The 72,089-nt window shown below is 41.1% G+C and overlaps 1 protein-coding gene and 3 pseudogenes across 1 annotated transcript; 3 read left to right on the top strand and 1 right to left on the bottom strand.

Annotated features, from left to right (window-relative positions):
- The first annotated feature begins 6,111 nt into the window (after positions 1–6,111).
- FAM104B (family with sequence similarity 104 member B) lies at positions 6,112–21,296 on the top strand. Its single transcript, XM_057717646.1, has 3 exons — positions 6,112–6,122; positions 11,744–11,843; positions 21,072–21,296. The coding sequence occupies exons 1-3, from the start codon at positions 6,112–6,114 to the stop codon at positions 21,294–21,296; spliced, it is 336 nt and encodes a 111-aa protein (XP_057573629.1).
- On the top strand, positions 14,046–14,606 carry LOC130841618 (39S ribosomal protein L32, mitochondrial-like; annotated as a pseudogene).
- Positions 21,297–32,510: 11,214 nt separating the features above from the next.
- Positions 32,511–41,669, bottom strand: LOC130841511 (conserved oligomeric Golgi complex subunit 1-like; annotated as a pseudogene).
- A 3,383-nt stretch (positions 41,670–45,052) lies between these two features.
- Positions 45,053–48,911, top strand: LOC130842005 (protein FAM156A/FAM156B-like; annotated as a pseudogene).
- Positions 48,912–72,089: the final 23,178 nt, after the last annotated feature.

Below are 72,089 nucleotides of genomic sequence, written 5' to 3'. Positions count from 1 at the left end.
TGCCAGAATCATCCCTGTGTCTCTAGATCCTGCCTGACCCAGTGCCTGGAGCCTGGTACCCAGCAGATGAGTGATGGTGATACATGCTACTCACCCAAAACACTATAGCTATTATTATATGTTCAATTTGTTCATAAGAAATAATATATTGAAAATGAGTGAACACAGAAAGTCTCAGCTTAAATTTATGTTCATGAGAATGGGGTTGGGGGTGGTAGTGATTGGTGATGGCTTGTATCCCCATATTTTGTCCAGAATACTCTGATACCATTGTATTCTTCACTTTTTCCCCTTCATAAACCTAAATACAAAATTACTGATGAACAGAGTCAGGCTTCAATAAATATTTGTTTGATGAATATAACACTGCCATCAGGTTACTTTAGTTCTTCAGTGAGTGGATATAGATGTTACTCAGGCTTACAACAGCATAATCAAGGACATGAACTCAGTGCTCAGTGACCTTGGATAAGTGCAGGTGAGCTCTTTCACACTCAAAAGGAAACTTCCTTCTTTGTCTTCCTGCTTCTTTGGCCACAACTTCTGTGTGTGTGTTTTCTTATAGGGTCCCCTTCCCCTGTGTCTTTTCTTTGTACTTCCACTGCTTTTCTGTTTATATGTCTATCTGCCCCAAGTGATTGTGAGATCTCAGATGACAAGGACTAGGATCTATTCTTCTTTCACTTCCCAATTCTAGAATATCCCTGGAACGTGGTGGGCATAACTATTTTCTTACATTAAAAAGACAAATTTATCTTTGTGATGACTGTCACTGAAAGAATACCCCGTTTTTTTGTTTGTTTTGTTTTGTTTTTTTCCTTTTTTTTTTCCTGTAAATTCTAATGTAGATACTATCTGTGTAGATACTAGGTGCTAGACAGGCTCCTGTACTGAGTTGTGAATACGTTACATGGCTATACCTTTGACCATTTTTTGCCATCTCATACAGAGAGAATCACGGTTTTCAGTACCCAGAATAGCTTAGGGCCGCATATACCAGGCTTCAGTAATTTAAAACCCACCTTCACTCATAAGCAACTGCAAAACCTTTCTGCTCAGAAAAAAAATGTGCTTAGTTGTAGCAATGTACAATGTTATTACAGACGACTTCCCAGGTCAACTGTAGGCTTATTGAAGACAGTGACCACAAGGCATCACTCTTGTGTACCTCTGACATCCAGTTAAGTGGGTGTAGCACTAATTGACTCACTTATCTGGGCTTTCTGTTTGTCTTTAAAAATCAACCCTGTGGAGATTCTCCTTCCAGGAATGGTGGTGTGAGGAGTTTGCACAATTTACATTCACAGAACACAAGTATAAACCTGGGCAAAATTATTGAAAACAACTATTCTGTGGCACGGACAGACCTGAAAAATGTTTCTTTATGAAATACTGTTACTGTGTTGGGTAAGAAGGTGACTTTGTGGCCTTTTTCCTGTGGGTGGTTTCATCCTTACTCTCCAGCTCAGAAGGTAAAAATCCACACCTTTGCTGTGTAGAGGCGGTGGGCTCAATCTGGGGATGTTGGCAGATAGAAATTTTACAGGGAGAGTCTGGAAGTGAAGAGTCATGAAAGGGCCAAGAAGTTAAATTCTCCACTCCTCTGACTGTTAAAGTATGCATGCATGGGGGAAACCCTAGGGAGCCAAGCAAGAATTGAAAGTCTGGGACAACTTGTGAGGGATGGATGTCGCTGTACATTTGGATGTCTTCCTCAACCCACGTGCCACTTGTGTGGCAGAGAGAGGTGACCTTATGGCTTGAGTAGGATTGCAAGATTTAGCAAATAAAAATAGAGAATGCCCAGTTAAATTTGAATTTTAAATATATTAAAATATTATTTATTGCTTTTCTGAAATTCACATTTAATGGGGCATCTGGTATTTTAATCTGGCAACCCTAGGATTGAGGTGTATGAACATAAACTCTATTCAAATGATTGGCTGAATACAAACTATCCAGGTGAAGGGGAGACTGCCAAAGTTCTAGGTGAAAAAAAAAATGCTGAGTAGGGATATCATTGCCTACACAGGATGTGGGAGACAGTTTTAGCAGTAGGAGTCCAGGTGAGGTCACAATAATTATCCACTAATGCAAAACAAAAAAAGCCAACAATGTTCAGAAAAACAAAACAAAGTCACTAGAACATATTATGTATAATGTTCATCTTTCAAAAAATTAACTAGAATACAGAAAAAGCTGGAAAGTATGGGTTCATTGTCAGGAAAATAAATGAGTCAATAGAATCTGACTCTATGTGAGACTAGATTTTGAATTTAGCAGGTAGCATCTTCAATGCAGTTATTACAAATATGTCAAAAAATTTAAGAAATAAAGTTTTTTAAAAATTCAAGGAAAATAATTGTGGATCTGGGTCAAAAATAGGGAATATTAACAAAGAAGTAAAAAACTATGAGAGAAAAACACCTGAAATTCTAGAGGTGCACAGTGTAATAACTGAAATGAAAAATAAAATCACTAGATTTGCTCAGGAGCATAACTGAGATGGCAAAAGAAACAATCACAATCACTTTGCTGTACACCTGAAACTAACAAAACATTGTAAATCAACTATACTTCAATAAAACAAACAGACAAACAAAAGAAAAAAATCAAAAAACTTGAAGACCGATCAATAGAGATTATTCAATCCGAAGAACAGAGACTAAAGAGTGAACAAAAGTGAACAATGCCTCAGTGATCTGTTGGAAAATATCAGGCACCTCAACATATGAAATACAGGAAGGACAGGAGAAACAGAAGGGGAAGAAGAGATTTTTAGAAAAAAAATGGCCAAAAAAATTCCCAAATCTGGTAAAAGGATTACATTACTGATCAAAGAAACTAAATAACTCTAAGCAGGAGAAACAAACAAAAGGACAAGCTGAAAGCCAAAGTCTGAAAAGAAAATATGAAAGCATCAATAGAAAAATAACACATCAGAGAAACAGAAAATTGAAAAGCCTTATGAAGGAACCAAGTCTGGAATGATCAAGGAACAGTTAAAGACAAGTGTTTAAAGGCTAGGTGGTACTGAATGAGGGGAGAGGTTGAAGAGGTAGGCAAAAGCCAGAATGTGTAGGGTTTGGCAGGCCGTACTAAGGAGAATGGATTTCATTCAAAATAAAATGGGAATTCCTTGTAGATTTTAACAGGGCCTGACAGAATTTAACATGCTAAAAAATCATGGTGGCTACCTTGTGGACATGAGATTTTAGAGGGACAAGAGTTGAATGCAAGAGGAAAAGTAAGATGTTATAGTAATTAAGGCAAGAGATGATGAGTGACATTGGATTTTTAGGTGGTAGTAATAGCTGCCCTCACGATACATTTTGAATGTAGAATCAAGAGGACTTGCTGATGGATATTAGTAAAATACAAACAATATACAACAAACCCAAGAAATCTGTTTCAAACATGTTGAGTCATCCAAACAGGGAGGTTGGGTAGGCTAGACAAGTCTGGGTCTCAGAGGAGAGGATGGCTCTCAAGATATACATTTGGATGGATTCCATGTTTTGATTCTTTACCACAATTCATCTACTTTTGTGTACTTTTCTGATTCCTCAGGTACATTCCTCAGGTGCTTTGTGTATTTGTCTAGAGCCTTTAGTTGTAATCAGTGGGAGAGATAGACAGTACTGGGCTTACTCCATGGTGGCCAGAAGCAGAACCTCCTTATAGGAGTTTATGGATGATAAAACTCAGTTGTAAGTTGTGTCAAGCTGCTGGTTTGAATACATTTTTGGATTCTAGATTCTATTTGAAGTTACAAGATACTAAGATGGTGAGTGGATTATTTTAAATTTAGTGTGTCCTAAAATGCACTAAAACCCTCCTGGGTTCCACCGAAGGTCAGAACTTAGGAGTGGTGACTGAAACATGGAAAAAATATGTAATCTGAGTGAATGACTAAACCAAACCTAAAACCAGGCATTGGACAGAGGAAGTGCCTTCAGAGGCAGGCAGGTGGTACACTCTCCCCACAGTGGGGATCAGAGATTCCTCCCCACAATGGTGAACACTGGCATGTTGTTGCTCCTGCTCTTAGCTGAGAAACTTCAGATGCTAGTCCTTGTGCCTGGGTATTCCCCTGTGGGATGATATGAATAGAATTCTCACACTGGCTTCAAGGAAACTAGAGCATGTACATATACATTGGCTTGTAGATGTGTATCTCTACTTTTCATGAGGCATGATGGATTATGTTGATTAACTGGTTTTCTGTAGAGTCCTCTGATAGGCACTCAGCCCAGATCACAATATTCTTCTGATGGACAACTAGATTGGCAGAGAGTCATTATCCTTTCTGATATAATCTTCAGAACTTTGTCCTGGAATAACAATGATTATTACCTTAAGCCTAAAAGCAAGTATAAAACATGTAAGTTAACAGGGACTGGAAAGCACCCTTGTGACCTCATCAGAGAAACTAGGAACTAAAGTGTCCAGTGATCCATCCATGCCTGCATGATATCATAACTCTATCCATCGATCCATCCAAGAAATATACTTTGAGATCCTCCATAGGCCATGTCCACATGGCACTAAAAAGCTTCAGCATCATTCTATGAGGCAGGCCAAGGGACCCTTCGAAAGGACCTTTTCCCTAATTTTGAAATTCTGATCCTCTGTGGTTTCTTCTGGGCCCATTGCCTCCTTTGAGTTTTCTGCAACATATTTATCTCTAGCTCATAAACAAAAGATTTTAGATGCAACCAGGCTTTTTGCACATCTTTCCAGGTGATAAATCACTGGGCTTACTCCTACTGACCAAGAACAAATAACTAGAAAGTCCCTAGTACCACATGACCTAAGAACCACATATCTACGTGAATGGTACTTTTCAACTCATATGCATCCTGGAGCAGGAAGTGCAACATCTAAAGCCTTGTTCAAAAAGGTACAATTTGAAGGTCAGTTCTTTTTTTAAGCATAGGTTAAGTCTGCCACTGTACAGAACAGCCATCTCACCATCAATTTGCTCATTCGGTTTATCACTAGGTAAATTTCCAGCCTGATTTATCTGAAGAGAGGATATGTTTGCTTTTTCTGTTCCTAAGCTGTTCGGAAGAGTGCTTTCTTTTAGATGAAGTTGGTTTAGTGTAGAGTTTTCTCTAAATAAATAGTTGTAAATAATTGTAGATAAGACTCTAAACCTAATGCAACATCAACATAAGCCTTGGTGGACATCCACATGCCTCCTCCTCCCACCCGCAAAAAAAAAAAAAAATCTAGACACAGACTTTACATCTTTCAGAAGAATTAACTTTAAATGGCTCACAGACCTAAACGTAAAATGCAAATCTATAAAACTCCTAGAAGACCACATTAGAGAAAATCTAGGTGACTTTGGGTTAGCGATGACTTTTTAAAAAGACACCAAAAGCACAATCCACAAAAGAAAATATTGATAAATTGGACTTTGTTAAAATTAAATATCTCTGTTCTGTGAAGGACACTGTTCAGAAGATGAAGTGACAAGCCACAGACTGGGAGAAAATATTTGTAAAAAAAATATGTGATAAAGGACTGGTATCTGAAATATACAAAGAACTCTTAAAACTCAAAAACGAGAAAAAACACAATTTTAAAAACAGGCAAAAGATCTGAACAGACACCTCACCAAATAAGATGTACAGATGGCAAATAAACACTCAATATCATGTGTCATTAGGGAACTGCAAATTAAGACAACAGTGAGATACCACTACGCACATATTTGAATGGCTAAATCCAACACACTGAATATATCAAATGGTGGTTGAAGATGTGGGGCAACAGGAACTCTCATTCATTGCTGGTGGCAATGCAAAATGAGTGGTACAGCCGCTTTGGAAGACAGTTTGTCCGTTTTGTACAACATTAAACATCTGCTTACCATATGATCCAAAAGTTGAGCTCCTCGATATTTACTCAAATGAGTTTAAAATTTTGTCCACACAAAAACCTGCACATGAACGTTTATCTAGCTTTAGTCATAATTGCCAAAACTTGGACTCAACCAAGATGTTCTTCAATAGGTGAATGGATAGAGACTTTGGTAGTCATACAATAATATATTATTCAGTGATAAACAGAAACAAGCCATCATGACACAGAAACACATGGATGACCTGTAAGTACATATTACTATGTAAAATACACCAATCTGAAAAGGTTATACAACATATCAGTGCAACTCTATGACATTCAGGAAAGGCAAAATTACAGCAAAAAGATCAGTGGGTGCCAGGAGTCTAGGAAGAAAGAGGCAGGGATGAATAGGAGGAGCCCAGTGGATTTTTAGGGCAGTAAAACTATACTATATGATAGTGTAATGGTGGATACATTATACATTTATCAAAACCCATACAATGCAAGTCAAAGAGTGAAACCGAATGTAAAATACACACTTTAGCTAGTAATAAGGTATCAACATTGGCTCATCCATTGTAACAGATGTACCACACTGCAAGATATTACTAATAGAGGAAACTGGATATGCAGGTGAGCGTGGGAGGATTTAGGAATCATCTGTACTTCTTGCTTATTTCTCTGTAACTCTAAAACCACTAAAAGAAATAAAGGCTATTATTTTTTTTAAAAGCTTTGAGATAAATGGTAGGCAATAATCTCAAAGGATAAGTAGTGCCTCCTCCTCCTCTCTCAAGATCTGGCTTTGACAAAAGCCAGATCTTGAGAGAGGAGGAGGAGGCACTACTTATCCTTGAGATCTATTGCCTACCATTTATCCTCAAAGCTTTTAAGAAAAAATAATAGCCTTTATTTCTTTTAGTGGTTTTAGAGTCTACAAACACATCTATTGAGAGTCACAATTCCATGTCTGTGCGTGGCCTCCCACAATACATCCTGCATCTTAGTTTCCACTCCTTTGTTGGTTTCTTTTTCTCTTGAGTCAGATGGATGAAACTTCAGTTTCCCTGGTAACCAGCACCGGTGTTTTATCTCAGCCTCTGGTCACAGAAAGAGAGCGAGATGGAGAGAAGAATTTCCCATCTGTCCTGGCCCTTTCAGCTGGGCTGTTGCCTGAGCTGACTGATCCAGTGAGGAGGAGCAGAAGAATGTTGTCAAGACAACAGAATCCCATACCCCTGTCCAGCACTGAGGCACTTCTCCCTCCCCCTCCCTGCATGGTTGGATCTCACCTGAGAATGGGAATATGCTTTGGCTAAGAGTGAAGGGATAGATGTATGATGGAGAATCCAGGAAGAGAGGTGAAATCTTGGGAGCCTTCAGAAGTGACTAGGGGAGGGGAAGTCACAGAGAAAGCATTCTGTACAGCACTGACATCCCGGGAGACAGTGAAGACTATGGAAGCACAGTGGCTCTAACGTGTGGTTCTGTGATTTTTTTTCTAGCAGTACACAGGGCTACAACCATTTTCTGAAGCCAAGCTCCATGTCTCAGGCCTTGGAAAATAGGATTTGTGTTGTTTGTCTTTAGCAAAATGGTGCCTGACATCACTTACACAGGGCAAAGATGGCCTTGAGCAGGCCCTGCTCACCTCAGTGACAGCTCTCACCAGTTATTCCACTCTGTGTGCCTAACTGTCTGTCTGGTCCGTTCTTCCTTCTGTGCTCCCTTTTGCAGGTGTGTGTGTGTGTGTCTTTATGGAATGTGAAACGTTGTCCTCAGTTAAAGGGGAGGATGAGGTGAGGATGCCCCAATCTCCTCAAACATGGACTGATGAGATGGTGGGCAGAGGAGGAGCTGGTGGGGATAGTGTACTGAAATCAGAGACTCGCACTCATCAGACGGCATGGGCACCTTGGTTAACTTATTGTCTCTGGCCGATCTGATCTGATCTTTATCATGAGTGCCTACTCTCTGGAGTAAATGGCAAAAAACCCCACTGAATTTATGTCTAATCTGGTAAGTGTAATCCGATGCTATCATGTGAATGGTTCATTTAAAATAATACTGGCTGTTTTGGTGAAATGCTCAGTCTCTCAGATTTCCACCCCACTTCCCTGCTCCTTTCTAAGATGGGGAAGGTGTGTGCACGCTTTACCAATCTCCTGGGTGATGTGGGAAGGTTTGGAGGGTCTATGAAATTCTTACCCTGTTCACGGTATCCTTGGTGGTTTCTGAGGTAAGGATGACTCTCCTCTCCCGGGTCCAGCTGGTGATGCTGACATACACTGCCCATGGGTGGGGCTGGTGAAACTTGCATTTTTGTCTTTCTCCTCTTGGTCGGGTCTTGGTGCTCCCTGGCTGACTCAGCCTCAGCTCACTCTGCTGGCATCTGCAGACCCCTCTGAATCTGGGTCTCATCCTCCATCCCACATTCCTGGGAAGGGTGTCTGCTCTACAGCCTCAGCTGTAGGGTCATCTAAGCCCCTAGACAGGTTAGGTTTCTTTCATGGTAGAACCCCTGTCTCTGGACTCAGCCAATTTCCACATTCCCACTACAGGGAATGAAGGCCTTAGGGGTCTCACCACCACAGCAGGAACCAAGATAAGCTACAGAAGGCTAAATTCCTAAACTCCAGCCATCCTTCTGCCCACTTTGTAGATGATGGGATGATCCAGAAGAAATGGGGAACATGACAATTCAGGGAAAAGGAATGATCATTGCAAAAGCCCACTCCCCAAGAAGGAGGAAGGATATGGGATCCAGGTGAAGGGCTTGGCCTCAAATGGGATCTGGTTACTTCCTCCAGAGGGGCAGCAGAGTGCCTGGGTAGAACCAGGCAGACGGATTGGGGAGCCTGAGAAATCCCACAGGATTGCTTCCGTTTTCTCCATGAATTATTGGGGTAGGGAGAGGGGCTGGTGGTCATTAGACTGGAGGAGGGTTGCTAGTGTGTAATGTAGTTGTATAGGTAGGTGAGAGTGAAAATGAAAAGCAATTTTCCCCGGGTCATGGATTTAAAATAAAACGCTTCCGTAAAGTTTCAAAGTTTTGTCCTCAGCGCTGAGGTGCTCAGATACAGGCAGGGAGTGAGTAGGAAGGAGGGTGCAAGGGGCACAAGAGGTGTGTTTGTGGGGGACAGCTTCCAGCCCCGGGTCAGCGGAGTAAGGAGGGGCCTAGCGGATGGTGTGGAAGGATGTGTAGTCGGTGAGCTGGCGGTTTCCAGGAGGTTGAGGCGATCAATGCGGGGGCCCTAGAGCGAGGGAGCTGGAGGACAGGACGTCGCGCTGGGGGTGATAAGAGGGAGGAATGCTAGAAACGGACACCATGAGGGACGCGGTCTTTCCTGATGCCCAGGGCGTGACCGTGGGCACAGCGGTGCTCGGGTGGGGAGGACGAGAACATCGCTAAGGACGGAGAGGCTCCGGGGTGACCGGGTGAGCCTCGTGGGCACTGAGGTGGCCGGGAAGAATCAGAAGAGTGAGGGCTGAGAGGAGCACAGTGAGCGTGCCACGGGACGAGCGCGTTCACAGGCCCGGGGTGGGCGGGAGGAGAATGACCGGGGGACTGGTACAGGTCCCGCAGTGGGGGAACTGGGGCAGTGGGCGACAGGACTCGGACATACCCGTCAGCCCCTTAGCCGCGAGGTCGAAACAAAGTCCGGGAGAAAACTTCCAGCGGCCTCGGGTGGGGAGACTGGCACTGACGTCTCTGGACACAGGCGCGCAGGCCCATAACCCGCCTATCGACGCTCAGCCAGCGACTTTCCCAGGCACCATGGTTCTGGGGGCAGGACTAAGGAAGGCTGCAGTGCGGGCTGGGGTGGGGGGAATGGTTTGTCAGGGCCACTTTGACCTGTACCGGTCCCTCTGTGGTCCTCACCGTCATCCCACTTTGCTTCTTCGGCCAGTATCGCCAGGGCCACTTCAGCCGGTACTAGTGTATTCTCTAGTCCTAAATATGAATGTAAGGACCCAATTACGGACATGCTCTTGGAATTAGGAACACAGTCACTGGAGTGTACGTAAGCAGTATGTACGACTGAAGTCTGAACTGATTGCAGTGGTCTTTCTCTTAACAAGTCCAGCTAACATTTCTGAAGGTTCTTTGGCATGCTCATACATCTGAAAAAATAGAACATATTTTATACCAAAAAAAAAAAGTTTTCTTTTAACAGCACTGTGCACAAATTATCTGAATTAATTTATACTGACAACTTTATCATAAAGACATTGTTTGATTGGACATGCAGTTCTTTTGATTGGACATGCAGTTCTTCACTAGAGTTTTCCTCCTGTAGGGCTTTTTGGAAGGCCTTGGGCCAGGGCTCAGGAGAATTTCCCTTCCATTTCCAGGTCTTACCGGCCTTTATTTTACTCTGAGTCACTTTGCCTCTTTGGGCCTGCTGTTTCCTCAGTTTTAAGAAGAGTCAGGCTAAGCTAATGGATGGCACAGGGAAGGGGATCCAGGGGAAGGTGTGGTTAAAGAGCCTGTGTTCTCAATACAGTGACTTCTCTTTTTTCTCTTATTTATTGCTTTTTGTTGTTGTTAAGAAAGGAGTTCCTTTTACTTTAACAAAGAGTTTGAAGTCTCTGGTTTATGGGATCAGTACTCAGTCTCCCAGAGATGGGAGGAAGATTGAAGAGAAATGAAATCATAAAAATTAGTAGACTCAGCCATCCTTAGGGGTACCATAAACTTAAAAGTACTTTCAAAGGAGATGGCTTGGAAGAATGTCTGCTCACTTATAGGGTGTCTGCAAGAACTGTATTGTCCAATGCTGCAATCTGATTACTTACTTAGAGGGGAATTGGGGCTGAAGATGTAATCTTACCAACCATTAAAAACATTTTTGAGAGGCCGTATTTCACATAATCTCATGATGAAAATCTGGTGAAGTAACCATTATGGCATAATAGTAGCTGATACGGCAACAATAATTGGCTAACAGCACACTTGGAAAGTCTCTCCAGTGTTTGTTCCTTTACCACTTTCACAAAAACATTAACAGTAAATAGACACAGGCAGCTGCACCTGTCTGAAATGTTATCATATGGAAGGGGTTAAAAATCACTTAACCTGGAATTGTAATTTCAGGGAATGAAGACAATGAACCTGATTAGGTAGATTTTGAAAATGTAGCTATTAAATTCTTCCTGTTCTTATTTTATTCCCGAGTCATTTAAAATTATGAAGCTAATGTTTAGAAATGAAATTTACAGCTTGACTTTTCTTAGAGTTCCTGTTTCATATTTTCCTTCTTCGTGCCCGGTTATGTGTGCTTCTGACTTTATTTTTTTTTAAGCTTTTTATTGGAATATATTTGCTTTACACTCTTGTACCAGTTTTTGAGGTACACCAAAGTGAATCAGCTGTATTTATACATATATCCCCATATCCCCTCCCTCCTGCGACTCCCTCCCCCGCTCCCTGTCCTGGCCTTCTAAGGCATCTCCCATCATCAAGTTGATCTCCTTTTGTTATATGGCAACTTCCCACTAGCTATCTATTTTACAGTTGGTAGTATAAATATGTCTATGCTACTCTCTCACTTCGTCATACAGAGTGAAGTAAGCCAGAAAGAGAAAAACAAATACCGTATGCTAACACATATATATAGAATCTGAAGAGATGGTACTGATGAACCCAGTGACAGGGAAAAGTGGAGATACAGAAGTAGAGAATGGACTTGAGGATACGGGGCTGGGGTGGGGGGGGCGCGAAGGGGAAGCTGGGACGAACTGATTTTATTGGAGTAGCTGATGATTACTTGTATTTTCTCAGACAAGATTTCAAATATATATGCGTGACTGGCTTGCAATTTATGTGCCCAAAAGATCAATTTTTGAGTGTCATTTTCTCCTCTCTCTTGTAGCTTATTTTCAGGAAAATAAGAAGGGATGATAATAAAGAAGACAATCACCATTCTCCCCAGTCCAAAAGGAGTAAGAGAAACCCTGTCTTTCAGGAGTCTCAGGATGCAGAGGTAGAATATGGTCAGATAGTCTCTCTCTAGTTCATCCATTTCCTAAGTTATCCAATTGGTGCCCCTCAATGAAAAGAAATGTATCATTCCAAGAAAGCTTCAAAAAGGTATTCTTACTTGATTGCAGTGGCTTTTGAAGTGGAGCCCTTAGCCATGGTATGCTCTATCTCACAGAAGGTGGTAAGGAAGCACTGAAAAAGCTTGGTGAAAATGTAATCAGGAAGAGCTAGTTCTTAGACTTTTCTCCAGTCATAGGAGTCTGGTGATCTTGCAAAGCTTTAATGGTGCTTGAATTCAAGGGCTTGAATTTTAATGACTTGTGGCATTAGCATAGTATTGTTTTAATTGGATTAAATGAATCCTATTAGTTAATGACTAAGTAGTGCTCACTTACCCTTTTGTGAGCAAAAAGTGAAATGATTATCCATCCCTGTCCTCCTCCTGGAACCTGTATGCAGGTGGTGTTGGTCCCAGATCCTGGGGAGCTACTTGGATTGGTAAATTGTAGATAGGTATAACTCATGTAACTTGCTCTCTTAGATGCTGGCCATTTTTGTTGAATATCTTTGCGTGTACAGGAGTATTGCTCTTTTTTGTTCAACTTTACATCTTTACAAATTACATCACCACTTTTCCTGTAAGTCTGTGCCCTCGTGCATAGGTATAAGCCTTCTAGAAAGTGAAAACAGAGACACTAATGTTTTTTGTATAAGGCTGTCTCACTTGCCAAGACCGTTCATTTTATATTTCAGATTGCCAACTAGTAGCAAGAAATTGAGAGTGAAAAAATGTGTAGATATGAACAGAATTGGCTTATCTGGGACATATCTCTGCCTTTTCTCTTCCGTACCTGAATTGGAAAAGATTTGATATCTTAATGCTAGAATTCCAAGGGATAATCAGAAGCAAGACAAATGAGAGAAAAACAGAACCAGGAGCCCTGCTTATGTTTAAAAGTTAGAATTCTATAAAATCCACTCTGCTCCTTTTTTGAAACCGGTAGGGGCTGTCTCTTTGTCAGGTCATTGTTTAAAGTAGTGTGAATTCATAAGACAACTAGAACATTTGGCATAACTTTTTTTAGAACTTTTATTGAGATATAATTGACATACAATAAACTGCATATATTTAAAGTGTATAATTTGATATTTTTTTCTTATTAGTAATGTATATATGGCAATCCCAATCTCCCAATTCATCCCACTTGGCATAATTTTTGAAAAATGTTTTCCCTTAGGTTGATTGTAGATTTGGGTCGTTCACATTGCCTTTAATTATACACATTCTAAGACACAACTGCTTTGGGAGACCTTATTTTGAATGAAGCTATCATTGAACAAAATAATGGTTGTTAGTCCTGTTTTTATAACCCATGGCAAAATGTTAACTTCTGAAATTATCCTCTATTTAAAAGATGCATTCAAAAATGTGGGGGCAACCGTTTCAAAAATAGCCTAATCTGTTTCATGCATTTTACAAAACTTTGCCCATGTTGTGTACCAAGCAATCCCAAGCGGTTTTATATTCCAACTGGATGTTAAAATCTAAGTTGTTTTAAAGAATTGAAGATACACACACGCTCATGTTTTTCTACAGATGATCGTTACCTATCAATCTTTTGTTAGTTCAAATCCCATTTACTGAGTTGAAACAACGTGAAGTTGTTTAAATTGTTTTATACTTATATAGATTGTATTATAAATATAATTTTTGAGCTGGAAAACAACTTGGAACTCAGTGTCTAGTCCAGCTTCATCTTATGAGGGAAACTGAGCTACAGAAAGTGTAGATTATCCCATTTACACAGAGAACTTAACACATGAGTACCATCGCCTTGCTAATTTGAAAAGTGATTGTAATTTAGCAGCCAAATTGATTTGGTATCCTATGGTTCATAAGATTCTACAGTATTTCTTTGGTATTAGTGAACATGAACGAGCCTTTCACTTCAAATGTGTTGGAACTTTGGGAGCATATACTTTAAATGCTTGAATGGACTTGCTTAATTTAGTTTTTGCAGCTGCCTTAGAGTAAACATCATATTATGATTCTACGTATAGAATATGTACTAGGTGTGAAAAATTTTGTCGTTGAGGTTCACAGAAATGAAAAGCTCTGAGGCATGGAGGGATGAAGTTGAGAGGGAAGCTAGGGGTTAAGAGAAAATAAGGGCCTGGTGGGAGCGGTCATCGGGAGAGCAACATGGCACCGGCCATGCTGATGCTGGTGGTTCTGCCATCGCTTGCAGCCAGGGGGCTCCTTCAGAACTTTTGGGAGCAACTGCAGCGGAAACTGCAGCAGAGCAGGCCAGGCTTTCCCAGTCCTCCATGGGGACCAGCATTAGCAGTACAAGGCCCAGCTATATTTACAGAACCAGCAAAGGATACCAATGGAAGTAAGGAGATTTCCAGCCTTTTGGAGAATATCTTTTGGATGGCAGCTCCCAAAAACAGATGCAGCATTGAAGTGAACCAGTGTAGGAGAAGAAACCTTCATCAGCTTATTAAAGTTAAGAACAATATAGACATTTGTCCTGAATGTGGTCACCTGAAACAGAAACTTGTCCTCTGTGGCTATTGCTATGAGAAGGTGTGCGAGGAAACAGTGGAAATTAGATGACAGATAGGGAAGGGGGGTGGTTTCAAGGCTCCTACCATGGAGACCATGGTGTTCTACTCGGGGGAGACACCCTCCGAGCAAGATCAGGGCAAGAGGATCATTGAGCAAGAATGGAAGTGGCCATCCTGGTTCACCCAGAATTGACACCAAACAGGTTTCATGAGGATAACTTCACATGAGACATTTCTCCTGAAAAAGAGGAAGATTCTTTGTTTTTTATGTTGGTTGTGTGCTTGTTTTTAAATCATCAACATAGCTTAAAACATTATAAGCAGTTTTTTGCAGATAATTTGAAGAATGTATCAGGAGTAAAGTCTAAAAATGTTTGTTTATGCAGAGGATCAATGGATTTATGTCTGTTATACGTGAAGTTTTAGTAAACAAAATTTTCAGAACAGAAAAATAAAACCTAATTTAAAATTCATAGTCAGAAAAAAAAAGAAAATAAAATACCAGTGTGTCGACTTAAAAAAAATGCACAACATGAGAGTTGCGAATTAACTTTTATTTGGGGCAAAATTGGGACTGCAGCCCGGAAGACAGCATCCCAGATAGCTCTGAGAAACTTTTCCAAAGAGGCAGTGCTTCTGGTGAAAGGGGAAAACATGTAATGAAGCACATATTGCTTATAGAAGGTTTCTGCTAGTCTTGTCCTGGCTAGTCATGAGGAGTCATCACCATAAAGGATTTTGGTGTTTTTCTGTATATGAGGAGATACAAGAATTGGGCTTGTAAAGTTGGCTCCTGAAAATATCTATCTAAAGACCTGTTCTGCCAGTTTTTCACAGAGCACAGAGTGCCTCATTTCAGCTGTCCACCTTGAACATCTTTCAGGGGGGCGTTGGCAGTCAGCAGCTGCAGCAGCACAAGACAATCTTTGTAGAGGTAGATGGCAAATGCCAATGGTGAATGCCAATTGTAGTTGACAAGTGTTACCATAATAACAGCTACTCTGTACACCGAGGCCTAATAGAAATACAGAGACAGAGATTTTAGAGGAAGAGAGAGATGGCTTTCTTTTTCTTTGCCGGGCAAAAGGAAGACACAGCCGGCTAGTGCCTCAAGAACTGTGCCCCCGGTCCTTGGGCATCCGGGAAGATTTTATAAGTGGGGCTCGCAGTCTGAGGTATGTGATAAGGATCAAGTTGGTGGAGGTCTTGCATTCTTTTTCCTTTGCATTATTCTAAAACAGTCATAGCTGGTGTCAGGCCAACTGGTCACTGGGGTCTGGCAGTTTGTTGATTGTCCATTTGCCTCTGATTTATCATCTGGAGACCTTTCTGAAATGCAAAACAAACTGCAGAGGATGATTTGTTACAAGGGTCGTATGGAATGCAGCTTCCAAGTTGTAAATAAGGTTAGCAAGCCAGAGGCAGGATGTAACTCACACAGAGAGGCAGGATGTAACTCACACAGAGCTCAGTATCTGGGAGTTAGCTTTGTGAAGTAAAAATCTAGTTATTACAGATTAGTGACAGCTAAAGTAAAACAAGGAATGATTAACTATTTCAGGCCAGGTTATCTTTCTCCTCTAGCCTGTTTGATGTTCTCTGTGTTTTCCTTGCTCTCAAGAGGAAAAAGAACAATCAGTTCTATTTGCATTGCAACAATTTCCCCCACAGCTAGTTTATTTCCTCCATATCATTGGAGAAACTCACTTTTATTTGTATTGCAACAATTTCCCCCACTGCTAGTTCATTCCTTCCATGTCAATGGAAAAGGAATAGCAGGCTTAGCTCTTGTCTGGCTGAGGACAAAACTTCAGTTCTGCTCCATTTGACAAACACCAGTTCTCTGGCCCAGGGACCCATCTATTTCCTACTTCACCAGCTTAATCTACTTTTACAATTAAGGAGAATTACAGAATTCTCTGTTGCAAACCTACACATGCATTCCCGTTCTGTTTTGATGAAGATGCTCTATAATTAATATTCCTCCTCATCTCTTCAGATTCTATTTATCCACTGGTTCTTTCATTAGCCTGCTAAGGTGCTCTTTCTTGCACCTAATTTTCTGTCTACCTTATTTTTCTCTCAAGTTAATGGATCATTTCGCCCCTTTTACCTCCCAGCTGTAATCTGCTTTCACTGCCTGTTATTTCTCATCCCCTTCATGCAACTATTCACTAAAACTTGGCTCTTCAAACCCCAATTGTCCTGGGTGCTTGGGGTAAACTTAGATGTCTCTGTCATTTCCTCAATGACTCCTCCTATTCTACTTCTGATGTGTATCACATATATGCCTTCCTTTACATTTCCACCATCCTAATTCAGGCCTGCATTGCCTCTTGCTAAATTTCCTACATGGTCTCTGTGCTCTCATTCTCCTCCTACACCATTCATCCATTAGAATCCTCTTCCTAATGTAGATCCGAGCATGTCTTTTAGGCTCAAGTACCTTTTCCAACAGACTTCTCAGCACGACATTCAAGGTCCTTGGTAACCTAGCCCTATCTTCTCATGCACATTTTGTTTCACAGACTCCTCTCCAGGAGGCCCCAGCCACATCATATCACTGGCTTTGTCTCCTTGAAAACTCCTCTTCACCCTGCTTGTGCTCTTGTTGTTCCCTCCCTTTGTCACACCCATCCCGTTAATATTCTCTCCATCCTGCAAGGCCCAGTTCATATGCCATTCATTTTAAGAAGGCTCTTCTATTTCCCTGGTCAGCATTCATTGCTACATTCCTGTTGTTGCAATAGCTTAACGCTGTCATCCTCAAAGAGGATGGGTTCTTGATTGGGCTCAGGAATTACCTGTTGGTTGAGTCCCTAATTATCCCTAGCAAAGTACCTGCTTGTACATAGTAGGCACACAAGTAATTGTTTGGATAGTGGTTGGGCATCAGGACAACCTGTGCCTACCTGAGATAACCTCTCAAGGATGGGGCCCTGGCATGTGCACATGAATCAAACTAACAAAAAACCCCACAGATGGTTCTGATGCCTATCCCCAAATAGAATGTGCTATGGAAAATCTCTGCTGGACTCAATTGAAGCTTCTTTGGTTACAGTATAAGCAGACAGATTTCATTATGGCCCAAACTAATCTAAAATCCTGCCTTTTCACACAGACCTAGACCCCAGGTCTTTTGTGTGGTGCTTTTGTAAATGTCATTTAGTGAGAGTCTTTTATAAAGGTAATTTTATTTTGCAGTGTACTTGAATTTACAAGGGTTTCAGTTTTGCAGAGCATGGGCCTGTTCTCATTTATCTTCCACAGGTATCAGCACAAAGCTTATACTGAATGGTCATAGGAAAAAGAATGAGCTTTGTAACTGATAAATAGGCTAAGCATTCTGATGAGAAATTTCTTTGAGGTATCAGGAGGATGGTGAAAAGGATTTATATTTCATGGGTCTTTCTATCAATCCTGAAGCATTTAAAAGCTCATTTCTCTTCTGGTAAAAGAATTTGCTCTCTTTCTAAAATTTAGTGCATCTTGCCCACCTCTCTAGTTCTCTTCTTCCCCAAGTTAGTGACTCTCTAGTGTTCTGGGAATTCTTCATCCACTAACATTGGACTCTTGGGACCATTTTCTGCTGAGGGATTTCTCCAAAGACACAAACCACAAGCTGAGTTTCCTGGTTCATCAAAGCCACATTCTCCTCCTAAACTTGTGCATTTAAATATAATCCTCAATAAACAAACAGCTTTTTGCCACTAAAAAAAATAAATAAATAAAATCAAGTGGCAGTAAGGAAAATGCTTCTGTAGTAAAATAGCAGTTTCAAGTGTCAAAACCATGCAATAACAAGGAGAAACCTTTTCATCCCAAGCACTCTGACAATAATAGAACTCATTAAGTGGGATATCTCATATGAAGTACATTCAAAACGGTAAGGTGAGACAAGGTCCAGGGTTCTATAATGTAGGCTATGTTTATTAGATAATCAGCACTATTGGCCTAGAAAATCCTAGGGGATATGAATTTTCAGATGTTCTTTAGTAGTTTAAAGGCAATCTCATGTATGGCATCACAGTTCATTTTAAGTCTTTGTTTTGAAGTCAAAAGTAACTGAATCCAAAAGCAAGAGGTGTACCTTGGTCTTGTAGTGTTCTCTAGGTTAGTTACTTGCAAATAAAATAGTTGTTTTCCACAAAATAAATATATTTGTTGTGAATGCTTTAGAAAGTGAAAATATACATAAAAATTTAAAAATACAAATTGAAAAAGGATCCAAAGTCTCAAATTTTAAATAAACAAACAAATGATGTCAAATCAAATGATGTCAGGGACATCCTTCTGTATCAGTGTAAATACAACTATATCGTCATTGGTAATGGCAGACAAATTTGCATTGTATGAATGGATGCACTATAATTTAACCACTTTCTTGCTTTTGGACATTTAATTGTTTCTGGTTTTCAGATGTTAACAACAATGCTGATATTATAAACAGTGTCCCAATGAACATTTGTACTTAGGTCTCTATACAGCTGGGTTTGAAAACACTTTAAATGAACTAGGAATTGGAGGCAGATCTATTTTTTCTTAACAATTATTCTACAGAAATCTCTTCTAGCTTGTTAATTTTAATGTACCATTTCATAGCCTAGCATCACCTACTGTTACACCATAGTATAAAATGGATATGTTGTCCTTTGAGGTGAAATTTGGCTCACCAGAAACTGATTATAGTTCTTACCTTGTTTTGCAGACAGTACCTGTAATGAAAAACAATAAGGAGGGCCAACTAAGAGGAACCAAAATGTGTGCAGTGGATTTCTTATCCAATGTAATACCTATTATATTTGAATATCCATAACTTCACTATTTTATGCCACTGGAGGTTTCAGATTTTTACCCTTGAGCTAGGAAAATCACCTTTTTGGATTTTGTTTAAGTTGGCCTTGACATGAAGTCCTGAAGTCAATTTGATTTCTGTTGGTGATAACCTTCACATCTGGTTTCCGTTGAGTCATCCTAATTCTTTCCTGGATGGTTCTTTTAATGTGTGTTTCTAGTTGCATAAAGATGGACATAAGTTGTCTATTAGGACCTGTGGGCAGTGTGGTATGTGGTCTATGTTGAGAAGCTCCAAATGACCCATGAGCCATGACCATTCTTGGTTTAAGTCTTATTAATGTCACCTTTGGTAAAGATTGCCTTGTAAGAAATGCAATACCCTCTGTTTGAGGAAAGCATCCTAGGAACTTGTTCAGAAAACTGGGAATTTTTGAAGGAAGCACTAACCATTCTGTCTCTAGACTGCTGTTCTAATCTACAGATCCTGGACTTGAGTTGCCACATTTCCTGCCTCCAGCCAGCCATGCTCTCTTCAGACTGGCCCCCACAATCTGAATTGGCGGAGCCCATTCCTTAATACCTATCCTGTTGCTCCTGTTTGTCCTGGATTCAGTTGTTTTTGTGTACTGACAGACTTCTTGGTCTGTCTTGAGGCTGAAGTCAAGGGGAGATTCTCTCAGCAACCAAGGACATCTCTGTTCAGTCCTGAATGGGTTTTTCCTCCAATTGCAGGGCTTGTCCCTATACTTGTGCTACTTAATGTATAAAGGTATATGGTTATACCACTCCCTAGGTTCTCTAATTGTTGCATATATTATGTGGTGTTAAATGCATTGCACCCTTAAAGCTGTCCATCCATTTTAAAAATCTGAACAAAGGGCCAGCGTATACTTGAGCTCAGTGTTTGGTGAAATTTAAATGTAAATAAAATTAATAGCATGTCTCCCCAAAATGCAATATCAGAATTGTTAAATATTATAGTTCAGGTACGGATCCTTGCCATTACTTTCTCCTGTGAGAATCCTAACACCATGAGGGAGGAAATTCTTGACAGTGACTGTTTTCAGGAATCCCTAGTAGTTTCTGCATTATGACAATGGCCCTGAGTCATGTTAGTTCAATTGAAAAAAAAAGAATCTTAGGTACAAACACCCACACATACACCCCATATCAAATCCATCTTTGTTGAACAGCAATAAATACTAGTCTTAAAAATGCCAATAATTAACATATAACTTTTGTAAAATGTATATCAAGTGCCTTTCAGGATCTGGGTGTAGCCTTGCATTAATATAGGAGGACCATGTATGCCCACTATCAGGGGATAGGTGTGAAATCATCACTAGTTTGTATATATGTGTGCATGTATGTATGTACACATAAATGTATGTATGTAACAATTTGTTTGTTTTATTTTAGTGTGTGCCCAGAATCCATCTTATTCTTTATGGGTGTACCATTACTACACTGTGTAGCATCGATCGATGCTTTCCCTTGGAGCGTGAGAACTTACTTTTCTGATGCATGTTATTAGAATAAATGCTGCAAGCAGAAACAATGGATTTGTGAAGGGACTTGACATTAGAAGGCCTGTGTTTGAATCCTCACTCTGCCACTTCCCAGCTACGTGACATTGGGCAAGTCAGTAGATAGTTTCCTCATCTGTAAAATGGTGGATGTTAATCCCAAACCTAATGTATGGGTTGCTATGTTGTGAGCATGGATTGAAATATTTTAAGTGGCTGTAGTTTCTAAACTGTTAAGGCTTAGTATAGTGTTTAATGCTGCTATTCTCCAAGATGAATAGGAAAAATAGTGTAATAGCATAATACTCATCCTGTTTCTGTTTTTATCCTTCCAGTCTTCAAGCAGTGATAATGACAGGAACAGCAGCAGTGTTAATACCCCAGAGAGAGTAATCAGACCAGAAAGCAGCTTAAACAAGATCGTTGCTGAACCCAACATGAGTACACCTCAGTCTTTGTATGAGGAGTATACACTATGCCAATGTTCTTACTCCCACATCAACCAGATCTTAAGGGAGGCACACTTCAACAACCTACAGCAGCGAGGACAATCAGCATGATGAACTAGGAGCTCTTTATTCCAGCCTGAAATTTGTTTATAAAAGCAACTGCACACACACACAAAAGTGTCTGTTGGCTTTTCAGTCTATATTTTAAATAACAGGTTGATGCACAATTGTTTGACCGGGGGTGTTGCTGCACGTTTGCTATTTCAAAGGGGGATTTGAAGCAATTTTTATAGAATTCTTTTCAGGTTGGATGTCAAATTTATGAGGAAGCCTCATCTGCAGGTTGAATCTGTAGAACATCCACTTTGGAAATTCCAATTGGGAACCAGATTTGGTTTCCAAATCTGTCCATTAGAAACTCTTGTCAAACATCCTTTGAAAATGAAAGATCTTCAGTTTAAAAAATTAACAAGCTAGTAAAGAACATGATGTTTTCTTGAAAAAATGTGTTACTATTCCAAAGTATAGATATCTTAATTCAGTCTTGCACTGAATTGAACTGCCATGCTGCCTACTCAGAAGGCAGATGTCTTATTGAAATTACTCTCAACTTGTAAGGGGGACAGTTAGACCCACTTTAGACTATATAAGTGAAATCTTCTCTCTAGCAACTGTCCTCACTCTTTTTATTTCTGGAAAGAATGTTTCTAAGACTCTTTTTTTATACTCAGATAACTTCTGTACCATTAATCCTCCAGAGTGCGCATTTCAGACTTAGTAGAAAACATTGCACGATTCTGTCAATCAAGAAGTACATAACAACTCTCTGTCTTGTACATAAACCTGTTTAATTATTAGTAGTTTATGTGACCTCATTTACAATTCTACCTATTATGTCTAGAGTTAATGCTAATAATGCTACCTGACCCAATGTCTAAGGTAACAAGAGTTGTTAAACTGGCTTGGACAACCCTCCACTTTATGTTTCAGGGACCCCTTCACAGAGACTAGGGGGCCAGTTTCTGTCATTGAAACTGCAAAGGTTGGTGTGGCTTACAAACAATGACTGAGGCACCTTTAGAAGAAATAGGCTATAGTTGTGTTTATTTACAGAGCTATGGATATGCTCCCATGTTCTTTAGTTATAGTAAATGGCTAATCAGATTTGAAGAGTGATTTCATAGACAAGTGATGAACTGTGTCAAGAAGGAGCCAAAATGTATCCAGTTACCTATCTGCCCAGCCGAGTGCCAGAGGTACAACCTGCCACTAGATTTAAAGAAAAGTGCCCGTGTCTAATAAGAATCTCTTGCATGTTCACATCATTCCCTACTCACTACATTTGACAGTCCACACAGCAGGAACAAGAAGCTATGAGAATTAAAGATAGTTCTAGGAGGAGGACTTTGCCATTTGTCAAGATTTGGAAAAGACCTAAAATAACAGATTGACTAAAAGAAGAATAAGACTGTTACAAAGTCACAGAACTAATATTTGAAAAGAAAAACTATCCTAGGGAAAGGATAAAACACAGAGACACACATGCACGCATGCATGCACGCACACACATGCCCCTCATTTACATGGTTGTTTCCCTTAGTATGGATAGGATTTTAAGGTCAGATACCAGTAGTGGAATTTTAGTCTTAAGGGGGAAAATTTACAGCACCGCTGGCCTCAATCTTTTGAAGTAGGTATGGGCCAATTTAGGACAATTTTTTTTCTAAATTGCACAGTTTGTGTAAGATTTTTTTTTTTCTCTGACTACTGTCCCCAAAGTTGGCAAACCAGGTGTTTGACAAGAAGAATTTTGACTCTTTGGCTATCATTTTCTCTGTAACAAGAAGCAAATGACCAAATATTAAAGAAGACAACCTGTTTGAACCCCCAAACCACAGGTACACACGTGATTCAGAAATACCCAGGAAGAATTCTGCAAGCTTAAATACGTGGCATTGAATGGAAACAGAGCATATATGAAAAATGCAGTACCATTGAAAAACTCGAGAAAGCAAATTCCCTTTCATTCCCCACCCATTTAATGATGTGAGAAATGAAGCTATCACCATGACAAAACATTATTTTTCTTTTCAATGTAAGTAAAAGGCCTAGTCCAAGGCCGCCAGTGTAAATCTCTTATTCTAGTAATTGCCATATGTAATCTCTACCCTGTCTTCTGCAGATTGTATCAACCTTGGCAACCTAAAATGTATTTCCATTATGAGGCTACTTGATAGTGTCACAGAATGAGCACCTATGAACCACTGGTTAGCTCAAGCTAGTAAGATCTTGTATTTATATATTGTCCTACCTTTAAAAACAACATTAATACATTTTGTCATTGAGCACCCAATCAAATACTTTCATATGTTTTTTTAAGATCTTTATTGGAGTATAGTTGCTTTACACTGTTGTGCCAGTTTTTGTTGTACAACAAAGTGAATCAGCTGTATTTATACATATATCCCCATATCCTCTCTCTACCCCATGCCTCTAAATCATCACCTATCATTGAGTTGATCTCCCTTTGCTATGCAGCATCTTCCCACTAGCTATCTACCTTACATTCGGTAGTGTATATATGTCAATGCTACTCTCTCACTTCGTCCCAGCTTCCCCTTTGCCCCTCACCCCGTGTCCTCAAGACCGTTCTCTACATCTGCATCTTTATTCTTGCCCTATCAATGGGTTCATCAGTACCATTTTTTAGATTCCAGATATATGAGTTAGCATACAGTATTCGTTTTTTCTCTTTCTGGCTTACTTCGCTCTGTATGACAGATTCTAGGTCCATACACCTCACTACAGATAACTCAATTTCATTCCTTTTATGGTTGAGTAATATTCCATTCTATATATGTGCCACATCTTCTTTATCCATTCATCTGTTGATGGGCATTTAGGTGGCTTCCATGTCCTGGCTATCGTAAATAGTGATGCAATGAACATTGTGGTACATGTTCTTTTTGGATTATGGTTTACTCAGGGTATATGCCCAGGAGTGAGATTGCTGGGTCGTGTGGTAGTTCTATTTTTATTTTTTTAAGGGACCTCCATACTGTTTTCCATAGTGGCTGTACCAGTTTACATTCCCACCAACAGTGCAGGAGGGTTCCCTTTTCTCCGCATGATGGCCATTCTGATGGCCATTTGGTGATACCTCATTGTGGCTTTGACTTGCATTTCTCTCATGGTTAGTGATGTTGAGCACCTTTTCATGTGTTTGTTAGCCATCTGCATGTTTTCTTTGTGGAAATGTATATTTAGGTCTTCTGCCCATTTGTGGATTGGGTTATTTGCTTTTTTAGCATTAAACTGCATGTGCTGCTTGTATATTCTGTCAGCTGCTTCCTTGCCAAATATTTCTCTCATTCTGCAGGTTGTCTTCTTGTCTTGTTTATGGTTTTTTTTTTTTCTATGCAAAAGCTTTTAAGTTTCATTAGGTCCCGTTTGTTTACTTTTTATTTTATTTCCATTATTCTAGGAGGTGGGTCAAAAGGATCTTGATTGGATTTATGTCATAGAGGGTTATGCCTATGTTTCCTTCTACGAGTTTTATAGTGTCTGGCCTTACATTTAACTCTTTAACCCATTTTGAGTTTATTTTTGTGTATGGTGTTAGGAAATGTTCTAATTTCATTCTTTTGCATGTCTAATGTTCCAAGCACCAGTTATTAAAGAGGCTGTCTTTTTCCATTGTATATTCTAGGCTTCTTCGTCAAAAATAAGGTGCCCATATGTGTGTGGTTTCTCTCTGGGCTCTCTATTCTTTTCCATTGATCTATGTCTCTGTTTTTGTGCCAGTACCATACTCTCTTGATCACTGTAGCCTTGTAGTATAGTTTGAAGTAGGGAGACTGATTCCACAACTCTGTCTTTCCCTCTCAAGATTGCTTTGGCTATTTGGGGTCTTTTGTGTTTCCATACAATTCGTAAAATTTCTTGTTCTAGTTCTGTGAAAAATGCCATTGGTAATTTGATAGGGATTACATTGACTCTGTAAATTGCTTTGGGTAGGATAGTCATTTTCACAATGTGATGCTTCCAATCCAAAAACATAGTGTGTCTCTCCATCTGTTTGTATTATCTTTCATTCCTTTCATCAGTGTCTTATACTTTTCTGCATACAGGTCATTCGCCTCCTTAGGCAGGTTTATTCCTAGGTGTTTCATTCTTTTTGTTGCAATGGTAAATGGGAGTGTTTCCTTAGTCTCTCCTTCTGCTCTTTGGTTGTTAGTGTATAGGAATGCAAGAGATTTCTGTGCATTAATTTTGTATCCTGCTACTTTACTAAATTCATCAATTAGTGCTAGCAGTTTTCTGGTAGCATCTTTAGGGTTTTCTCTGTATAATATCATATCATCTGCAAAGAGCGACAATTTTCCTCCTTCTTTTCCAATCTTGATTCCTTTTATTTCATTTTCTTCTCTGATTGCTGTGGCTAACACTTCCAAAACTATGTTGAATAATAGTGGTGAGAGTGGGCACCATTGTCTTCTTCCTGTTTTTAGAGGGAATGCTTTCAGCTTTTCATCATTTAGAATGATTTTGGCTGTGGTTTGTTATATATGGCTTTTAATATGTTGAGGTAATTTTCTTCTATGCCCACTTTTTCTGGAGAATATTTATCATAAATGGATGTTGGATTTTGTCAAAAGCCTTTTCTACATCTACTGAGTTTATCATATGGTTTTTATCCTTCAGTTTGTTAACATGATGTATCACATTGATTGATTTGCATATATTGAAGAATGCTTGCATTCCAAGAATAAACCCCATTTGATTATGGTGTATGATCTTTTTAATGTGCTGTTGGATTCTGTTTGCTAGTATTTTGTTGAGTATTTTTGCGTCTATATTCATCAGTGATATTGGCATGCAGTTTTCTTTTGGGTTTTTGTTTTTTTTGACATCTTTGTCTGGTTTTGTTGTCAGGGTGATGGGGCCCTTGTAGAATGAGTTTGGGAGTGTTCATCCTTCTGCTATATTTCAGAAGAGCTTGAGAAGGATAAGTGTTAGCTCTTCTCTAAAAGTTTGATAGAATTCGCCTGTGAAGCCATCTGACCTTGGGCTTTTTTGTTTGTTGGGAGATTTTTAATCACAGTCTGAATTCAGTATTTGTGATTGGTCTGCTCATATTTTCTATTTCTTCCTGGTTCTTGGAAGATTGTATTTTTCTGAGAATTTATCCATTTATTCCAGGTTATCCAATTTATTGGCATATACTTGGTGTAGCAGTCTCCCTGATCTTTTGTATTTTTGAAGTGTCAGTTGTTACTTCTCCTTTTTCATTTCTATTTCTGTTAATTTTCGTCTTTGCCCTTTTTTTCTATGAGTCTGGCTAATGGTTTATCAATTTTGTTTATCTTCCTAAAGGACCAGCTTTTGGTTTTATTGATCTTTGCTATTATTTCCTTCATTTCTTTTTCATTTATTTCTGATCAGATCTTTATGATTTCTTTCCTTCTGCTCACTTTGGGGTTGTTTTGTTCTTTCTCTAATTCTTTTAGGTGTAAGTTTATTTGAGATCTTTCTTGATTCTTGAGGTAGGATTGTATTGCTATAAACTTCCCTCTTAGAACTGCTTTTGCTGCATCCGTAGGTTTTGGATCATCATATTTTCATTGTCATTTGTTTCTAGGTATTTTTTGATTTCCTCTTTGATTTCTTCAGCGATTTCTTCATTGTTTAATAACATATTGTTTAGCCTCCATGTGTTTGAATTTTTTACAGTTTTTTCCTGTAATTGATATCTAGTCTCACGGTGTTGTAGTCAGAGAAGATGCTTGATACAATTTCAGTTTTCTTGAATTTACTGAAGCTTGATTTGTGACCCAAGATGTGATCTATCCTGGAGTATATTCCCTGTGCACTTGAGAAGAAAGTGTATTCTGTAGTTTTTGGATGCAATGTCCTATAAATATCAGTTAAGTTCAGATAGCCTAATGTGTTATTTAAAGCTTGTGTTTCCTTATTTATTTTCTGTTTGAATGTGATCTGTCCATTTGTGTAAGTGGGGTGTTAAAGTCTCCTAATATTATTGTGTTACTATCAATATCCCTTGGTATGGCTGTTAGCATTTGCCTTATGTATTGAGGTCCTCCTATGTTGGGTGCATAGGTATTTACAATTGTTATATCTTCTTCTTGGATTGATCCCTTGATCATTATGTAGTATCCTTCCTTGTCTCTCTTAATAGTCTTTAAAGTCTAATATTTGTGATATGAGTAGTGCTTCTCCAGCTTACTTTTGACTTCCATTTGCATGGAATATCTTTTTCCATTCCATTACTTGCAGTCTATTTGTGTCCCTAAGTCTGAAGTGGGTTTCCTGTAGGCAGCATATATAAGGGTCTTGTTTTTGTATCCATTCAGCCAGTCTGTGTCTTTTGGTTGGTGCATTTAATCCATTCACTTTTATAGTAATTATTTTTAAGTACTTTTATTGAGATAAAATTGACATACAATAAGCTGCATGTATTTAAAGTGTACAATATGATATTTTTTTCTTATTAGTAATGTATATATGGCAATCCCAATGTCCCAATTCATCCCACCCCATCCCACCCCCACGTTCTCCACTTTGTGTCCATATGTTTGTTCTCTACTTCTGTGTCTCTACTTCTGTCTTGTGAACCAGCTGATCTGTACCATTTGTCAATATTGTGCATATATGCATTACTATACAATATTTGTTTTTGTCTTTCTGGCTTACTTCACTCTGTATGACAGTCTCTAGGTCCATCCATGTCTCTACAATTGTCCCAATTTTTTTCCTTTTTGTGGCTAATATTCCATTATAAACATGTACCACACTTTCTTTATCCATTCAACTGTTGGTGGACATTTAGTTTGCTTCCATGACTTGGCTATTGTAAATATTGCTACAATGAATGTTGGGATGCATGTGTCTTTCTGAATTCTGGTTTTCTCTTGGTATATGCCCAGTAGGGGGATTGCTGGGTCATTTGTTAATTCTAAGTTTAGTTTTTCAAGGAACTTCCATACTGTTCTCCATGTTGGCTGTGTCATTTTACCTTCCCACCAACAGTGCAAGAGGGTTCCTTTTTCTCCACAACCTCTGTAGCATTTATTGTTTGTAGATTTTCTGATGATGCCCATTCCAACCAGTGTGAGGTGATACCTCCTTGTAGTTTTCATTTGCATTTCTCTAATAATTAGTGATGTTGAGAAGTTTTCCATGTGCCTCTTGGCCCTCTGTATGTCTTCTTTGGAGAAATGCCTAGTTAAGTCTTCTGCCCATTTTTTGATTTATATTGAGCTGCATGTTTAAATATTTTGGAGATTGATCTTTTGTCTGTTTATTCATTTGCAAATATTTTGTGCCATTCTGAGGGTTGTCTTTTCATCTCACTTATAATTTCCTTTGCTGTGCAAAAGCTTTTAAGTTTCATTACATCCCACTTATTTAGTTTTGTTTTTATTTTTAGTATTCTAGGAGGTGGGTCAAAAAAAGATCTTGCTCTGATTTATGTCAAAGAGTGTTTCTCCTATGTTTTCCTCTAAGAGTTTTATAATGTCTGGCCTTACATTTAGGACTTTAATCCATTTTGAGTTTATTTTTGTGTATGGTGTTAAGGAGTGTTCTAATTTCATTCTTTTACATGTAGCTGTCCAGTTTTCCCAGCACCACTTACTGAAGAGGCTTTCTTTTCTCCAGTGTATATCCTTGCCTCCTTTGTCATAGATGAGTTGACCATAGTTTATCTCTGGGCTTTCTATCCTGTTTCATTGATCTATATTTCTGTTTTTGTGCCAATACCATATTTTCTTGATTACTGTACCTTTATAATATAGTCCCAAGTCAGGGAGCCTGATTCCTGCAGCTCTGCTTTTTTCCCTCAAGATTGCTTTAGCTATTCAGGGTCTTTTGTGTCTTCATACAAATTTTAGGATGTTTTGTTCTAGTTTTGTGAAAACTGCCATTGGTAATTTGATAGGAATTGCATTGAATCTGTAGATTGCTTTGGATGTATAGTCATTTTCTCAATGTTGATTCTTCTAATCGCAGAACATGGTATATCTCTCCATGTGTTTATGGAGATATATGTGTTTGTGTCATAGTTGATTTCTTTTATTAGTGTTTTACAGATTTCTGAGTGTAGGTCTTTTACCTCCTTAGTCAGGTTTATTCCTAGGTATTTTTTTCTTTTTGTTGCAATGGTGAATGGGATTGTTTCCTTCATTTCTCTTTCTGATCTTTTGTCATTAGTGTATAGGAATGCAAGAGATTTCTGTGTGTCAGTTTTGTATCCTGAAACTATGCCAAATTCATTGATTAGCTGAAGTAGTTTTCTGGTGGCATCATTAGGATTTTCTATGTATGGTATCTTGTCATCTGCAAAGAGTGACAGTTTTAATTCTTCTTTTGCAATTTGGATTCCTTTTCTTTCTTTTTCTTCTGTGATTGCTGTGGCAAGGACTTCCAAAACTATGTCGAATAGTAGTGGTGTAAAGCATTTATTGACACATATGTTCCTATTACCATTTTCTCAATTGTTTTGGGATTGTTTTTTTAGGTCTTTTCCTTCTCTTGTGTTTCCTGCTTTGAAAAGTTCCTTATCAATTGTTGTAAAGCTAGTTTGGTGGTGCTGAATTCTCTTTAATTTTGCTTGTCTGTAAAGCTTTTGGTTTCTCCATCAAATCTGAATGAGATTCTTGCTGATTAGAGTATTCTTGGCTGTAGGTTTGTCTCTTTCAAGACTTTAAGTATATCCTGCCACTCCCTTCTGGACTGCAGAGTTTCTGCAGAGAGGTCAGCTTTTATCCTTATGGATTTTCCCTTATATGTTATTTGTTGCTATTCTCTTGCTGCTTTTAATAGTTTTTCTTTGTGTTTAATTTTCATTAGTTTGATTAATATGTGCTTCAGTGTGTTTCTCTTTGGATTTATTCTGTATGGGACTTTATTTATTTCTGTGCTTCTTGGACTTTATTGACTATTTCCTTTCCCATGTTGGGGAAGTTTTCGGCTATAATCTCTTGAAATATTTTCGCAGACCTTTTCTTTTTTTCTTCTTCTTTTGGGATGCCTATGATTTGAATGTTGGTGTGCTTAATATTGTCCCCTAGGTCTCTGAGACTGTGTTCCATTCTTTTTATTCTCTTTTCTGCTCTGTGGCAATTATTTCCACCATTCTATCTTCCAACTCACTTACTCATTCTTCTGCCTCAGTTATTCTGATGTTGATTCCATCTTGAGTATTTTTAATTTCAGTTATTGTGTTGTTCATTACTGTTTGTTTGCTCTTTAGTTCTTCTAGGTCCTTATTAAATATTTCTTGTATTTTCTCTATTTTTTTTTTGGTCAGGATTTTGGATCATCTTTACTACCATTATTCTGAATTCTTTTCAGGCAGTTTTCCTATTTCCTCTTCATTTATTTGGTTTTGTGGATTTCTATCTCGCTCCTTCACCTGCAAGGTATTTCTTTGTTTTTTCTCATTTTGTCTGATTTATAGTATTTGCTGTCTCCTTTCCCTATGCTGCCTAGAAGTAATTCCTCTTGTTTCTGTTCTCTGCCCCCTGTGGTGGAGTTGGTCCATTGTCTTGAGTAGGCTTACTGATGGGAGGGTCTGGTGCCTGTTTTCTGGTGTGTGGATTTGAGTCTTTCCCCTCTGATGAGCAGGGCCATGCCAGGTGGTGTGTTTTAGGGTATCTGTGAGCTAAATATGGCTTTAGGTAGTCTGTGTGCTGACAGGTGGGTTTGTGTTCCTGTCTTTTTTGTAGTTTGGTGTGAGGCGTCCAGCACTGGCAGTTTCAGGCAGTCGGGTGATGCCAGGTCTTAGACTCTGATAGAGGCCTCTGTGAGAATTCTCCGCAGTTAGACTCTCTAGTGGTCTAGTCTCCTGGACTTGGTGCTCCCTCCCCAGAGTCTCAGACTTGACTTCTTGTCGAGGAATTCAGACTCAAGAGGTCATTCATCCCAGCAATAAAGGGGATTAAAAAAGACTGTTCAAGCCCCAGACTAATGATAAAAGTTTAAGTCAAGGAAACAAACACTGAATCAAGGAAACACATACACACACAAGAAAAACAGAAACGGAACCCATTAGAACATAAAGCATTAGAACAACCTGATCGAAGGAACCCAGAATGCAATGAGACAATTAAAGAGAAAACCAACAAAAATTCAAAACCAAAAATAAGAAACAAACAAACAAAAAACAAAACCAAAAAGCATAACCTAAGCAGAATGCCAACTAAAGAATGATGCAAAGAAACAAAACAAACTGACAAGAATGGTAAAAGAAAAAAACAAACAAAAAACCAACCAACCAGCCAAACAAACAAACAAAAAACCAAGAGGAATTGTGAAAATGAGGATCAGATGAACAAGGACCAAGTGGAAACAAGGACCAAATATAGCAAGGAGAAAGAAAACAGCCAGATAGACTGAAGAGCCCCAAAACAAAATCAAACAATTATCATTAGAACCAAGATAAAGACAAAACCTTATAACAAAATCCAATGCAATGTGTCATCTGAAGAATAAAGCAAGGAAGCAGAACAGATGAATAATATTGATTAAAAGTATAATATGACAAAATAAAATAAAAAGGCATAAAACACAGAGCAACAGAATAACATAGTATGACTGGAAATTTAAAAAGAAAAAGAAAAAAATCAAATAGAAATGTATTAAAGATAAAGAAGAAAAGAAGATAGGGGAGATAAAAACAGTACTACAGAAAAGCTAGCTAGAAACAGAAATATATAAAAAGGAGAAAAATGAAAATAAAAGTGAAAAATAGAAAAACATTTTTTATAAAATGTGAGGATCCCTTAGGACTCTGGACCTGCTGTAGGTCCTATGGGGTCTCCTTAGACTCTGATCTGGCCCAATTCCTGTATGTGCTTGTTCCCAAAGTCCACAGCTGCCAGAGCTCGACCTTTTTCATTTGTGGGAACATTTATTATCTACTCAGATATTCCAAAGACATAGGGTCTACTTAGCTGGTCACGGGGATTTAGTCTGCAGCTTGTATACCTAATGATAAGATTTTAGAACTTCTGCCTTAGCCCCCTGTCCCTGGCATTCAGCTTTGGTTTTGTCCCTGCTTCTGTGTGTGGTCCAACTGCCAGAGTCTGGTCCTGAGGCTGCCTTAGAGCTCTTTGGGTCTGCCTCAGTGAGGGTTTCCTTTATTGTTCATCTGCAGACACAGGTGTGTGGGAGAGAGAGGCTTTGATAGTGGCTCCTCCCCCGCATGACTCAAGAGTAGCACCCTGCTTGGATCACAGGAGCCCCAGGGGTGATGCCAAATGTGCAGAGATGCCGGTGGCTGCAGGCATAAAACATCTGGTCTTAGTGTGGTTCTTTACTGGTAACCGGCATAGGCACCTGAGGGCCAGTGCTCGGGGGCTTCTTTGTATTACTCTGTGACTGGTGGAGCTTCCTTTGTTGCTCGTCTGTAGGTGCAGGTGTCTGTGGAGAGAAAGGGTACAATAGTGGCTCCTTCCCCTACATGTGAGTCAGCAGTAGTGCCCTGCCTGGGTCATGGGAGCCCTGGCAGCGGCAGCGCCGCCTATAGCACAGGGAAGCTAGTGGGCTGGGGTGTAAGCGCAACGTCTCCAGTGATGGCCCACTCTGCTGACTTCTTTTGGCTGTCGGCTGCAGGCACACCAGGCCAGCCTCCAAAGGGGCTTTTCCTATCCCTTGTCGACTGCAACAGCCAAGGCCAGAGGGGGCCTCCCTTTGTTTGTCGCAGGTACTGAAAGCAAGGCTACAACAGTGGTTCCTCCCCCAACTTGTGACTCAGCAGTAGCACCCCACCACCATGGCAGCCCAGTTTTCTGTGGTAGGCATTCCTTGCTCTGGATTTCTTCCCTCCTGTCCCCTCAGTCCACCTCCCCACAGCTAACAATGGTTCTCACCCTGGGCCAGTTCTCTGATTCCCAGTTCCCACATTCCTGCTCCCAGACGCCCTGTACAGCTGTGAACACATGTCTCAGCCCGGGACATGCAGAACCATGGTATGGACACTCTGTATGTTTCTCACTCTTTCCTGTCTGCCACAGATTGGCCACTTCACCCTCTTTGGACAGCCCCAAACGCCTCCCTTCTGACCCAATCAAATTCCCCATTGGGGAGGGGGTTTCCCCATCAGATAAGGGGGGTTTCCCTGAATTTGGTATTCTCTCCTCTGTTTCAGCTCCCACCGCCCCTGGGTGCAGGACCCGTCTCTTTCTTTTTCCTCCCCTCCTCTTTCTCCGTTTATTTTTTTCCTCCTTTCTTTCTGTCCTATGCAGTTATGCCAGGATCTCTGTAGTCCTTTCTGGTGTCCAAGGTCTTCTGTTAGTGTTCAGCCGGTTTCCTTTGGGAATTATTGCATCTTTGGATGTATTCCTGATGCATTTGTGGAGAGAGATGCATTCCATGTCCTTCTATTTTGCCGCCATCTTTCCTCCCTCCCAAATATTTAAAAGGGGAGCTACAAGAGGGAGGGGATATGGGGATATATGTATAAATACAGCTGTTCACTTTGTTGTACAGTGGAAACTAGCACAACAGTGTAAAGCAATTATACTCCAATAAAGATCTGGAAGAAAAGAAAGAAAAAGAAAAGGGGAGCTAACCAAGTCATTTGGTGGGAGATGGAGGAAGATGAACAGGGATGAACCTCTTGCTGTTTGCCAGGACCTGGGCTTTTGGGGGGCACTTCTGTTTGAGCCAGCCTTTTGAGTGCTTGTTTTGCTCAGTAGAAGAAGTGAGAACTCCATAATAGGGTGAAGGGATATCAGTAACATGAACAGGAAATTTCAGGGCCCAGCCAGCGCGTCCTTTACATGACCTGAATTCACATCAACGGTAGTATGTTGTGCAGTTTTGGGAGTAAAATATACCACTCCAGGAGGTGAACTGGTTCATTGAGCCAGTCACCAATCCAAATAGAATATGAGAGAGAAGAAACAGAGCAAACTAAAGTGCTCAACATGTTATTGTCCAATTAACAGAGCTCACAGGACCAGAGGACTCCTTGCATTTGGAAGTGTCTGCATTAGGAGAACAGTACAGAACATGGGGCTATGACAGAGTCCTGTTTGCTTCACTGACTTTCACTGCTTTGCCCTAGATTGTCAGGGCAACTTTGAGGTAGTGTAGATCATTAAGTAGTTGCAGTGCCTTATTCTGCATAATTGGAAATGCACCTTCTTTCTGAACTTAACTCTCGTCCCCACTGATTATGAGGGGTGTCTTGTTATATGGGCATAATAAATATATTCCTGCTCTGGACAAGCTAGAGGTTAATGTTTCAGAAGCAATGGCTTTCTAGACTCAAATAGCTAGTTTAACTATTTAACAAAAGGTCAGTTTTTGTCCTTTGGTCTTACAATAAAACTCAATACTTAATAGCAGGGATGGAACCCAGCCTTTCAAAACTAGGTGTCTCTGCTCTGCAGAAGAATTTTCAAAGAACACCAGAAGAAAGAAGAAGAGATGTCTCTGGATTTTATCCAAAATTAGGAGTTTGAAGAAGGGGAGCCAGGTTAACTCAAGAGGTGAGATTGGACCTTGTCTTAGAAACATGTCACTACAGAAGTGGAAATAGAAAGTGAGAATAGGATGCTTCATAGAAGGTGAGGTGAGAACGGAGGTTGAGGAGAAAGGAACTGCCCTTACTTGAGAACTCACTATGTGCCACACACTATGTGGTTCCCTCACAATAACCACTGAGGTAGGTGTGGTGTAGGTTCTCCACTTCACAGGCAGAGAGGGCGAGGCTGGCAGCAGGTTATCCTCATGACCACATCTGACCCTGAAGAAATGGAGAGGGGTTAATGATTTGCTGAAAGACACATAGTGGGCAAGAACCAGTGCCAGGGTTGAGAACCAAAACTTTCGCACTTTCAAACAGACCACCTTTCCTCTATTACTGAGTTGCTTTTGTGGTGAAGACCAGGTTGACCATTAGAGCAGGAGCCAGAGATGACTACTAATTGGGTATTTTTACAGGACCTGACTTCTGACATATGGGCTAAGTGGTCTCAAAAACTTTGAATTCTTGAAGTGGACACCGAAACCCAGCGAAAAGTCAGTTGTGTTGTTGTGTGGTATGTGATGTGGTGATGGTGGTTTGTGTGTGCATGTGTGTGTGTTGATGGAAGAAGTTCCAATGCCAACCTTAGTCTGTTTTTCTTCTGAAAGTTTTTCATAGGCAGCTAATATATGGAACATGTAGCCTTTCAGCACCTCCTGCAATCTCACAATTGTCAATTCATGGCCTCCAACCTGATTGATTTCCTTTCCTGGCATAAGCCGAACAGGAAGGAATGTATGCATCAGGATAGCTGAAATAACAAAAAAGCTGTCAAGTTGGCAACTTGTCCCTATAAGTGACATTTGGTAAATCCAGATGAGTTTAACTTTACAAGGCCTATATGCCTGGGTGTTGAGCTAGCAACTCAGTCTCCCTTGGATGATAATAAAGTGTGAACCTCTTCGATTAACAGAAGCCAAGCCCTTGGTTAAGTGAAGCTTTTCCTCAATCTCTCCTTGGTCCCCGGCAGGTGGCATTGGGTTTTACCTTGTGGTTTTCACTTTAGACGAGTGACAATTAACTCTGTGATTCCCTAATTAACACAGAACTCTTGTTCCTCCTAAACAGCACCTGGTTATTGCTATGGAATAAAATAGTCATTAAGTAATTTCCTCCAGGCAACAGTTTGCTGTGTACTTAGCCACACATTAGACAGGAGTGTTGAATGATTTCCTAAACTTTTATTCCTTTCTATCTGGCAGCATTTTTCTCTGTTTTCAAATGAAGTTTCTGTAATCGTGTCACTTGAGCCTCTGCAGAGTGAGTCAGATCTTGGAGCTGATACTGACTGATACCAGGCTCTGTCTCTTCCTGAGTTCCTTGTTTGTCCTTGCTAGTGGCTGTGCCCAGGATACATATCATCTAAAAGACAAGACTGGTTGCATCCATGAATCAAGAACAGGTGATAAAAGCCAAATATCCTGACCAGGAAGCCATTCGGCCCCATTTTAGATTTGGTTTAAGCTAAAAGAATTATGTTGAGACCAGCTGTGCAAAAGTGGTCCAGCTGCTTAAACTGTGCATGGGATCCTACACTGGTGCACTTTTTCTGATTGGCAATTTCCGTGCTTCCTTTGGCTACAGTATTGTTATAAGCAATGGGAAATTTTCTGTTACTGACAACACTACAAATTCAGTTGCCACTTCTTAAGACACCAATGGAGACTCAATGTCTAGGTTGAAGAGCAGAAAGTGTATAGTCTTCTCCAGAAAGAAAGTCTTCCACTCATTCTCATCTGATGGAAGGGAAAAAAAGAATCCAAGATTCTTCTTATACATTCTTTATAAAATTTAACTAAAATGCACGAAAAATAATTTTTTATCTGTGCCATCTTTCAGGGGTACAATGAAAGTAACTGTGTGGAATAAGAACTGCAGTATAATAAAGTAAGATAAGGTGGTAATTAGCTGATGAACATGGAAAGTATAAATTTACATGTCACTCACTTTAACAACCCCTGGACTCCAGATTCAGTATCCCATTAGACCTAGGAGTATGTCTTTTAACTTCCTGCCACTTAGCTTGAGTAAGATCCATTTCCTCCACTTTTCATTGGCCCTGTTTTTTCCTATCCTCCGTGGTTTTCAGAGCTCCTTGGGTTGCCCCCAATGCATTTCTTTAAATGGGAGCACTGTTTTCCCACTGACTGACAGCATCTGGCCATGAAAAGAACTGTGTGCTCTTTGATATTGTTGTGGACATCCTGTCACCCTTGCATAAGCTCTCCAATGCTCTGCAGCTCTGCCCAAGTACAGCACACAATGTGCCTGATGCCTACCATGGAGTGATTCTGGAGCATTTCCTGCATAGTCCCAGGAGCTATAAATCTATTTAAAGGCAGAGGTTTTGGCCTGCATGGTGAGGACCTCTTTGGGTGGACAGGAGTCATCAGAGGGAAGGAAAGCCAGGAAGTTACCCAGTGTAACCTTCAATTTAAAATCTAAGGTTGAGGTTGAAGGGAAGCTCTGCTCACAAGGAGTAACTGCTGACCTCTCACGGAGAAGCCACAGCTGGCAAATGGACCCTGGCCACACTGACTCAGGTGGCATCAGAAGGCATGTCATGAGGACTCTCAAGCCAGAGGAAGAGAGACATGCTTGATCTATTTATTTGGGTTTGTTTATTTGGAGTGGAATTGCTGACACTGGTTTCAACAACCTGCAAAGGTAAAATCAGGAGCTCTTTGGAGCTACTGGAGAAGGAGTCTTTTTGTCAGAGCCTGAAAGAAAGAAGAATGCTTAGCCAGTTCTTTCAAGGAAATATCAAATCAAGAGTATCCAGTAGCACTTTATCTTAGCACCCAGAAAGCCCTTGTTCCACGCTGAGAAGGATGACATGGTTTCCGCAGCCAATAAAAGGGCCATTTTTTAGTAGTGAATGTAGGCTTATCCTCTAACAACCGACTCAGGCCTATTCTCCCTTTCAGCTCAAGGGTCTGGACCTATGTTAATTTCTAAGACTCATTTATTCAGAAGACTGCCCCTAGAGTACATAAATTTGCTGTGGACAAATGACGTCTCACGAATGGCACTGCACTAGGCTGTACAGCTCTAGGAGGCCCCATTCATATTTGCCTTCTAGGTGGAAGGTGGCCTCTGGAGTTGTGTAGCACAGAGACCCTTCCAAGGTCCATGGTACTTCTGTTATGTAACACTATGACAATTTGGCCAACACTCAGCTTTCAAGAGAGGGGACTGTGGTGTTGTTATAAGTAAGGGTAGAGAGGAAACTGAGACATCAGGAAGTGGTGCCCTAGTTTAAAGGTAAAGCAAGCCTGAGATTAGAGTGTGCTACCACTTCTCTCTCCTAAAATGGTTACATGGCTGTCACCATGTCCTATCTGTTTTCTATTTGTTTTCCCTCTACCCTTGGCTTTTTCTTCCCTGTCAATTTAGCTGAATCCTCGATCTGATCTTTGAATTTTGGAATTCCCCAGGGCAGAGTCTTAGGTCATCTCCTCTTCTCACTGGTGATGCCATTGCCTCAAATAATATCCAGATGCCAAGGAAACCCAAATGTGTGTCGCCAGACCTGACTTCTTGCTTCTCTCTTCCAGGCCCATATAATCCCCCACTCACTCTACCTGTCCATTTGAAGATCTCAGTCATCTCAAACTTGGCATTTTCAAATGTTTTCTTATCATCTTCCCCCTCTAACCATATGGATTTCTAGTTAACTCTGACAACACCTTTCCCACACCATCCACAGCCAAGCCATCACTAAATCCTCTCCTCTGAAGTAGGTCTATGATTTGTCCAGTTAGCTCCATCTTCACTCCTGCTACTAGTCGGCCACCATTTTATCTCACCTGGAGTATTGTAAGAGCCTGATTGTCACCTCCCAGCATCCACTCTAGTCCCACCACTGTGGCACAAATTTTGAATTGCATTTAAATTTTTATAAATTTAAATTGTAGTTTTGATTACATTACTCTCCTGTTCCAAACCCTACGATCGTCTGTGTGATTAAGCATGCTTATGCAAGCATTTGTTTAATTTCAAGTGTGATAAATGATGCAAAATGCAAGTATAAGATGTTTGGGGATATATAGCAAGGAAGCACAAGGGGCCTGGATGGCTAGGGAAGACTACCCATTGCTTTAAGGATAATGTGTAAGATCCTTAGCTCAGTCCACAAGGCTTTACATTATCAAGCCTCTACCTATCTTTCCAGGCTCATCTCATGCCACATTTCCCCTCACTCAATAGCCCTCAGCCTCAATGGCTTTTTTTCAGATTCTGAAATATATCAAGATCCTTCTTGACTCAGGCCTTTGCAGATGCTCTTCCTTTTGCCTGGAATTTCCTTCCTTGCCTTATTCACCTGGATAACTCTTACTCAACCTTCACATTTCAGTTTAAATGTCACTTCCACAGGAGAGCTTTTTCTGACCAACCAGGCTTGGTGGGGTCTCTCTTTCCAAGGCCACTCGTAATTTTGCTTTATGGCAATCATCAACATTGAAATAAAATAGACATCTACATATTTACAAGTGTAATGTCTGCCTCCCCTCTAGACTTTGACCTCCACACACACACACACACACACACACACACACACACACACACAGATACATATATGCCTGGTTTGGTTCTGTATCCCTAGAGCACATGGTAGGCCCTCAATAAATATTGGTTGGATGAACCAGAAAGGGAAGGTGAGCTAGAGCACTCACCTTTGGGATGGTCTCCAGAGTGGATTAAAGCAAATGGACTGCAGCAGGGATGGATCAGGCCGCAGGCCTTCTGGCAAAATGTTGAAAAGTGTTTGATTCGAATTGTGGCCACCAACTACCTCAGTGAACAAAGTGGAGCCTTGATACCAGCACCTACAGGAGGAAATGATCTTCCTCTAACAAATCCCCTTAGTAAAGGTAAAAACAAAGAGGGCTCTGGGTGCTTCATTCTCCCTCAGCTTACCCTTCCCTATTCCATGTTTAAGGACCAAAGTTTGAAGACAGGCCAGACTCACCATGGCATGGCTGGCTGAGAAGTTAAGTGGCTGCCTTTCTGGCCAATGGGAAGCCTGTTAGGACTTGGAGAGAAGCACTCTCTCCGAATTGCATTATAGAATACAGGCTACCAAAGACTGAGTGTGCCCCACTCCCCAAATTCATATGGTGAAACCTAACCCCCAAAGTGATGGTATCAGGAGATGGGGCCTTCGGGAGGTGGTTAGTACCCTTATAATAGAGACCCCGGAGAGCACCCTCAACCCTCTTTCCTCCACGTGAGGGCACAGCTAGAAGACAGCCACCAGGAAGAGGGTTCTCTCCAGACACCAAATCTACCCATGCCTTGGTCCTAGACTTCCTGGCTTCCAGAACCATGACAAATAAATCTGTGCTGTTTACAATGCACCCAGCCTATGGTATTCTGTTATAGCAGCCCAAAGTGACTATAAAGCACAGGGCCTGAGCTACAGCTTGCCCAGACACAGCTTGGCATTTGAGAAGCAACTTGATTTCATGCAAAATGGTTGCCCTAGGGAGGGCCAATGAAAGGATATGCTGGATAACAAAGGTAGGCAGGGAATATCGAACATCTTGAAAGAAGGACCTTGATAAATCAGGAAAGAAGTCATACCCTATAAAACTATTGTGACTGTCACCAGAAATCTTTTAAGCTACACCTACTACTGGCACAGGCTGACTCCTGCCACCTGCTGGATGAACATAGGGAATGCGAGCAGAAGGGACAGGGCTGGAATGAACTAGAACCCAGATGGAGCACGCTGTAAAACTGGCAGCAGAGCGGGTATGGAGATGCTGAGAGACCACCGTCCAGCTCCAGATCTTTTTCAGGAATTTCTGATTGTAACTTGATCTGAGCAGCCACGCTGTGGAACTTGTTCTATGGCCGCATGAAAAGGCAAAGAACTATGTCAGAAGAAGAAAGGAAAGCAATGCCATTATTCTGCAGCTTTGGCAAGCAATTTGGGGCTATTTTAGTGTGATAGCTTTGCAATAATGTTCCTGAGCATGGATGTTCAGTGTGATCGAACGACTGGAGTCAGCAGTGTTGTCAAATTTCACTGTTTGCTTTCTACTACTTCATAACACTTTTCTTTATTCCCATGGAGAGGCAAGCTTAATTTGATTAACTTCACACGTGACTTAATAAATACAGTAGCTGCCTTTCCTCAGTTACCCTCTTTTAGCTCTCAACAGCATGGAGCCCTATTAACCACCACTCATGGGAGCTTCCTCCCTCCCTTCTCTGATGTTCTGCCTTTCTATTTTTTCTCTTGCCTGTTTGAGCCCACCATGGAATTCTTTGCTAGCTGTTCCTCTTCACCACACCCCCACCCCAGCAAATATTTCTCTGGTCCAGTCTTTGGTCCTATACTCACCTCAGTCTGTGCTCTCTGCCTTGGGATTTTTCTTCTTTCAAACATTGCTTCTAAGCTTATGCACACTACTGAGTCTGTATTTTTGTCCTCACCACTGCCCTGAATTCCAGTTCTGCATTTCCTGCTCCCTGCTGAACATTTGCTTTGGTAAGTTTCACTGCCAACTCATAATCAGTATAGCTAAATCTAAATTAATCTCCACTACCAAAAATGTTGCTTGCTCACATTCCTATATATCTTAGTATACGCCACCACCATGCCCCCAAATGTCCTAGGATTTCCATGACCTTGTGATTGTTCCTTGGATATCCCTTCCCTAGAGCCTTTCAATTGTCACTACCAGCTCTCAAATTTAGGTCATGATAATCTCACATTTAGATTAATCTAGTAATACCCTAATGGATGTGAAAACATTCTCTGCCCTCTCTAGTCTATCCTTTCCTTTGCTGTCAGATTAACCTGATGCAGACACCATTTGGGTCACATCTTCAGTTAGATCTAAATGAGCCCTACCATTTAATCTTACCTTGGTGGTCAAGTCTTTTATGGCCCCAAGGGACTCTTTCAGCTCCATTTCCCACTATTCTTTGTCTTCCAGGAACCCTCAAATCAAACTGATTACTTACTGCTTTTAAAAGGCATTGTGTGCCTCCTGGTCTGACATTTCCAAATCCCATGTGTCCAAAGCCACCCTACACCTGAGGAGGACCCCATTTACAGAGTGATTTCTCTCAGAACTCAGTGAAATTTCTAGGGGTCCAGTGGTGGGGGCATATTGAGATATCCCTCCTAAGCTGAAGGACAAGTGGTTGCATCTTGCCCCTCCTACAATCAAGAAAGAAGCACAATGCCTACTGGGACTCTTGGGATTTTGGAGGCAACATATTCCTCATTTGGGCGTGTTACTCTGACCCATATACCAAGTGACCCGAAAATCTTCTAGTTTTGAGTGGGGCCCAGAACAAGAGAAGGCTCTGCAACAGGTCCAGGCTGCTGTGCAAGCTGCTCTGTCACTTGGGTCATGTCATCCAGCAGGTCCAATTGTGCTTGAATTGTCAGTGACAGATAAGGATGCTGTTTGGAGCCTTTGGCAGGCTCATATAAGTGAATCACAGCACAGGCCTTTAGGATTTTGGAGCAGGGTCCTACCATCAGCCACAGATAACTACTCTCCTTCTGAGAAACAGCTCTTGGTCTGCTACTGGGCCTTAGTAGAGAATGAACACTCGGGCCACCAAGTTACCACGTGACCTGAGCTTCCTGTCATGAAGTAGGCATTATCTGACCCACCAAGCCCAATTGGGCGTGCACAGCAACACTCCAACATCAAATGGAATTAGTATATATAATACATGATCGGGCCTGGGCAGGCCCTGAAGGCACAGATAAGTTACACGAAGTGGCCCAAATGTCCACGGTCCCCACTCCTCCTACGCTGCCTTCTCTCCCCTAGACTGCACCTATGGCCTCCCTATGCTCAGTTGACAGAGGAAGAAAAGTCTCGGACCTGGTTCACAGATGATTCTGCACAATATGCAGACACCAGCCTAAAGTGGACACTTCACAGCACCACAGCCCCTCTCTGGGACATCCCTGAAGGACAGTGGTGAAGGAAATTCCCCCCAGTGGGCAGAACTTTGGGCAGTGCTCCTGGTTGTTCACTTTGCGTGGAAGAAGAAATGGCCAGCCACGTGATTACATATCGATTCATGGGCTGTGGCCAATGGATTGGCCAGATGGTCAGGCACTTAGAAGGAACATGATTGGAAAATTGGTGACAAGAAAATTTGGGGAGGAGTTATGTGGGTAGACCTCTGTGAACGGGCAAAACCCATGAAGATATTTATATCCCATGTGAATGCTCAGTAAAGCGTGACCTTAACAAAGGAGGGTTTTAATAATCAAGTGGATAGGGTGACCCATTCTGTGGACACCAGTCAGCCTCTTTCCCCAGCCACCCCTGTCTCATTGCCCAATGGGCTCATGAACAAAGTGGCCAAGGTGGCAGCAATGGGGGTTGTGCATGGGCTCTGCAACAAGGACTTCCACTCATTAAAACTGACCTGGCTACGGCCACCGCTGAATAACCCATTTTCCAGGAGTAGAGACCAACACTGAGCACCCTATAGGGCACCATTCTCCGGGGTGATCAGCCAGCCACCTGGTGGCAGGTTGGTTACACTGGACCACTCCCATCATGGAAGGGGAACCATTTTGTCCTCACTGGAATAGACACTTACTCTGAATGTGGACTTGCCTTCCCTGCACACAGTGCTTCTGCCAAAACTGCCATTGGTACCCTTACAGAATGCCTTCCCACCATCATGGCATTGCCCCAGATCAAAGAATTCACTTTACAGCAAAAGTTGAAGTGTGGCAATGGGCCCATGCTCATGGAATTCACTGGTCTTACCATATTCCCCACCATCCCAAAGCAGCTGTCTTGATAAAATGGTGGAATGGCCTTTTGAAGACTCAGTTACAGTACCAGCCAGGTGGCAATACCTTGCAGGACTGGAGCAATATATATCCTATTGGTTCTGTTTCTCTGGAGAACCCTGACTAAGACAACTTCTATGGAAAATAAATGTACAATAGTTTAGGCAAGTAACCACTCACTATCCTATATATATATTTTTCCCCTCTGCTATTCTAAACTACTTACACTTTTTGGTCAATTAGCTTTCCTTGGATTTATCTCTTTGACTAGATTCCAAGCTTTTTCAGAACAAAAATTGGGGGATTGCTGTTTCTTTGTACATTGAACAGAAGAGGTATTCGAATTTTGTGGGTTTGATATAGAAATAAGGAACTCTTAAAATCAATAAGCGGTGAGGACTCTCACTCCAAAAATTAGGAATTTCATCCAATGTCCTATGGTTCCAGTCCATTCTACGGACTTGAAGTCTTCTAAAACCCACATGATAATTTTAACATTCTAAAACTAAAGCTAGGTTGGCTTGCTCAATTTCTTCCTCCATGTTGCATTATTGTTCTTCTCCCATATCACTAAGGACAAAAATTACCTGCCTTCCTTTCTTCCCATCCATGCCCTTCCTATTGATCACCCCTAGGTCAGCACTCTTGTGAAAGCAAGCTGCAGCTCAAATATTGAGATGTATTGGGGACTGTATCTTTCCCCATCAAGTCTAATTTTCACTGTTTTGGGAGAAGGACACTTGGGCTAACTCAACTAGAGAAGTCTTGGTTCACTACACTGGAACTGTTTGACCATCACAAAGGTGATGGCAGGACTTCAGGGGCTACCTTGCACTTCCTTCCCTTCAGCAAGAGTTCTTAAAAGGTAGATCAGCTATTTGGGAAACGAGTTATTTTTGAGGCAACAGGAGTTGGATACTTTTGGGGAAAGTGTCAACAACAAGGAGAAATGAGTTATGCGAAGAAAAATGGCAAGAAATGCTATATAGGGAATGGGTTTGTATGTGTGTCTGAGTCCTCTGAGGAGCAGATGCTAAGGCAAGATTAACATGTAAAGATTTTGTTAAGAAAAGTGACTGGGTGGAAGAAAGTAGAGAGGAGCCCAGAGAAGGTGGGCAGATCCATCAGACTGAGATGCAAGCCTGAAAAGGTGGGGGGAGGGGGAGTTGTCTAGAGGTGTCCTAGACTGCTGTGCAGTGTAAGGAAAGTTTGGCAATAGCCTTCATGGGGGGGCGGAGCTTGAGCCACAGTGTCTCCCAGGATTGGGTCTACCTTAATATCCCCACAACACTCAGTCATTGGCCTGGAGCAGCTCATGGGAGGCTTGGCATTGACACAGAACCTGTGATGGCTTTCAAAGCTGGGCATACCAAGGACTGCACAGTTCAGCAGCTGGGGCCCTCCATGAAATATGCTCCATGTAGTAGGAGCTCTGTGAGACACATCCTCATGGCTGTCATGAGGAAACACTGTTGAACTCAAGGGTGAAATGAGGGAATCACTGTTCTGAAGTGGACGGAGGATCTGAAGAAACTGCTGAATGACTTTTCTTGGATGGAACAGACAGCCAAGTGAAAGAAGGACGAGAGTTCTCCCCCATGGAGGTGAGTCCAACATGTGTGAGTCAGACTCTTCCCTAAGGCAGGCAAATATTTTTCACAGTAGAAACCCCTGAGGATGTCTCCAAATTGACCTGGGGTAGAGGATGTGAGGGAGACTCTCTGAAAGGAGCCGTGGGGTGTAAGGGTGGTTGGGAAATGAACTGTGGGGCCAGTGCCAGAGCACATAAGCCAGGGGCATAAACTCCAAGATGCAAAGCCTCATACTTTGAAGCAGGGTCATCTGCTTTCCACCTCTTCCCCTTCAGGGAAACAGAGCCACTTTGCTCAGCTCATCTGGCTCTTGTTCCTATTGCAGCACCTGAACTAGGGACCTGACTGTGTTCCAAATACCTATATGAGGCCACCAGGCAGGTGTTCACACCTGTGGGCAGGTGCCTCTGCTTTCCACTGTTTCCTGCACTGCCACTTCCCAAGCAGTGAGCAGATTTTGCTGAAGGCCCCTCTCTGCTGCCCTGTCCTGGAACTCTGGGCTTAGACCATCCTTTAGCCACTCCCAAAATTGGTCAATACCTCCCCCTGGTGCAGCAGTCTCCTTCTCCTATGCTAGGTTTTGGTTAGAGTTTTGAATCTTCTGTCTTGCACAGATTGTCTGTAACTTTTTGGATGCAGGAGTTTCCTGGCTTGTTTTGCAGCACTCACATGACCTTTAAAATATGTGTGTGTGTGTGTGTTTACAAACACATGTGCATATATGTATGTATACATTCTGTTATTTCCAGTGCTCCCCTTATTGCCAAAAGCCCCTACTGCTGCTGCCCAACAATCAGGAGAGAAATTGCTGTATCTGCAGACAAGAATCCAGAATTTTCTTGAGTTTAAAGCTGAAATGACTGAAAGGCCATTAGTTGGAGTGTTTCTGGAAATGACTCATGAGTTTTCTAACAACAGGTGGAAAAGGAGGCTTGAAGAACAGATTAATTTCAGTCAGAGGCAAAAGTTCCCTCTGCAAGGAGTTGGGGAGGAGAAAGTTGGGGTCAGTTACCCCAGAATGAAGAGAATCAGGATCTTTTATGATAAGAATAATCTCTCATGGTGGTATAGAGAGTGACAATCTACTCATAGATCACCATATCAGTTTTTTTCTTGCTGCATAAAATATTTACCACAGACTTGCCGCTTAAGAAAACATCCATTAATTATCCCACGGTTCCATAGGTCCAAAGTCCAGAGTTCTCTGCTAAGGGTCTCGCTAGCCAGAAGTCAAGATGTTGGCCGGGCTGGGCTCTTCTCTGGAAGCTGTGGGGAGGAGTCACTTCCACACTAGTTCGCGTTTTTGGCAGAATTCAATTCCTTGAGGTTGTAGGACTGCCATTCCTGCTTCCTTGCCTGCTGTCACTGGGGAGTTGCTCTCATCTCCTAGAGGCCTCACTCTGGCTTCTGCATGTGCCTCCCCCCCATCCTCAAAGCCAGCAGTGGTTCGTTGGGTCCTTCTCATGCTTCAAGTCTCTCTGACTTTGCCTTCTGCTAACCAGCTAGAGAAAGCCCTCTGCTTCTACAGGGCTCAAGTGATTAGATTAGGCTTGCCCAGATAATTTCCCTTTTGATTAATCACAAAACTAATGTCCCATTACATTTACCAGGGAGGGAATTATACAAGGGTGAGGGCCACTGGGGATTCATTCTTGGAGTTCTGCCAGCCACAATCACCAAGTCCAACTCTTTCTATTTCCTTGATGTTGCCTTAAAATTAAAGTGCTGGAGGCTGAAAGCATCTTGACAGTGGCAAATAACTCCACACTTCCTTGTGGTCCCCTCTTCACTTATGTCTGTGAGTTTTCTGTGTCTGAATAGATTGTCCACTGCCCAAGAACACAAACAGTAATGCCTTCTGCTTCTATCATCTATTCCAGGGATATAAGGCAGAATATGACTGGGTATACACCTGAGTGGGCATAAGGGAGGGGAGTATAGGAGGCTGAGCATCAGCTCTGAGTGTGGCTGCAGAACTGACATAAAGGTCAAGAGGGAACAGCCTGGTGAGGGTTTGATGCACAGTCAGACCAAGGCTTGGGTCCAACTCCACTGCATCCACATTACCACCTGTAAACTGAGTTAGTTATATGCCCATTGCCATAAGGGACACCCAGCTTTTGTACTCTTTGGCTCATATAATCCTCACGTTGTGCAACAGAGCAAGTTTTCACTACTCAGCTTGGCTGGGGAAGTGGTGTGCAAGCTAAAGTGAAAGGACAAAGATCCTGGAAATCCAGTATGCAAAATGTGGGGTTCAGTGATGGTCATCTCAGGAGGATTAATGGGTAGATCAGAGAAAACAGTAGTTGAAGGAGGGGTAATGTTTTAGGTTGTTTAACAGTGTTGGCTCTGGGTGCCACTTCTGGGAATGTATGTATGATACCCCAGAAGAGAGGGAGAGACCCCCTCATAGTCACAGAAAAGCCCCTTGCTGGAGACCCATGTGCCAAGATTTTAAAAACCACATCTTAAATTTCAGTTAGAGAAAAGTAAGTTCACACGTGTTCTTGCTGCAAGTCATGGAAGGATTTCTATAGGCAGCTGAGCAGCTGTTTGGACAGCAACTCAAGCCAATGGTCGTGAGGGTGAAAAGTGAAAAGAATGGAGGCTCCAGGGTGCACACTCTTGGGATTTAATGAAATTCTGCCCTATTAAGTTATATAAATCCTTGTAGAAAGAGTAGATTATTATTGCCTATTAATGACACTTAGAGTTATATCTGAGAACGGATGGGGGAAAGTAAGCCAGGAATTAGTATTACTCACTACAAGACACCTGTTACATGAGTTGGCATGCAAAAGACAGTATATCAGCTACTGTTTCTGAAATGCTTATGGTGTGCCATGCACTATTCTAAGCTCTTCAGATATATTATCTCATGCAATCCTCAGAACAAGCCTAGGAGATAGATCCCATTACTACTCCCATTCTACACATAGGAAGTGGAGGCACAGAAAGGTTAACTAAGATGAGTAATAATGGGTTTTCTTTCATGTGTTGTCACCATTTGTTGCAGTCTGGGTTCTTCTCACCAAACACGTCCCTTACAACCTTCTAGCTCTTGGAGAAACCTCATCTTCACCTTCCTGTCCAGACCCAGGGGCCCACTGGAGCTTGTAGCATGGACTGGGCTTCCATGGATTGACTCCAGAAATGTAACATGGCATTGATTTCTGAATCATCCCTGATGAGCTCTGAAGAGGCTTCCCAGGGAGTCACAGCAGCCCCTCATCCTTCGTTCTCAGAGCTGCTAATGATGGGCCTCAGCGACCTGAACCCTAGCCCTGGCACCAACTGCCCTGCCTCACTGCCAGCGGGGTTGCTCCATCAGTGATACAGAGATGAGAAAACCCTGCAAAGGTGGTGGTGGGAAAGGTCAGCGTCCCCTCAGAGGAAGAAAACATTCCTGGGGCATGTGAGACAGAGATGCCTTGAACCCATGACAACTTATTGAGTTCAAAGGGAAGCCAGAATCTCTTCTTCAGGTGAGAGAGATCAGAATGGATTCAGACGTGAATGTTGATACTGCCAGAGGCATAGGCCAAGTGTTTCTGGGATGCCTGCAGCGAGGAACAGGGCCCCACATCCTTCTTCCTGGGAGATGCTAGTAAAGGGCCTCAGTACCTTGACCCTCAGCCTGGGTACCAACCCTCCTGGCCTTCTGCCAGAAGGGGTGCTTCTGGCAGAAGGCCAGGAGAGAGGAAAAGCTCCAGCTAGAGATGCATCGGGAAAGCAAAAGAATGTTTCAGAGGCTCTTGAAACAGTGCTTAGAAGGAAACTGACAGTCATCCTCACGTGGTGGAGATCTGAACGGATTCAGACATGGATGCTTGTGTTGCCATATCCTGAGCCGGCATTCCTTTGGGGGGCCAAACAGTAAGCAATAGTCGGAGAAATTACAAGATCAGAGTTAGGATTGGAAACCCTATCAGCGTGAGACTAGATCTGATCCCAGGAAGGTCCCAATCTCTCCTGCCTGGAATTTTAGCATCCCTTTGGGGGCATGGTGGGGGCGCTAGACTATAGAAAGGATGACTGGGTAACAAAGATCCTGAAAACTCCATAATATGTTTCAAACAATGGCGATTGTCGCGTTCCTCCCTTGAAACTCTGTATTTAACCCTTTTCTTACTGTCAAAAAAGCACAAAATATTTATGTTGTGTGAATGCCTTTTTGATTTCCATATGCTTTTGTCCCACTTTATTGACTGCCTCCAAGAATAAGAAGAAGCACTAGGTCTGATGGAATACATTTGTGTTGTACAGTTGGATTATCGAGAGGAAGTCAATGATGAGATCTAATTTCAAGAATTTGAGAGAAGAATCAAGATGTCAGAGTAGGAAGATGTGTGCTCACTCCCTCTTGCAAGAGCACCGGAATTACAACTAACTGCTGAACAACCATCGACAGAAAGACACTGGAACTCACCAAAAAAACCACCCCACATCCAGAGACAAAGGAGAAGCCACAATGAGATGTTAGGAGGGGCACAATCACATTAAAATCAAATCCCATAAATGCTGGGTGGGTGACTCACAAGCTGGAGAACAGTTATACTGCAGAAGTCCTGATAGTTCTGAGCCCCACGTCAGGCTTCCTAACCTGGGGGTCCAGCAACAGGAGGAGGAATCCCCAGAGAATCAGAATTTGAAAGCCAGTGGGATTTGATTGCAGGACCTCCACAGGACTGGGGGAAATGGAGATTCTACTCTTGGAGGGCACACAAAAAAGTGTGCTCACCAGGACTGAGGGGGAAGGAGCAGTGACCCCATAGGAGACTGAACCAGACCTACCTGCTGGTGTTGGAGGGTTGCCTGCTGAGGTGGGGGCCGCTGTGGCTCACCAAGGAGACAGGGGCACTGGCAGCAGGGGTTCTGAGAAGTGCTCATTGGCTTGAGCCCTTCCAGAGTCCACCATTAGCTCCACCAAAGAGCCTGTAATCTCCAGTGCTGGGTCACCTCAGGCCAAACGACCACCAGGGTGGGAACAGAGCCCCACCCATTGGCAGACAAGCAGATTAAAGTGTCACTGAGCTCCAACAACCAAATCGGATTAAAGTTTTACTGAGCTCCACCCACCCAGCCCAACCCACCATCAGTCCCTCCCATCAGGAAGCACCCACGAGCCTCCTAGACAGCTTCCTCCACAAGAGGGCAGACAGCAGAATCAAGCGGTATCAGCAGTATTTCATCTTGTGGAACTGAAAATCACAGCCACAGAAAGACAGAGAAAATGAAAAGGCAAAAGACTTTGTACCAGATGAAGGGACAAGATAAAACACCAGAAAAACAACTAAATGAAGAGGAGATAGGCACTCTTCCAGAAAAAGAATTCAGAATAATGATGGTGAAGATGATCCAGGACTTTGAAAAAAGATTGGATGCAAAGATCGAAAAGTTGCAAGAAAAGTTTACCTAGAAGAATTAAAGAACAAACAAACAGAGATATGCAACACAATAAGTGAAATGAAAAATACACTAGAAGGAACCAATAGCAGATGAACTGAGGCAGAAGGGCGAATAAGTGACCTGGAAGACAGAATGGTGATAATCACTGATGCAGAAAAGAATAAAGAAAAAAGAATGAAAAGAACTGAAGACAGCCTAAGAGACATCTGGACAATGTTAAATGCACCAACATTCACATTATGGGGGTCCCAGAAGGAGAAGAGAGAGAGAAAGGACCTGAGAAAATACTGGAAGGGATTATAGTTGAAAACTTCCCTAACATGGGAAAGGATATAACTACCCAAGTCCAGGAAGCACAGAGAGTCCCAGGCAGGATAAACCCAAGGAGAAGCACGCCAAGACATATAGTAGTCAAATTGACAAAAATTAAAGACAGAGAAAAGTTATTAAAGGCAACAAGGGAAAAACGACAAATAACATACAAGGGAACTCCCATAAGGTTAACAGCTGATTTCTCAGCAGAAACTCTACAAGCTAGAAGGGAGTGACACGATATATTTCAAGTGATGAAAGCGAAGAACCTACAACCAAGAATACTCTACCCAGCAAGGATCTCATTCATATTCGAGGGAGAAATTAAAAGCTTTACAGACAAGCAACAGCTAAGAGAATTCAGCACCACCAAACCAGCCCTACAACAAATGCTAAAGGAACTTCTCTAAGCAGGAAACATAAGAGAAGAAAAGGACCTACAGGAACAAAAACAAAACAATTAAGTAAATGGTAATAGGAACATACTTATTGATAATTACCTTGAATGTAAATGGACTAAATCCACCAACCAAAAGACACAGACTGGATGAATGGATACAAAAACAAGACCCATATATATGCTGCCCACAGGAGACCCACTTCAGACCTAGGGACACATACAGACTGAAAGCGAGGGGATGGAAAAATATATTCCATGCAAATGGAAATCAAAAGAAAGCTGAAGTAGTGATGCTCATAGCAGATAAAATAGACTTTAAAATAAAAAAATGTTATAAGAGACAAGAAAGGACACTACATAAAGATTGAGAGAGCAATCCAAGAAGAAGAGATAACAATTATAAATATATATGCCCCCAATATAGGAACACCTCAATACATAAGGCAAATGCTAACAACTATGAAAGAGGAAATCGACAGTAACACAATCATAGTGGGGGACATTAACACCCCACTTACACCAATGGACAGATCATCCACACAGAAAATTAATAAAGAAACACAAGCTTTAAATGACACAATAAATCGCTTGATTTAATAGATATCTAGGACATTACATCCAAAAACAGCAGATTACACATTCTTCTCAAGTGCACATGGAACATTCTCCAGGATAGATCACATTTTGGGTCATAAATCAAACCTTGGTAAATTCAAGAAATTGAAATCATATCAAGCATCTTTTCTGACCACAACGTTATGAGATTAGAAATCAATTACAGGAAAAAAAAAACTGTAAAAAACACAAACACATGGAGGCTAAACAATACGCTACTAAATAACCAACAGATCACTGAAGAAATCAAAGAGGATATCAAAAAATACCTAGAGACAAATGACAATGAAAACACAATGATCCAAAACCTATGGGATGCAGCAAAGGCAGTTCTAAGAGGGAAGTTTATAGCAATACAATCCTACCTCAAGAAACAAGAAACATCCCAAATAAACAATCTAAACTTACACCTAAAGAAACTAGAGAAAGAAGAGCAAACAAACGCAAAGTGAGTAGACTGAGAGAAATCATAAAGATCAGAGCAGAAATAAGTAAAATACAGACAAAGAAAACAATAGCAAAAATCAATAAAACTAAAAGCTGGTTCTTTGAGAAGATAAATAAAATCAATAAACCTCTAGCAAGACTCATCAAGAAAAAGAGGGAGAGGACTCAAATCAATAAAATTAGAAAGGAAACAGGAGAAGCTACAACGGACACCTCAGAAATAAAAAGCACCATAAGAGATTACTACAAGCAACTATATGCCAATAAAATGGACAACCTGGATGAAATGGACAGATTCTTAGAAAAGCATAACTTTCCAAGACTGAATCAGGAAGACATAGAATATATGAACAGACCAATCACAAGTAATGAAATGGAAACTGTGATTAAAAATCTCCCAAGAAACAAAAGTCCAGGGCCAGATGGATTCCCAGGTGAATTTTATCAAGCATTTAGAGAAGAGCTAACACCCATGCTTCTCAAACTCTTCCAAAACATTGCAGAGGAAGGAACACTCCCAAACTCATTTTATGAAGCCACCATCACCCTGATCCCAAAACCAGACAAAGATACTACAAAAAAAGAAAACTACAGACCAATATCACTGATGAATTTAGATGCAAAAATCCTCAACAAACTACTAGCCAACAGAATCCAACAACACATTAAAAGGACCATGCACCATGATCAAGTGGGATTTATCCCTGGAATGCAAGGATTCTTCAATATACACAAATCAATCAATGTGATACACCATATTAACAAACTGAAGGATAAAAACCACGTGATCATCTCAATAGATGCAGAAAAAGCTTTTGACAAAATTCAACACCCATTTATGATAAAAACTCTCCAGAAGGTGGGCATAGAGGGAACCTACCTCAACATAGTAAAGGCCATATACAGCAAACCCACAGCAAACATCATTCTCAATGGTGAAATATTGGAAGCATTCCCTCTAAGATCAGGAACAAGGCAAGGATGTCCACTCTCACCATTACTATTCAACATAGTTTTGGAAGTGTTAGCCACAGCAATCAGAGAAGAAAAAGAAATCAAAGGAATCCAAATTGGAAAAGAAGAAGTAAAACTGTCACTGTTTGCAGATGACATGAAACTATACATAGAAAATCCTAAAGGTGCCACCAGAAAACTACTCAAGCTAACCAATGAATTCGGTAAAATTGCAGGATACAAAATTAACACACAGAAATGTCTTGCATTTCTATACACCAACAATGAAAGATCAGAAAGAGAAATGAAGGAAACAATCCCATTCACCACTGCAACAAAAAGAATCAAATACCTAGGAATAAACCTAACCAAGGAGGTAAAAGGCCTGTACTCAGAAAACTATAAGACACTCATGAAAGAAATCAAAGAAGACACAAACAGATGGCGGGACATACCGTGTTCTTGGATTGGAAGAATCAACATTGTGAAAATGACTATATTACCGAAAGCAATTTACAGATGCAATGCAATCCCGATCAAATTACCAATGGCATTTTTCAAAAAAGTAGAACAAGAAATTTTACGATTTGTATGGAGATGCAAAAGACCCCAAATAGCCAAAGCAATCTTGAGAAGGAAAGACAGAGTTGGTGGAATCAGGCTTCCTGACTTCAAGCTATACTACAAGGCTACAGTGATCAAGACAGTATGGTACTGGCACAAAAACAAAAATATAGATCAATGGAACAGGATAGAAAGCCCAGAGATAAACTATGGTCAACTAATCTATGACAAAGGAGCCAAGGATATACAATGGAGAAATGGCAGCCTCTTCAATAAGTGGTGCTGGGAAACCTGGACAGCTACATGTAAAAGAATGAAATTAGAACACTACCTAACACCATACACAAAAATGAACTCAAAATGGATAAAAGACCTAAATGTAAGGCCAGACACTATAAAACTCCTAGAGGAAAACATAGGAAAAACACTCTTTGACATAAATAACAGCAAGATCTTTTTTGATCCACCTCCTAGAATAATGGAAATAAAAACAGAAATAAATAAGTGGGACCTAATGAAACTTCAAAGCTTCTGCACAGCAAAGGAAACTATAAGCAAGACGAAAAGACAACCCTCAGAATGGGAGAAAATATTTGCAAATGAATCAACAGACAAAGGATTAATCTCCAAAATATTTAAACAGTTCATCCAGCTCAATATCAAAAAAATAAACAACCCAATCAAAAAATGGGCAGAAGACCTAAATAGGCATTTCTCCAAAGAATGCATACAGATGGCCAAGAGGCACTGGAAAAGCTGCTCAACATGACTAATTATTAGAGAAATGCAAATCAAAACTATAATGAGGTATCATCTCACACCGGTCAGAATGGGCATCATCAGAAAATCTACAAACAGTAAATGCTGTAGAGGGTGTGGAGAAAAAGGAACGCTCTTGCATTGCTGGTGGGAATGTAAATGGATACAGCCACTATGGAGAAGAGTATGGAGGTTCCTTGCAAAACTAAAAATAGAACTACCATATGACCCAGCAATCCCGCTACTGGGCATATACCCAGAGAACGCCATCATTCAAAAAGACACATGCACTCCAATATTCATTGCAGCGCTATTTACAATAGTGAGGACATGGAAGCAACCTAAATGTCCATCAACAGATGAATGGAAAAAGAAGATGTGGTACATACATACAATGGATTATTACTCAGCTGTAAAAAGCAATGAAACTGGGGCATTTTTAGAGACATGGATGGACCTAGAGACTGTCATACAGAGTGAAGTGAGTCAGAAAGAGAAAAACAAATATTGTATATTAACACATATATGTAGACTATAGACAAATGGTACAAATCAAGCGGTTTGCAAGGCAGAAATAGAGACACAGATGTAGAGAACAAACATATGGACACCAAGTGGGGAAAACGGGGAGGGTTTGGGGGGGAATGAATTGGGAGATTGGGATACCAAATTTTACACTCTAAATATATGCAGTTTATTGTAAAAAATAAAAAAATAAAATTTAAAATAGTAAACAACATATAAAAATAAAAAGTTGATTGGATAAATGAAGATAAAAAAAAAGAGTTTGAAGCAAGAGAATGCATTGGAAAGGCAGCCACACATTGCACTGTTTGGATTAAACATTAAATTAAGGTAACCTAGAGGTAAGTAAAGAAGTTTCGCTCCTTAACAAGGGAGTATCATACTCCCTTGAAGAAATTTCTGGAGTTTTATCTCAATCCTGAATGCCAAATATACGTGTGTTTCAAAGGAACATAATATCAAATTGCAGGTTTCTTTACTGGTATTGGTTTTGCTCCTGTCAGAGCTGAGTTGATTGAATTTAAATCCTGGGGCAGCTCATTATAATGTCTCAAGGGAGGTTCTAAAGCTATAGACTCCACATAAGACAGAAGGGAGGAGGCCTGGGAACACATTTGGGTCACTGCTGGTGTGCCATAATTGGAACAGCAGTTGAAACAGCCTGGTAGGATAAACCTCCTCCGTTACTGGTTGGCAATGGGAAACAGAGTCTCCTAACTACAGGAAACCTATATGAGTGCCTGTCTATTGGTACTGGTGCCGCTGACTGTGGTGTTCCAATGTCATTCCCTATTCTCAGGTGGCCCTCATGTGGTTATTGTGCAGGCGGCTGAGATCTCTGTGTGAATGGAAGAATGTGTCAGGTTTCAGATGTGTATTTTAATTTCATGATATTTAACTGATTTAATCTCTCCATGGTTTTGCACTATTGTCCTCTAATTTTACCAGACCACACAAAATAACCTTGTCCAAATAAAAAAATATGCTCTCTTCTAGGACCACCTAGAAGAAGTTTTTAAAAATGGAATGAAAATTGACTAGGAGGAGGTGTACCAGTCTACGTGGTAGCAGTTTTAGTACCTTGGATAATCAGATGAGCCACATCAACCACCAACATGAACCCCTTTCATGTCTGCTCTCCTAATGGCTTAGAGGAACCCAACCAGGTGGCACAGGATCAGCTTCCAGTTCGGTGGACCTATTACCCCCTCATCTGGTGGGAATCCTCATCCCCAAGGTAATAAGACCTATACCTCAACTGCCATGGGGATTGGAATGAAAAGCCTTGAGAGGCTCTACCAGTCTCCTATTTTTACCTCCTGTTTTTCCCACCTGGTTGTCCCATCTGTGGGAGAGGAAGTCTTGTGTACTTTTTGTTTTTTCCTGAAATGTGTTTATTTTTCTACACTCTGATCCCCAATCCCCACCTCTGTATCCTGGGCTCTTTTCCTTGCATAAAGTGGGTCTTGGTCGCTAATTGAACCATAGAGTTTTTACATCTTTTTCAAAGGAGTCAAGTTGCAGGAAATGTGAAAGTTGTTGATTTATAGCTATTTGCCACTTCAAAAAAAGTTCCTTCCATGGGAAGAGAGACAAAAACAAACAAACAAAAAAAACCCCACAAATAGATCTCTTTTTAGCTACCTGGTATTTCATCTGCTTACTAATTTTGTATCAACAATGAGGTCAATTAGTTTGACTCATCAGTAACAGCCTTTCCCCTGTCATTAGTGTTTCTTTATCATTTTAGCTATGCTTCAACATGTTTTTCACCAATGCGTCAGGTCTCTTGAATGGTGATTTCTCTGATTTCATTCTCTTTGATGTAGCTTTTTGGTAAGTTTTCCCAAAAAAGGAAACCACAGCCTTGTATACTTTTTTCCTTGGATTAATTGAGTACCTTTTGTGATATCATTTTGTCACCACTATTGACTAATCATTTTTACCTCTTTGCTTTTCTTAGTTGTTGCCCTTAGGTTTACAATATACAACTTTAATGAATCAAAATCTACTTTCAAATGATATTATCCCTCTTCATGTGTAGTGAAAGGACTTTGTAACAGTATACTCCCAATTTCTCCCTCACATCTATTGTTCTGTAAACTTTTTCCTGGATGAGAGCAGCAGGGTATATTTCCCCAACTCAGCTAGATCACAGTCTTCACAGGGACATTTTGTCATCTTATGTCTTTGGTACTGTTACTGCTCTCAAGACTACACCACATTTTAACAGCCATTGCTCCGCAAGATTCTTGAATTCTGTCTTAAATAATATTATGTAGCAAAACTATTATTTAAAAACCTTAAATAGTGTATGAGACATGAATTTCCTGTGTGATTTAATCATATGCACCTATCACATACCTTTGAAGTAGATGCTGTATATTTTCCCATTTTATCATAATGATTTTCACTGGGGAAGGTGTGGAGTTAGGATCCCTTAAGATGGCATGTCTAACATTGAGGGCGTGTGAGGACTCAGAGCAGGAGGAGGTGCTGGCTCTTGTAGGTTGATAATATCACTCTGGCACCCCTGGACACAGATGAGAATCAGTGACTAGGGAAAAGGACATTTTCATGGCAGAAGGGAATGCAGCAGTTACCAGAGGTACTTGTAGATATGATAGGACAAGGAGGAGATTGCCAGATGGCCTTCTTCATTCTGGAGGAGACAGAATCCAGGCCTGGGGCAAGGGTGTTGGAGGAGAACTGCTCAATGTTACAGAGTCCTGTCAAAATTACAAATTGCCAAAATGTACCCTTAACTTCTTTACATGGAGCAAGGCAGCAAGGAGTGAGATTGAGGACAGAGATTCAGAACACTAGCAGTCAATGTCCAGGTATGGTGAGCCCTCTCGCCCACGAGGGAAGCAGTGGGAAGAGCCCGTGTGTTGGCACTGGTGATCCTGGCTTAAGTGCTCCAAGTGCCACTGCTTGTTTGCTGATGCACATATTGTGGTGCATGTGAAGTCTCCTTTGCACTTGCTGCATGGGAACCAGAGCACCACTGTGTTATTTGAATATCTGTTCTCGAGGGGATATGCTTCTTTGCATGTCATGAGGCAAAAAGATATTAAGATTACTAACAGATGTTAGCATTCCATGGATGGGAAAATTAGTTCAGCTCTGTGGTGGTCCATGTAATGTGACGTCTGCAGGGGTGTGTTATAGCAAAAATCAGCTAAGTCTCGCGAGCCCTGGGGAGAATTCAGAACACCTAAGTTTAGGTGAATTGTTTTGCCAATGTGATCTCTTCATAGAACTTAAAACTTGAATAGCTTTCCAAGTACTGTCTCCCAATTCAAAAGGTGTGACTGAAGGATTTCCTTAGGGACTTAAAAGCTTGCTAGTGAACCAAACTTGGGTAGGCTTACCTGTCATGCAGTAAAGCAAATCTACTGATACTGGGTTGTGGTAAAGGAAAGTACACCCTTTATTGCAAGACCAAGCAAGGAGAACAGGCAGCTCATACTCAAAAGACCCAAACTCCCTAGTGGCTTTCAGGAAAAGGTTTTTGAAGGCAAGGTGAGGGAGAGTGTCGCGGGGTGTGTGATCAGCTCATGTAACATCCTTCTGATTGGTTGGTGGAGAGGAAACAGGGTGATGTCTCAGGAATCTCAATCATCAGACTTCTAATTCCGATCGGTCTTGGGGTCTGTGTGCTGATGCTCAACATGAAGTTAACTTCTTCCACCTGGTTGGGGTTTTAGTATCTGCAAAACAACCCAAGGGTATGGCTCAGAATATTATCTGTAACCCTTGAAGAGGAACCAAATGTCCTTGACTTTGTTTTATGGCTAAACTATTATTAGTCTTGCTTGGCTGTTTTCCTTTGTTTCTGCATTTCCTCACTTCTCTGATAAAATTTGCTCTTTGGAACTCGGGGAAGGCCTTGGAGGCTAAAGCTTTTCTACAAGCAAGAGGTGGAAAGGCCCCACAGGGTCCTGCTCGGTTTCAGGCTTAAGTTTAATCATTAGCACACATGTGGGTGCACACGCATATGCACATCTGTGTGAGTCTGTGTGTGTGGCATGGATGAAGTTGACGTGATCATAATGAGTCCAATCTCTGGGTGTGACAGCTGCTATAAATTACATTCAATGAAAGTCTTTTCTCTGTGTTATTTCAATTTTTTATGCCCTGAAATCTTCTCAGTGTTACAGGGGGGAAATGTAATTACTCTCACTTCTCATCCTGAAACCTGAGTTTCAAAGAGGTTAAAGGGGAGCTGAAACTCAAAGCTCAAAGCTGACTTTTTCCACCAACGCTGATGGCTCTCTGGGTGGTTCTGTGAAGGCCAACCCAACGACCTCTCATTCATTTTATCAGTCACAAAGTTCTTAATTCTCGCACCCAATGCTTTTCTGGTTGTTGTGGTCGGGTACGAGGAGAAATAAAGGGAGAAATCTGATACCCATGGATGTGGTGCAGGTTTTCAGGTGCTCAGAAGAGGGAGAAAGACCAGGGTTGGATAAAATGGACGTGAAGGACTTATAGAGGGAGGTGACAGAGTTAACCATGGTCTTCAGGGAGGGGGCATGGAGAGGTGGGGTATGACATCCATCAGGTGTAACTAAAGGGATCACTCTTCCTCACCCTCATCCCCAGTCCTCCACCTCTTTGTTAGCATGCTTGCATGTTCTCCTGAGAGACAGGATACATTTGCAGGGGAGAGTCAGCTCCATTTTCTGGTTGCTTGGCCAGAGCATGGACCACACTCAGCAACACAGAACCCCAGCCTTGAAGGTGACCTGAGCCTATAGCTGAGTCTCCTGATAGCCATACCCCCATGCTACAACTCTAATCTCTGTAGATGTAGCAGGCATGGTCATGTGACCATTGTGACCCTTTCCCATTTTAGTAGATACAGATCCTTGGTCTTCTAAGGTGACATTAATACTAACACTGGCAATAGTAATAAGAAACTGACATTACTGGGTACCTTAATACATTCTGGGAACATTAATACCTTGATTCATTTGATCTCGCAACAACCTCATGAGATGGATACTTATATAATCCTCACTTTATAGCAGTGATTCTGAGGGTTAGAGCTGGTGAAACAGGTTTGTCTGACTCCAAAGCCCATAGGCATGGCCATTGAACTGCCTATCATGTTATGGATGCCTCTATAACATTATCAGCACTGACAAAAGATTGGGCTCTGAATCCTAGCTGAATCTCTGGTCCTTGGAGTGGTTATCACTTTCAAACAATTATACACTGAAAGATCTCAGGCCTTGCTTTATTGTGAAATTTTCACAAAGACTTTTGTAACACCATAGATACTGCACAATATTGTTTCAGTCCATCCGTCCATCCATCCATCCATCCTTCCATTCATCTGTCCTTCCATCCATCTGTGCATGCAGGTATGGAATCATGATTCCATTGCTCTATCTATCCAAGAAGTGCTTTGAGAACCTCCAAGGGCCATGAACTGAATCAAAGCTTGTATGCCATTAAAAAGCTTCAGCATCATCCTGTGAGGCAGGACAAGGGATTCTCTGAAAGGACATTCCCAATTTCAAAACTCTGGTCTTCTGTTGTCTTTCCTGGGCACAATTGCCTCCTTTGGTCATTCTGTGGCATGTTTATCACCAGCTCGTAAAGAAAAAATGCTTTCAGATGCAGCCCTGTTTTTGTTTTTTTTTTTATGTAACTCTCCAGCTGCTAACTCACTGGTGTTCTCTCTACAGCCAACAGCAAAACATTACAAAATACCCAAATAACCAAAAGCACTTTGTGAGTGGATCTTGAGTAGTGCTTTCTAACTCTTATGCATCCTGGAGCCATTCAGTTTGATTCAAAGATGTACATTATTTGGGGTCAAATGTTCATGCATGTTAGTTAAGCCTCCCTCTGTGTTGTGAAGCCACATCTCTGCCCATTCTTTTATGTGACTTATCTGTATGGATTTATTCAACACCCACTCACTTGCCTTCTGGTTTGTCTTGCATCATTTTATAGACCCATAGTTTGATAGACAGAGCTAGCTGTAGCTAACCCACAAGGTCACACATATCTTGGCAACAGTGAATTTCTCCATTTTCCTCTCATAAAGATTGTGCCAATTACCCATTGGGGGTGGGAGCTCAGGAAGCTCTGTAATACAGCTGTAGCTCACAAGCAGAGCCCACTGGGTCTGATGCAAAGGAGCCTGAGGTTTTGGTGTTATTGGACACATGACCGTCTTGGTCTGTGTTTCCCCTCCTGAAGGGAGAGATGGCCCATTTCTGCTCTGTGATGCTCAGGTGTGTCTAAATGTACACTCCATGCCTTGGATTCTCACCCTCTGAAATAGACATGGGAGGCTCCATCAAAATACTTCTCTGAATAGGAGCCAAGCAACACCAGTAGGATCTCCCAATAGAGGCCTCCACGCAGTTTCTTGGCAAGATGCTCTGAAATGTAGGGTCCCCAGGAAGATGTGTGGTTGCTGGAATACTTGCCAACTCTGCATCTTTGTTCCGAGGTAGCTCTTCCCATAGGGAATGGACTTCCTGCATGAGATGCCTCTTCCCTCTTGAAATGGACTTTTCCCAATCAAGTGCCTGGGTTCACATCTGGATAGTTCTGTCAAAGGAGCAGTAAACAACAAGTTGTGGCATTGTGGGAAGATTCTCTTACTGGCCATCTCTATGCTCAAAAGTGTCCCAGAATTGCTGCAGGATTCCTATGCAAGAAGCTCTTACTAGACTTGTTCTCTGCCCTGGGGAGTGACCTCATTTCCACCAATCCTTGGGCAGATGAGAACACCTCATAATAGAAGCCTGAAAGGTATTCATTGTCCCTGTTGGGCATGGCTACTATATATCTCTTACTGTCTCCTGAGTGTCTCTGGTGAACCATGGAACAAATCTCAGCCACTGAGGGGTCAAGGATATTGGGAAAGTAGATCAGAGAAATCCATGCTACAAGTCCGTGGTTTTATTGTGTGTGTGTGTGTGTGTGTGTGTGTGTGTGTGTGTGAGAGAGAGAGAGAGACAGAGAGAAAGAGAGAGAGAGAGAGAGAGCGCTCTGAGGGGACCAGGGGTCATTTCTGAGAGTTTGTACTGACCAAAAATTACAGTGAGAGTTCAAATCAAATGGTGTTCAGAGATGTCCAGAATGTTGTATCATAGCACAGTGACCAAAGAAATTCCAGGAGCCAGGAGGCAAGATCACTGCAGGGTCAAGAAGAGAGGCTGAGGTTTTTGGTGGAGTGTTGGTGCAAGTTGAATTCAATTCACTCTGGGAAATTCCAAGAGTCTCTTACAACCTGATTGATATGAATAGGAGAGCTTTTCATATGGTTTTCTCCCTAAGGTGTCCTAAAGGAAAAACAACCCAGTGAAATAACTTTTCCTGCTAGATTTCAGGAGTTGTGTTTCAGCATGCTCTGAATACCCGAGCTGCCTCAAACCATCAAAGACTCAATAGCTTAGAGATGTCCTACTGCAGTTATTAGGAAAAAAGTAGCATCTGTAATTTTTTCAAGTGAAGCTAGTACAGTATAGGTTTATTCCTATAAAGGTTGCTAAAATTTGGGGTTAAAATGTAATGTAAATGTCAAAATAATTCATGAAGAAGAAAAGGTGTGTCATAACATTAAAAGATATAGAAATGTCCCCACTCTCCACATACAAACATTCCTTTTGTTGTCTGGGACTTGTCTATAGTCCCATTCTCAACTTCTCCTCTCCTCATTCCCTCCATATTTATCTGCTGCTTCAGCCAGACTGAGCCACTGTGATCATCTGGGCAGGTAGATGATAACAAACTTGGCTTAAAATAGGAGATGTGAATAAATCAAGAGAGTTGAAATGGGGTGCTTACTTATGGTTCTCAACTTCAGCTGTACATCACAATCCCCTACTAAACATTTTATCTATCTATCTATCTGAATGTTCATGGTGCTTTCATTTGTAATAGCAAAAATTCTGGAAACAGCTCAGATGTCCTTTAATGGATGAATGGTTAAACAAACTGTGGTAATCCACCATAGAATATGACTCAGAGAGGAAAATGAATGACCTATTAATACATACAACAATCTGGATGTCTTGCCAGGGAATGATGCTGGTGAAAAGAGCCAATCCCCAAAAGTTACATACTCTATGATTTCATTTATATAGCATTCTTGTAATGACAAAGTTAAATAAATGGCAGACAGATTAGTGGTTGACAGAGATTAGGAATGGAGGTTGGTTTCCTGGAGGAAAGTGCTTATGATTATAAAAAGGAACAGGAGGGATCCTTGTAATGATGGAACAGTTCAGTATCTTGACTGTGGTGGTAGATACATGAACCTACATATGTGATTAAAGTACATGGAACAAAACACACACACACACACACACACACACACACAGAAATGGGTACAAGTAAAATGGGAAATGTGAATGAGGTCAATGGATCGTACTAATGTCAATATCTCGGTTGTACTATAGTTTCCAAATGTTACCTTCGGAGGGGCTTGGTATAGGGTACCTGAAATCTCTTATATCTGAATGTGAATCTGCAATTATCTCAATAAAGATTTCAATAAAAATATATATAGAAATATATTATAAGCAGTGACAGATAAGCTTAATTGTAAAACCAAATCTGAAAATATTTTTTTTTAAAAAGAAAAGAAATGAGAGAGAGCCTGCAAGTTGGTGAGGCAAGTGGTAGAACAACAAGGCCACCTCAGATCTTTTGGCAATTTCTGCCAGAGTACCATGTAAAGAATCCTTATCTGAGGTCCTGTCTGGGCTCAGTGGAACAGAGTGCCTCATTTCTGATGTCTGCTCTGCATACAGGAGGAGGGGAACAAGTGCTACATATTTGCCACTCATCTTAGAGGAGTGCATTTCTAACAATGGTGTGCCATTGTGACATCTGGGGCTGGGGAAGAGATTTTGAGGCAGTGGGGCCTGGTTAATGCTCTACAAATTCCACCATTGTAAGGTCACTCATTACAAGTCCAATTGGGTTCCCATTAGAGAGCAGGCTTTTATACTAGCTGGGTCTTTAAGGGGCAGGAACTGATAGTAGCTGATAGTCACTGAATATGCTGAACATGTCGTAGTGGCCAGATCTTGTGCTAAGTGCTTTACATGAATTAATTTACTTAATCCTCCTTGTGGCCCAATTGCTTACTTTTGAAAACCAGGTTTTATGGTAACCAGATGCCTCAACCCTGGCCCCTTAGATGCTCTGTATGCATGCTAGGTCCTTAGCTGATACCTAGTTCTTCCTAGAGTAGCTGAGTGGTCCTTGGGAGTGAGCTCTGATCATCTCTTCTCAAACACTGAGCATTTCAAAAGGGAGAAATTTCTAATTATAGAAACATTGAATACAACAGAAAGAGAGAGAGAGAAAGAAAGAAAGGAAGAAAGAAAGGAAGAAAGAAAGGAAGAAACAAAGAAAGAAGAAACAAAGAAAGAAGAAAGAAAGAAAGGATCCACAACACAAGCATTCACACATAACTATTTTCCATATTTTCTATGGTTTTAAAAATCTCTTTCTGTGTTTCCAAAATTGATGAAATGTGATATTCAGCATTGAATCCTGATGGGTTTGCCTGATAGATCCATCTTACATATACAACAATGACACATTGTCCCCAAATATAAAAACCTCCGGATTGACAGAAAAAAGATGACTTTAAATATTGGTATCAGACAGCTGACAGGAGCCCCATCTCAGGATATGCTGGGGCTTCAGCTTGTGGAACATTCAGGGCTGAGTCCATGCTGACAACCTGGGCATCGGGGCAATGTGGGGTCGAGTCCACAGGACCCCCTGGGGCTTCAGCTTTGGGACATTGTGGGGTCCACTTCTCTCTGACAGGAGCCCAGTCTCCTCAGAACTGGCCAGGAGGTGGTGCCACTGAAGGAAAAGGTAATCCACAGGACCCAAAACATGGTAGCTACTAAAATACTCCTCCCACAGTGCCTTTAATACCATGTAGACTCTGACAAGAGAAACAAGAATCACAAGTTGAAGTTGAGATTGGTCTGGTCTCAGATTTACCTCATGGTCACCACTCACAGTTCCTGCAGAGCCCAGAGATTTCTCTTTGAAGGAAAGATTCTGGAAAAATCAGAGAGATAAATAAAGAATGCAGCTAATTCCTGCCTTGTGCTGATGCCCAAGAGTGTGATGAGATTTTAAAAAAATGCAAAAAAAGATTGCAGCAAAGTAGAAGGATGTGGAATGCATCCCTCTCCACAGATGCATCAGGAATGCATCAAAAAATGCAATAATTCCCACAGAAAACTGGCTGAACACCAGCAGAAGACCTTGGACACCAGAAAGGACTAGAAAGATCCAGACATAAAAGGGTGACCTCGGGAGCCTGGATTCCTTGACCAGAAGTCAAGTTGGAGGCTCTGGGAAGGGAGCACCGAGTCCAGGATGCTGCACCACTAGAGAGGCCTCAGCCACAGGGAAGATTAACCACAGAGCATACTCATGGAGGCCTCTATCAGAGGTTAAGACCTGGCTTCACCCACTGTATGCAACTGCCAGTTCAGGATACCTCACACCAAACAATAAACAAGACAGGAACACAAATCCACTCATCAGCACACAGATTAGCTAAAGCCATATTAAGCTCACAGATACCCTAAAACATATCACCTGACATGGCTATGTTCTTCAGAGGGAAAAGACTCAGATCCACACACCAGAAAGCAGGCACCAGACCCTCCAAACAGGAAGTCTACTCAAGACACTGCACCAACACCACCACGGGGGGCAGAGAGCAGAAACAAGAGGAACTACTACTGGGCAGCATAGGGAAAGGAGACAGCAAATACTATAAATCAGACACAATGAGAAAACAAACACCTTGCAGGCAAAAGAGCAAGATAAAAGCCCACAAGACCACATAAATGAAGAGGAAATAGGAAAATTGCCTGAAAAAGAATTCAGAGTAATGATAGTAAAGATGATCCAAAATCTCAAAAACAAAATAGAGAAAATAAAAGAAACATTTAATAAGGACCTAGAAGAACTAAAGAGCAAAGCAACAGTAATGAACAACACAATAACTGAAATTAAAAATACTCCAGATGGTATAAACAGCAGAATAACTGAGGCAGAAGAATGAGTAAGTGACCTGGAAGATAGAATGGGGGAAATAACTGCCACAGAGTAGGAAAAGGAAAAAAGAATAAAAAGAATGGAAGATTGTCTCAGAGATCTTGGTGACAACATTAAGCACACCAACATTCAAATCAAAGGTGTCCCAGAAGAAGAAGAAAAAAAGAAAGGGTCTGAGAAAATATTTGAAGAGGTTATAGTGGAAAAGTTTCTCAACATGGGAAAGGAAATAATTAATCAAGTCCAAGAAGCACAGACAGTCCCATATGGAATAAACCCAAGGAGAAACACACCAAGGCACATATTAATCAAAGTAATGAAATTAAACACAAAGAAAAAATATTAAAAGCAGCAAGGGAAAAGCAACAAACAACATATAAGGGAGAACCCATAAGGATAACAGGTGATCTTTCTGCAGAAACTCTGCAGGCCAGAAGGGAGTGGCAGGATATACTGAAAGTCTTCAAAGAGAAAAACCTACAGCCAAGAATACTCTACCCAGCAAGAATCTCATTCAGATTCGAGGGAGAAACCAAAAGCTTTACAGACAAGCAAAAGTGAAGAGAATTCAGCATGACAAAGCCAGCCTTGCAACAACTGCTAAAGGAAATTTTCTAGGCAGGAAAAATAAAAGAAGGAAAAGAACTACAAAAAAGCCAAAACAATTAAGAAAATGGTAATAGGAACATACATGTCAATGATTACCTTAAATGTAAATGGATTAAATGCTCCAGCAAAAGCACACAGACTAGTTGAATGGATACAAAAACAAGACCCTTATACACACTGTCTACAAGAAACCCACTACAGACCTAGGGACACATACAGACTGAAAGTAGGGGAATGGAAAAAGATATTCCATGCAAATGGGAGTCATAAGAAAGCTGGAGAAGCAATACTCTATCAGACAAATTAGACTTTAAAGTAAAGACTATTACAAGAGGCAAGGAAGGACACTACATAATGATCAAGGGATCCATCCAAGAAGAATGTATAACAATTGTAAATATCAATGCACCCAACATAGGAGCCCGTCAATACATAAGGCAAATGCTAACAGCCATAAAGGGCACATTGACACTTACAAAATAAGAGTAGGAGACTTTATCACCTCACTTACACCAATGGAGAGATCATCCAAATAGAAAATAAATAAGGAAACACAAGCGTTAAATGACACATGAGACCATCTCGACTTAACTGATACGTATAGGACATTCCATCCAAAATCTACAAAATACACTTTCTTCTCAAGTGCACACAGAACATTTTCTGGGATAGATCACAACATGGGTCACAAATCAAGCCTCGGCAAATTCAAGAAAATTGAAGTCGTATCAAGTATCTTCTTGGACCACGATGCCATGAGACTAAATACCAATTACATGAAAAAAGCTGTAAAAAAAAAAAAAACACACACACACACACACACATGGAGGCTAAACAATATGCTATTAAACAACCAAGAAATCACTGAAGCAATCAAAGAGGAAATCGAAAAATACCTAGAAACAAATGACAATGAAAACACAACAACCCCAAACCAATGGGATGCAGCAAAAGCAGTTCTAAGAGGGAAGTTTATAGCAATACAGTCCGACCTCAAGAAACAAGAAAAATCTCAAATAAACAACCTAATCTTACACCTAAAAGAATTAGAGAAAGAAGAAGAAAACAACCCCAAAGTGAGCAGAAGGAAAGAAATCATAAAGATCAGATCAAAAATAAATGAAAAAGCAATGAAGGAAACAACAGCAATGTTTGATAAAATTAAATCAGGTTCTTTGAGAAGATAGACAAAATTGATAAACCATTAGCCAGACTCATCAGGAAAAAAAGGAAGAAGACACAATTCAACAGAATTAGAAATGAAAAAGGAGAAGTAACAACCAACACTGCAGAAATACAACAGATCATGGGAGACTACAACAAGCAACTATAAGCCAATAAATTGGATAACCTGGAAGAAATGGATACACTCTTAGGAAAGTGCAATCTTCCAAGACTGAACAAGGATGATATAGAAATTAGAAACAAACCAATCTCAAGAACTGAAATTGATACTGTGACTAAAAATCTCCCAGCAAACAAAAGCCCAGGGCCAGATGGCTTCACAGGTGAATTCTATCAAACATTTAGAGAAGAGCTAACACCTATTCTTCTCAAACTCTTCCAAAATATAGCAGAAGGAGGGACACTCCCAAACTCATTCTACCAGGACACTATCACCCTGTTACCAAAACAGGCAAAGATGCCACAAAAAAGGAAAATTACAGGCCAAATTCACTGATGAATATAGATGCAAAAATCCTCAACAAAATACTACCAAACAGAATCTAACAGCACATTAAAAAGATCATACACCACGATCAAGTGGGATTTATCCCTGGAATGCAAGGATTCTTCAATACACAAAATCAATCAGTGTGATACATCATATTAACAAATTGAAGGATAAAAACCATATGATCCTCTCAACAGATGCAGAAAAAGCTTTTGACAAAATTCAGCATCCATTTATGATAAAAACTCTCCAGAAAATGGGCACAGAAGGAAATTACTTCAACATAATGAAAGCCATATATGAGAAACCAAAAGCCAACATCATTCTAATCGGTGAAAAACTGGAAGCATTCCCTATAAGATCAGGAAGAAAAGGATGTCCACTCTCACCGCTATTATTCAACATAGTTTTGGAAGTGTTAGCCACAGCAATCAGAGAAGAAACTGAAATAAAAGGAATCCAAATTGGAAAAGAAGAATGAAAATTGTCACTCTTTGCAGATGACATGATATTATCCATAGAAAAGCCTGAAGATGCTACCAGAAAACTGCTAGCACTAATCGATTAATTTAGTAAAGTAGCTGGATACAAAATAAACACACAGAAATGACTTGCACTCCTATACAATAAAAACAAAACAGCAGAACAAGATATTAAGGAAACGCTCCCATTTACCATTGCAAAAAAACCCCAAAACAAACAAACAAAAACAAACAAAAAAACAAACAAAACCAATAAAATACCTAAGAATAAACCTGCCTAAAGAGACAAAAGACCTGCATGCAGAAGACTGTAAGACACTGATGAAAGAAATCAAAGACAATACAAAAAGATGGAGGGACATACCATGTCCTTGCATTGGAAGCATCAACAATGTAAGAATGACTATCCTACCCAAAGCAATTTACAGATTCAATACAATCCCTATCAAATTACCAATGGCATTTTTCACAGAACTAGAACAAGAAATCTTACGATTTGTATGGAAATGAGAAAGACCCTGAATAGCCAAAGCAATCTTGAGAAGGAAAGATGGAGTTGGTGGAATAAAGCTTCCATTTCAAACTATAATACAAAGCTATGGTGATCAAGACAGTATGGTACTGGCAGAAAAACAGAAATGTAGATCAATGGAAGCGAATAGACAGCCCAGGAATAAACCCACACACATATGGGCACCTTATCTTTGCCAAAGGAGGCAAGACTATACAATGGAAAAAAGACAGCCTCTTCAATAAATGGTGCTGGGAAAATGGGACAGCTACATGTAAAAGAATGAAACTAGAACATTTTCTAACACCATACACAAAAATAAACTCAAAATGGCAGAAAGAACTAAATCTAAGGCCAGATAATTTAAAACCCTTAGAGGAAAACATAGGCAGAACACTCTATGACATTAATCAAGGCAAGATCCTTTTTGACCCACCTCCTAGAATAATAGAAATAAAGTAAAAAATAAACAAATGGGTCCTAATGAAACTTAAAAGCTTTCGCACAGCGAAAGAAACCATAAACAACACCAGACGATAACTCTCAAAATGGGAAAAAATATGTGCCGATGAAGCAACTGACAAAGGATTAATCTCCAAAATACACAAGCAGCTCATGCAGCTCAATTCCAAAAAAGAAAATAACCCAATTCAGAAACGGGTGGAAGACCTAAATAGACATTTCTCCAAAGAAGACCAGCAGATGGCTAACAAACACATGAAGAGATGCTCAACATCATTAATCATTAGAGAAATGCAAGTCAAAGCCACAATGAGGTATCATCTCACATTGGTCAGAATGGCCATCATCAAAAAATCTAGAATCCATAAATGCTGGAGAGGGTGTGGAGAAAAAGGAACCCTCCTGCACTGTTGGTGGGAATGTAAGTTGGTACTGCCACTATGGAAAGCAGTATGGAGCTTCCTTAAAAAACTAAAAATAGAACTACCATATGACCCAGAAATATGAATTCTGGGCATATACCCCGAGAAAACCACAATCCAAAAAGAAACATGTACCACAATGTTCATTGCAGCACTATTTACAATAGCCAGGACATGGATGCAACCTAAATGCCCATCAATAAATGAATGGATAAAGAAGATGTGGCACATACATACAATGGAATATTACTGAGCCATAAAAAGGAGTGAAAGTGAATTATTTGTAGTGAGGTGGATGGACCTAGGGACTGTTGTACAGAGCGAAGTAAGTCAGAAAGAGAAAAACAAATACTGTATGCTAACATATATATATGGAGTCTAAAAAAATGGTACTGATGAACCCAGTGACAAGGCAAGAATAAAGATGCAGATGTAGAGAATGGACTTCAGGACACAAGGTGGGGAGGTGTGGCGAAGGGGAAGCTGGGACAAAGAGAGAGTAGCATTGACATATATACACTAGCAAATGTAAAATAGATAGCTAGTGGGAAGTTGCTGTATAACATAGGGAGATCAATTCGGTGATGGGTGATGACTTAGAGGGCTGGGATATGGAGGGTGAAAGGGAGTTGTGGGAGGGAGGGGATATGGGGATATATGTATAAATATAGCTGATTCACTTTGGTGTACAGCAAAACCTGGCACAATAGTGTAAAGCAATTATATCCCACTAAAGAGCTAAAAAAACCCTTCACAGGTAGAATGATATAAATAGAAATATCTATGTCTAATATCAAATTGATCAATAAAAAGAAAATGACAGAGGGAGAGAAAAGATGGCGGTGAAGTAGAGACACATGGAGTGCATCCCTCTCCACAGATGCATTGGGAATGCACGGAAGGACGCAGTAATTCCCACAGAGAACCAGCTGAACACCAGCAGATGGCCTTGGACACCAGAAAGGACTGCGGGGAGCCCGACATAGCCAGTAGGGAGGCATCTACGACGGCTCAAAGAGGGTGAAGCGGCAGAGCTGTGGCAGATGGGAGGGAGTGAGAAACATACGGAGGGTCCGCAGCGCAGCTCAGCATTCCCGGACCGAGACATCGATCCGCGGCTGAACGGAGGGTCCAGGAGCGGGAGCGTGGGAACCGGAGAGCTGGTTCAGGGTGAGAAACATTGTTGCCGGTAGGGTGACAGACCGAGAGGACAGGAGGGAGGAGGTCCGCGGAGAGGAGTGCCCGTCCCTGAGAGCTGCCCGGCCATGATGGCAGCTGGAGGCTGCAGGCTCATGGGCAGGGGGGAGGAGCCGCGTGCATAGCCTCTCTCTCTCTCTTTTGGCGCCTCTGCAACAGGCAGTGGAGAGAGGCCCGTGGGCCAACTAAGGCACTCAGGGATAACAAGCAGCCTCAGGCGCTCGGGCGGGGCTAGATTAAAACCCCTTGCAACGCCAGCAGCAGGGAGGCTGCCGAGAGAGAGAAAAAAAAAAACAACAACAACAGCAACAACAACAAAAAAAACCGGAGAGAGGCCCAACTCTAAGACTTTCTGTTTACGCCTGAGCCGCGGGCATCCCTCTGCAACAGGCACCTCCAAGCCCGACTGAAACAACAGTGCGCCACTGCTCACTCACTCCCAGGAGAAGGAGCCACTATTGTACCCTCTCCCTCCCCACACACCTACGCTTACAGACGAACAATAAAGGAACCTCTGCTGGTCACAGAATAATGCAAAAAA

Source organism: Hippopotamus amphibius, chromosome X (genome assembly GCF_030028045.1).
Source record: "Hippopotamus amphibius kiboko isolate mHipAmp2 chromosome X, mHipAmp2.hap2, whole genome shotgun sequence".
Taxonomy (NCBI): Eukaryota; Metazoa; Chordata; class Mammalia; order Artiodactyla; family Hippopotamidae; genus Hippopotamus; species Hippopotamus amphibius.
Note: the sequence above shows the minus strand (reverse complement) of the source record. Positions and strands in the feature narration are given on the sequence as shown.

Excerpts from the sequence above, each read along its gene's own strand:
- FAM104B (XM_057717646.1), top strand. Across the intron at positions 11,844-21,071 it reads AGGAGTCTCAGGATGCAGAG|TCTTCAAGCAGTGATAATGA; the intron begins GTAGAATATGGT and ends TTATCCTTCCAG.